General features: G+C 37.5%; 1 protein-coding gene across 1 annotated transcript; it reads left to right on the top strand.

Annotated features, from left to right (window-relative positions):
• The first annotated feature begins 21,683 nt into the window (after positions 1-21,683).
• PLSCR5 (phospholipid scramblase family member 5) lies at positions 21,684-50,699 on the top strand. Its single transcript, XM_058732510.1, has 10 exons — positions 21,684-22,711; positions 28,441-28,507; positions 30,447-30,456; positions 33,320-33,480; positions 38,696-38,738; positions 39,969-40,189; positions 42,381-42,542; positions 44,647-44,808; positions 47,607-47,690; positions 47,772-50,699. Exons 1-9 carry the CDS (start codon positions 22,464-22,466, stop codon positions 47,643-47,645), a joined length of 1,113 nt encoding a protein of 370 aa, XP_058588493.1. The 5' UTR covers positions 21,684-22,463; the 3' UTR covers positions 47,646-47,690; positions 47,772-50,699.
• Positions 50,700-72,089: the final 21,390 nt, after the last annotated feature.

Raw genomic sequence — 72,089 nt, 5'->3', positions numbered from 1 at the left:
TAAATTTGTACTTTATTCTAAGGGTGTCCATAAGCCATTGAAAACTTTCAAGCAGAGAACTGGCATGAAATGAGTTTTGTTTTATCTAAGACTGTGTGAATTGAAGAAAAAGGGCTCATTAAGATGACTATTGCATGAGTTGCAAAAGCAGTTCTCTGTTAGGAAAATCAATTCTATTTATGAAGTATGGCCTTTGCTTACCCTGAAGCCTACAATTTGAGATAATATCCTAGGGGAGCAGATTGATATGGCACTAAATTTTGCAAGATACTTTGAAATAGGCTTCTAAGAATAAAACTTTGACATTATATTGCCTGGTCCCAGGGTTTATATTTATTTAACATATTTAGAGTATATTAAAATATCCCATGCCGATTATAAATTAAGAAAAATGCCGAGGAATTTCTATATGTATACAAAGACTGAGATCTGAAATAGTTTTGTGGTCAATGAGCATCCTGAAGACCATTTCACTTTTTCAGAATCTGCAAAGCTGTTTCAAAACCGTGTCATTTGCTCTCTGATGACACTACCCACTAGAACAAATAATGCAATTATAACTGATATAATTCCACAGTAACACTGCTTGTTTCCTCAGAACTGCTTCTTTATAGACTTATCTAGTCATCCTCAGTATGCAATTGTATGGATTACATTGCAGCATCCAAAGTAAAATCATCAATATAGGTTCTCTTAGCAAAAGCCAGATTTACCATCAATTACCAAATACTGAACTTCATAAAAGCTCTAACATATTTTAAAAGAAAATATGTACTGTTTGTAGACAAAAACTCAGGCACTCGCTCTCTCTCTCTGTCTCTCTCTCTCTTTTGGTTCACAATGTGTAAATTCACTTTCTCTAACAAATGTACCTACGTTTTAATATTCTAACTACAAATTATAAATCGTACAGGGATTTTTGGTATATGAAGTAAACCTTTAAACTACTACTACTAATGATAATAGGTTATCTATTTTGAGCCCTAATCATATTCTGGGTGCTGTGTTAAGTCACTGTACAAAAAAAAACTTTTTTAATTAATTAATTTCTTTTGAGAAAGAGAGAGAGAGCACAAGAGAGGCAGAGAGAGACAGGGAGGGAGAGAGAACCCCAAACAGGCTCTGCACTGTCGCCACGGAGCTCAAGACAAGCCTCAAACCCACACGCCATGAGATCATGACCTGAGCCGAAATCAAGAGTAGGATGCCCAACCGACTGAGTCACCCAGGTGCCGCACAAAAAGTTTTTAATAATCATATTTTATCCTTAAAATAACTGTGATATATCTATCATTTGCTTCTCATTATAAAATATTTGAGCTCCCTAATGTTGAAATTCCTATCCCGTAGTTCAACTCACTGTGTGTATATTCTTCTTTCAAAGCCCTTTTGGAATTAGGACTGGGGAAGCCAACACAAAAATGTTAATACTCGGACTACCATTATTGTTGTACGTATTAATTTTTTTTAATGTTTATTTTTTTGGGGAGAGAGAGACAGAGTGTGAGCGGGGGAAGGGCAGAGAGAGAGAGGAAGACACAGAATCCAAAGCAGTCTCCAGGCTCTGAGCTGTCAGCACAGAGCCCAACATGGGGCTCGAACCCACAAGCTGTGAGATAATGACCTGAGTCGAAGTCAGATGCTTAACTGAGCCACCCAGGTGGCCCATTGCTGTACGTATTAAAGTGTCCATTGTCTCTGATCCAAGAGTTTCATGTCTATGAAACTATGGCACACTAACTTATCTTGCAAATAGAGCAAAATCTCAGATTCTTCACAGTTCTTGACAACAATATGACTCTACTACGTGAAGAGACCGATGGACCACTTGAGGCATGTTGACTACATTGGTCCTTCCATGCTGGAAAGGCCAGCAGTCCATGCCTCTCAGAGAGATAGGTACCTGTTCTGGGTATGGGTTTGCCATTCTTGACTGAATGTTTCCGTTAGCACCACTATCTTGAGATTTATGGATTTCATATGAAATGACATCAGACCAAGGGACCTCCTTTGCAGTAAAGAGGTATGGGAGTGAACCCATTACCATGGAATCCAATAGTTGTATCACATACCAAACCATCTAAAAGCAGCCAAACTCAAAGAATGCTGAAACAGGTTTAAAGGTTTACTTTCAGCACCAGTTTAGAGGTAATTCTCTTGAGATAATGGAATCCCATCCTTTTGCATATTATATGCATTAAATTAGAGATCTCAACATGGCATTGTGTTTCCAATAGTAAAAATAAAGTCAAGTACCAAAAGGTAGAAGCAAGAGTGACCCTATGGACCATTACTTCCAGTGATCCAATGGGAATTTTGTACTTTCCATTCCCACAACTGAGCTGTGCAGGAGTGGAAGTCCTGAAACTCAAAAACTAATATATTCTTACCAAGGGAATTGGCAAGAATGCCATTATATCATACGCTGCAGCTGCCACCAAGGCGCCTTGTCCACCAGGACCCCTTATGAGTAGATGACTAGCAGACAAGAAGGGAAGTTACCATACTAACAGGAGTCAGTAGCTCTCAGTGGCAGGAGAAGGTAGGACTGCTTTTACACAATGAGGGAGGGAGGAACACATGGAACCCACGTTTTCCAGTTGGTACTGGTTCCCGGTACTCCCTTGGCCCATTGACCAGATATCCGTAGCGACTCAGTCCTAAGGAAAGTATGGTCATGAAGCATTCAGACCCTCAGGATGAGGGTGGATGTGGTGTGATCCGCCACCTGATAAGTAATCAAAACATGCTAAGGTGATAGGGGAGGGCAGGGAGATTTAGAATGGATTGTGTAGGAGGAAAGGGGTGAGTGAGTTCCAGCTGCACCCTGAGGTCAACTGCAGTGTCTGGGGCTGTAGGTCATCACAAAAATTTCTCTCTTTCAAGTTTCCCCTCAGGAAGACCCATAGGACCCATGGGGGAGATTCTCCCGCAAATAAGTATGAAGAAAGAAATCTGTGTGAAACAAGTGGTAGACTGTGGTGGGATGCTTCTAGACCAAGATGGAACGCAGAAGGAACTCCTCTAATGGATGACTTTGGCTCAAGAAGTCCTGATTGGCTAGCTGAAACTTTCTTCAAACTGCAGGGCAAAACTCCCCTTCCCTCCTTTTCTCAATGATAGAGGTCAGAACTGCATTAGAATCTGATGGCTCTCCCCACCTTCTCCAGCCCCTTCCTCTCTGTGCCTCTCAGATGTGTTCTCCACTACATTTCTTGCACATCTAATCCCACCTGGTTGTCTGCCCCTTAGAAGACCCAAACTAACACAGTAACATTGTTAAGAAGTAGGTAGAGAATAAAAGACTTTATATTAGGTAAGGCACTACCAGGAGTATCAACAGTGATCTCCAATGGCTTCCATGGATGTGGTCACCATTGATTCTGTGAATGTGTGTCAAAAAGAGAAGGTGACTACCAACTAGCTCTACCACATGGCAATTATATAGAGTGGCAGTGATATCTTACTGTGATTTTCTTGAGCTTAGAGCTAAGATCAAAACTTTTCTGACCGAGAACAACCTTCAACCACTACCTTTAAAAAAAAAAATGTTTATTTATTTTTGAAAGAACATGAGCAGGGGAGGGGCAGAGAGTGGGGGGACAGAGGAACTGAAGCCAGCTCCTGACTGACATCAGAGAGCCCGACGTGGGGCTCGAACTCACAAACCATGAGATCATGACCTGAGCCAAAATCTGATGTCTAACCAACTAAACTACCCAGGTGCCCCTCACCCACTACTTTTGCATGCTGAATGGAGTTGCAAATAACTTTTGCTACAGACTTGATAATATTTCTTCATTAACTTGACCTAAAATTACAAGGCAAAATTATAAGTACTAATAACAGTACTTATATGCAAAAAACAGTACTTACACTGCAGGAAAGTCATTTTGATGACGACAAATATTGTTTGAATCGTAAGTAATGTCAAGCTGCTTTATACGCTTCTTAGACTGCCAGAAGTTAAGATAAAAATGAATACCTTTATTACAACAGTTTTGTACGAGATAAACATTTCCAGCTCAAACTAAGTTCCAAGAGTTCCAAGTTCAAAGGAAATTTCTATATCTCAAAGTTCATTTAACTGTGTAAGTGAGGAGTTTCCCCCCAGCCCTCAATTGGAAGCAAATGGTCTGAAGTGCAGTGACATGCTAAGAGGCAAATATGTAGAGAAGACTCTAAGAGGATTCACTAAGTGCCTTCCATATGCTCATGCACTAATGTCAGTATCTGGAAGAACTATCTCTGTGAAAAAACATTTTCAAAGACGAAATACATAAAATCTCATTATGGATCAGCATTGACAGATAAACACTTGTAATTAATTTTTATGATAGGAAACACTAATTAGAATCCCAATTAAGTGAAATGTTATTTCTGAAGAATTCCATTCTTCTCATTAGTAGACTTGTATTATCAAAAATGTATTAATTATTATGTTTCAAATGTCATCAACAAGATCTGTGTAATCATGTTTTCTCACTTGCTATATCCCAACTTCCGTGATATTCTCAATTTTGCTTCTTGTCCCACAAAGCCTAAAATATTCATTGTCTGCCTCTTTATGGTTTCAGTTAGAAGTATGAAAAGTTGAAAAACAGCAACTGTATACAAAATGCTGTTTTTTCTTGTATTTTGATATCAATTGAATATACTCATTCTCCAGTGTTCTATTTGAGAACAGTTCTATGATGCCTTCAAATACAAGCCTGTTTGCAACAAAATGGATATGTAAGTGAAAAAGTTCTATGAGGAGTTTCAGAAAGATGCCATTTAGGGTTTTACAATCCCGTTCCCATAATCTTATACCATCTGAAGCCATCATCTGTGGCTTGACATAAGACAAAGTTATTTGAAATTGTTCAACATGCTCCATTATAGTAGTAATCTAAATATGGTATCAGATACACTATTAATCTGATCTGTTAATTTAATTTTGCCTAAAATGTTTTGGCTGTATTTAAAACATAAGGATATATCAATAATAGCAGTCTAGGGTAAAATACATGATTATACAGGAGTTATATGTTTGGGCAGAACAAATAACAGGGATTTATTTACAAATTCTATGTGTCTTGCTTCCTGGTTGTATCCTGGCATGCTCAGATACTTTCATAAGTCAGTGGGAAAAAAACACTGGGAGGGAGATAAATATGAGGTTTACACTCAAGCGAAAGTTTAATAATATAATATACTAAATGAACTTGTGCTCACATTCATAATCTTTAAAAGATACGATGTTAGAACTATGGTACCACTAATAATGAGGCTTATAAGAAATATGCACACGAAAATGAAGCTTTAAATTAAAAATAATGAATATTAGTTATATTATTCTTCTGGATGGAATTTCAAGACTGTTATTAAAAGTATAAAACAAATTAGATTGAGATGGTTAATGCTCTTTTGTGTATTTTAGAAGATAAATGCTTTCCTAGAATTAAATTTATCTCAAACTTATTCTTTTAGCATGCTAATTAATAGAACAGGATCATGGTTTTTGTTAATTAAAATAAGATACCTCAGGGAATCGAAATTAATTTTGATGTCCTAATAGATACCCTTATCTCAATAAATCTCCCAGATGTTTTGTTAACATTATATAAAAGTGGATAAAGGCATTTTTAGGCTGACTTTGGCAAAAGTGAGAGGGAATTATCCATTGTAGGCTAATCACAATGCATGAGGTAGATTAATGTAGTTTTTCATTAAGACTAATCTCCATGGATATGTTAGAAATTTCAGAATAAGCTTTCAAACACTATATATCTAAGTCATTTGTTCAAATGTGATCCAGTTTAATAGTTACTGAAAGCTATAACCATCTGGCAGATGTTTTCTGGCCTATGTGAAATGAGTTGAGGGGCTCATTTCTGTTTCTATTGAACACATGTCCAGGTCACCAGAAATACCACCACGATTTGCACCCTAATTAGCAATCTCATGCATGTTGTGGGCTACATGGTAATGGAACATGGGCTACTCTCCAATTTTGGAAATGAATCTATTCAGATACAAATAGAAATGCCCTTGTAGGGTCAGCATCAAGAGAGCTTGCATTTCTGTGTAGTGTAAATTTCAAAACTAAAAAGATATTCTTTTTTTGGCTTAAGGTATTCATTTGACAATTTCTCTGAAAAATTCTTCTTTCTTACTAATAATTTCCAGATGTAATATAGAACAAAGAGTATGTCATTGTAGTTCTTAACATCTTGGGAAAAACAGACCCCTCTGAGAATCTGATAAAAGCTACAGAGCCTACCCCATATAATTAAATTATGTACACATACCAACATTTGTATACAAAGTCAAAGATTTTACAGAATACCATTGCCCTAATACAAGTAAAGGATCTTAGAAATTATTATCAAAATTTGTCACTGTAATACAAAGGCTAATATCAATAAACAAGTTTTGTTTTTCATTACAAAAACAGCCCAATAAAAATACATGGTAAGAATTTTTTAAGTGTCAACATTGTGACTTCTTTCATAACCTAGCTGGAATGGTACAAGAAAATAAATTCTAGATGCTTACTTAAGTTAGTAGTTCTTTAATATCTGAGGCTATATTTCTATAAATTTTTTTGGTCCCAGAGGCCATATATTCACTAAAAGTCACCTGGATTTTACATGAGTTTTTCTATTTCATTCATAAATATCAAATGCATTATTGGGAAGTGAGAAAATAGGTAAAGGAAACCTCATGTATAATGGACCCGAGAAGCCCTGAAGGGGGTGTTCTCATGCACAAGCCATTAGTTGCAGCCTACATTAACCAGCAGCAAGAAGGAAGATAATTCTTATCTTCACAAGGAAGGACACTTTCCACACAGTAATTTTATCTCATGCTTTTAAGAAGAAAGATCTCTCCCAGCCCCAGCAACAAGGCATTCAACAACACCTTAACCACTGCTTGCAGCCATAAGCAACCTCCACAACCTCAAACTCTTGTTCTTCTCCAGGGAATTTTCTTTCAAAACAGCTCTCACCATTTCCTCCTAAGACCTAATAAAAACTGTCCTTGCCTTTGTTTCTTTGAACTTGACTATGGTTTGGCATAGCTTGCTTGTCCCAAATTGCAATTCTACTGCTGTTCTAAGTAAACAACTTTTACTAGTAAAGTGAGTGACTATTTTATTTGTAAGGTTGACAAAAGAATAAACAGAATGTTCTTGGCCTGCTAGAAAAATAATTACACAAGTACAGAAATGAAACTCTGGAAAGCAAATAAGAATTTTCTTTTTACATCAAATTTATATACTTAGGTGGGTATATGGCACTTTGGAAAATTCATTCATGTGAGTTAACAAATCCATATTAAGTTAGAAAGAGACATAAACAGGATAGAAGGAGTTTCTGTCCTTTTGACACTGTGTGGGAGAAATATACATGAGGAAACAGCACACCGTGGTATAAGCCATGATGAGGAAGGACAAGATGGCACAGTAGCCCTTAAGAGATGAATAGAAAAGCATATAATAGAGATTTTGTGTCGAAAATCTGATATATCATTGAGGTGTGGTAATGGTGTATGTGTATAATTTATGGAACATCAGAGCTCTTTGAGGAATCACTATGCTTTTATAAAATTTGTTACACAAACCTAAAGAACAGAAGAGAGGTATGAACTAATATGGATTTGATAGACTGGAAAACCAACACATGAATAAGATTGTTCAGAGAGAGTATAGGGTGAGGGGGGGAAAAAAAGGAGAGGACGAAGGATGGGACATAGGTAACACAAAATTAAAAGTTAGGTAAAACAGAAAACTCCCGGAAATGTAAAAGCAAAACCAAGAGGAAATAATGTCAAGGAAGTCAAAGAAGGAAAGTGTTTCGGAAAAAGGGAGTTTTCATCCCAGTCAAGTGCCAGGAGAGTTCAAATGAGTAAGAATTTCAAGGCCATGTGTTACCTTGAAAACAGTTATTGCAGAGAAGGGACAGAACTTTGAATTAGGAAGCAGAAGCCAGATTGCCCTTGTCTAAGTAGAGAATGGCAGTTATGGGTGGGGGAGGAAGTGGAGAAGGCAAGCATTGATAAATTTCAGGAAGTTTCTATTCAAATAAAGAAAACAAAGTCTCTGGTTGTAATTGACCGGACACAAATGAGAGAATCACTGCTTCAGAAGTTAAGTTCCTGCACAAAGCATTTCATATGAATTTAGGAACTTTTTGCCAGTAAGGGGAGGTCAATTAAACATTACAATGAATTACCAGAAATGGTTTGTGGAATCACCTTTTCTCTAAGTTTATCTGTCCAAATTACTTGTAAAATGTGCCTTAGGGTAAGGAATGAAGTACTTAAACCCGAGAGACCCTTTACAACTCTGAGCATTATCATTTCTTTTTCTTTTTTTTTTTTTTTTTACTTTAATTAGCCTTCTGAAGAACAACTTAGAACTTAGAAAAGCCAGTGTAATATCTCTGATTCTTCCTGGTTATAAAGAATATACAATATGAAGGGAGAAATTAAACACGAATGATATATAAGCCTTTACCTCAAGTTCCTTATCTACAAGTACTCATAGTTAAATTCTACTACAATTTCCACATTCCTTTCTCACCATTATTTGTTTGCTTCGACTTAAATAATTGGTTTTATTCCATGAGTTCTCTTGTATGCTAATGTCTGCAAATGAATTAAATGAATTAAATCAACCAAAGAACAAATTAGGTGAAAACTTGTATAATCCCCCCTCCTTTTCTTTTCTTTTTTTGGGGTTTTTTGCTAAACATAACAATTTTTAAAACTAAAAACTTTCAAATGTAGCTTTTTCCCCCTTTACTTAAACCAGTAGGAGACTGTCTCCTTTCCTCTGGCACCTAACAAAAGGAACACGGTAGGCTTCTGTGAGAGTCCCTAGGGTCTCCTACTTTGGTAAACCAATTTTATTTATAAACAAGAAAGAAAATTGAAAAGCCTGCTATTTGGGACAAGCTGGATGGACCTTGAGGCCATTGCGTTAAGTGGAATAAATTAGAGGAAGACAAATACTGCATGATTTCACTTCCATGTGGAAGCTAAAAAAGTTGAACTCACAAACACAGAAAGTGGAATGATAGTTACCAAAAGCTAAGGGGTGAGACAATTGAACAGATGTTGTTTAAGGTGCAAATGTGGAACGGGTAGATAAGCAGGTCCTGGAGAGCTAATATACAGCATGGTGAATACAGTCAACAACACTGTATTATCATCTTCAAAGTTGCTACGAGATTAGATTGTAATGGTCCCCACCACAAAAAAAGAAATGATTGTGTGATGTCGTAGACATGTTACCTTAAAGCTATGGTGGTAATCATACTGCAATCTATAATTGTACTAAATCAACACTTTTTACATTTTAAGCTAATACGATGTTACATGCCAATTATATTTCAATTAAAAACACATGTAATAAAGACGGTCTTATGAGAAAAATGGGCTTCAAATTATTTTTTCCCTTCTGGACCCAGCACTGCCATCAAAACGCAGAACTCATACAATAACTGGACAGATTATCATTGCTTATTAATTCAGTAAGTTCCTTAAAATTGTTCCCGTAATAAATGTAAGAAAGCAATCAAAAAGAGAGCCTCAAAAGAGTAGACAAATACCAGGTTTTAAGAAGGAAAGTGAAAAGAATCTTTACCCTGGGAGGTCACATTCTACTCAGGGTGTCTCACTTTCTCTCTCTGAAAGAACTGCTTGTGGCTGATCACATGTTTGTTTAATGAAGTGTCTGGCTGAAAATGAGTTAATGAACCTTTGTTTGTGGAGCAAAATAAGCAATACTGCTTTTTATGTGAATAGCAAGCTGATTATTGCCTCATTTCTACTTAACTAATATAGCCTGAACGCTTTATGCCACCAACATGTTAGAGGCGATTTTGAGAGAATATTAAGAAGCTGATCATGCAGTTTTTAGAATTTCTAGACCGGTTTTTTTAAAGAAAATTTTGGAAGCAGTTCAAATCAAATTTCTCTGTTTGAAAGAAAAGGAGATTAAAGTCTCCCGACCCAACCTCACTCAGACCCCCAAATCCTGCTCTGCCCCTCACACCTCAGAAGCCCCAGAGGACTGCTCCTGGAACATGAAGAGTTCCCAACACACATTTTGAAATTCTCTCATCTAGTCTGTTACCTTCTCACCTTCCTTTCCACTCCTAACTTCAGTTATTTTGTACCTCATCATCGCCTTGAACTGAATAGCAATCAAAGAACATGATTGGAACCAAATTTTGTAGAAAACATACACAGCAGTTTTAAAATAAAGGAAAAATTGGGGGCAGCTGGGTGGTTCAGTTGGTTAAGCGTCTGACTTCAGCTCAGGTCCTGATCTTGCAGTTTGTGAGTTTGAACCCGCGTGGGCCTCTGTGCTGACGGCTCAGAGCCTGGAGCCTGCTTCGGATTCTGTGTCTCCCTCTCTCTGCCCCCGCCCCTGTTGGCACTCCGTCTCTCTCTGTATCGCAAAAATAAACAAACATTAAAAAAATTTTTTTCAATAAATAAAATAAAGGAAAAATTACCTGCATTATCAATTTGCTGTGATTAACTAACTTAAATTAAATATATATATTTAATTCTCTCCCATAGAGTCTGATGCAAAAGATGTTAAGGACACGTGAATTATATTCCTTCCCTTTTTCTTCTTTCAAGTATTCCCTTTCTCAAGTGAAACAGGACTCTACTGATACCCAAAATATTTGCTTTTTATTTATTTTTTTCTTTGAGTGTTTATTTATTGGGAGGGGAGGGTAAGGGAGAGAGGAGAGAGAGAATCCCAAGCAGGCTCTGAGCTGTCAGTGCAGAGCCCGATGCGGGGCTCAAACTCACAAACCATGAGATCGTGACCTGAGCTGAGCAAGAGTCAAACACTGAAACTACTGAGTCACCCAGGAAACCGGCCAATTTTTTTTTTTTTTAAGAAGAGATCTCTAAGGTCATTGTTTCTACAGTAAAATTCATTTGTTGTGTTTCCCCAACTAGGGATATAAATATTCTGAATAAGGTCTTGTAAAAAAAATGGTATTTAAAAGAATTCTCTGATGGTGGATCTTGGGGACCTGCAGCTCCCGCTTTCTGGACTCCGTCTATATGACCCTGGTGATGTAATGAAATTTGAATTCATAGTAGCTCTTTTTATTATTATGACATTATAAATAAAAGACACCATGCATAGAGTCCGGTCAGGTTCCTGATTCTAAAGGTTTACCCAAACATAAGGCAGCAACTCATGGCTTTGCAGGCGGTACAATGCACAATGTTGCCATACCTAAGAGGAGGCCACTCCTGTTACAGACGGGGCAGATTGTATATTAATTACAGCAATTGTTCTGTCAGACAAGAATAATACCCCAGTTCTTTTTTTTTTTTTTAATGTCTATTTATTTCTGAGACAGAGAGAGAGAGAGAGAAAAAGCATGAATGGGGGAGGGGCAGACAGAGAGGGAGGCACAGAATCTAAAGCAGGCTCCAGGCTCCAAGCTGTCAGCACAGAGCCTGACGCGGGGCTCAAACTCACAGACCCTGAGATCATGACCTGAGCCGAAGTCGGATGCCCAACCGACTGAGTCACCCAGGCGCCCCAATAAAATCCCAGTTCTAACAAAATCACAAAAGGTCTCAAGATGGGAGTTTCATGACAGATATCTTCCTTTTGCTCCTAAAAATCATTCTCTGCCCATCTCCACTTCACCCTATTCTGTTTTCTGCCCAGAGAAACAGACTTAATTGTTCTACAAAACAGAACTTTGATGTCTTCTGGCATCTTGTTGGAGTTTAACAAGTGAAGAGCGGGGCATGAGGAGGTCCAGGGAAGGTGAAGGAGAGTGAGGTCAGAATAGCTATCTCCCTGTCCTGTCCCTTTCTTGACCTTTGGGGGCTGACTAGTAGACTGAGCGGTATTCATCTTGGGTCCCAGCACCCACAAATTTAGAAATAAATCTTTGGAGGGTGCCTGGACAGTTCAGTCAGTTAAGCCTCTGACTTCAGCTCAGGTCATGATCTCAAGGTTCATGAGTTCAAGCCCCACATCAGGATCACTTTCAGATCTTCTGTCCTCCTCTCTCTGCTCTCCCCAGCTTGCTCTCTCTCTCTCTCTCTCTCTCAAAACTAAATAAAACATTGGGAAAAAAAAGAAACAATGTCTTTGTAAATAAGCTTCCTGATCTAGTCCTATTTTTTTTTTAAGTTTATTTATTTACCTTTGAGAGAGAGAGAGAGAGAGAGAATGAGCAGGGGAGAGGCAAAGAGAGAGGAAGAGAGAGAATCCCCAGCAGGCTCTACACCATCACCACAGAGCCTGATGCGGGGCTCAAACTCACAAACTGTGAGATCATGACCTGAACTGAAATCAAGAGTTGGGCACTTAACTGACTGAGCCACCCAGGCACCCCCATCTTGTTCTATTTTGAAGGTGCCATCTGTTTCCTGTTGGTACTTAGACTGCTGGAGGTGGGGGCGGGGAGTTCTACCATCAATCACACATGGTCAGTGCACGTGCTAGCCCTTCTGATGTGTTCATGCTCCAAATTCAAGGCCTTAGTTCTACTGATTACCTAACCCTATATTCTGTCCCTAATAGAAATAAAGGACACAAGGGACAATCTGGAATGAAGTAATTATGGGGAATAGGACCCTCCTGACAAATCTAGAATATATGCTTATGATTGTACTCAATTTAGAGAGAAGTAAAAATTCTTAAACATTCCTTTCGACTGCAAAAACACCACTCTAAACTACAGAACAACAAAAATCTTGATTTGATGTTCATTTAAAGTGCTTAGTGTTTATGGTGGCAATACAAACTGGTGCAGCCACTCTGGAAAACAGTATGGAAGTACCTCAAAAAATTAAAAATATAATTACCCTATGACCCACCAATTGCACCACTAGATATTTACCCAACGGATTAAAAAATGCTGCCTCGGAGGTGCACATGCACCTCAGTGTTTATAGCAGCACTATCAACAATAGCCAGATTCTGGGAAGAGCCCAAATGTCCATCAACTGATGAATGGATACAGAAGATGAGATGTGGGTATATGTATACAATGGAAGACTACAAAAGAATGAAATCTTGTCATTTGCCACAACGTGGATGGAACTAGAACGTATTATGCTAAGCGAAATAAGTCAGTCAGAGAAAGACAAATATCCCAAGATATCACTGATTTGTGGAACTTAAAAAAGAAAACGGATGAACGCAGAGGAAGGGAAGAAAAAATAAGATAAAAACAGAGAGGGAGACAAACCATAACAGGCTCTTAAACACAGAGAACAAACTGAGGGTTGCTGGAGGGGAGGTGCGTGGGGGGAATGGGCATGAAGGAGGGCTTTTGTTGGGATGAGCACTGGGTGTTATATGTAAGTGATGAATCACTGGGTTCTACTTCCGAAAACAATACTATGCTGTACGTTAACTAACTTGATTTTTAAAAAATAAATTAAAAAAAATTTAATTATTGTTTAAATGGACTTTGTTTAAGATATAACATTTTTTAAATGTTTTTAATGTTTATTTATTTTTGAGAGAGAGAAAGAGACAGAGAGAATTAGTGCAAGCAGGGGAGGGGCACAGAAAGAGACAGAATCCAAAGCAGGCATCAGGCTCTGAGCTCTCAGCACAGAGCCTGATGTGGGGCTCCAACTGACAAACCATGAAATCATGATGCTTAACCGACTGAGCCACCCAGGCTCCTTGTTTAAGATATAATATTAAGTGAAAAATTTAAATCTATATGTTACTTATGATTACCACTATGTGAAAATATGTGTGTATTTAGATTAGAAAGATATAAGCAAATGAAAACAGTTGTTATATTAAAAAAAATAATGCTTACTGTTTAAAACATAAACATCAAACCATATAAGAGTTTAAAATAACGATTCTTGGGGGCGCCTGGGTGGCGCAGTCGGTTGGGCGTCCGACTTCAGCCAGGTCACGATCTCGCGGTCCGTGAGTTCGAGCCCCGCGTCAGGCTCTGGGCTGATGGCTCGGAGCCTGGAGCCTGTTTCCCATTCTGTGTCTCCCTCTCTCTCTGCCCCTCCCCCGTTCATGCTCTGTCTCTCTCTGTCCCAAAAAATAAATAAAAAACATTGAAAAAAAAAATAAATAAAAAATAAAATAAAATAAAATAACGATTCTTACATCCTAATTTCCATCTTGATCCCCTTTTCTTTTTAACAATTTACTTTTTTCCTTCTTTGGATGCATATCAGAAGATAGTCTAAAAATATTCTAAAATATTATAAATATCTGAATATATTTATCAAATTACTCTGAAATATGATTATGCTTTAATTCCTGATTTACCAATTTAAACAGTAGCAACCGACTCCCAAGAATATCAAATTAGCTCTTTAATAAAATCATACTCTCTTTCACCACACATTATATACATAAAGATACAATTGCTTTTATGTTCCCAAGGTATATATAATTTACTTTCTGTTATTTATCCACAACTATGTCCTCTGTGTTTATCCATAGGTTGATTATACAAATTGAACACCAAAAATAGCATATATAATATAATGGCATAAAATACTGCAGAACCAAGTTGGCGGGGGGAGCGGGGGTGGAAAGTAACCTGAAGCTACTAAATATGTGCCACGATTCTCAGCATCAAGATCAAATTAATTCTCATTTCAGACACTCAGTCAATTGCTCAAAATATTGCCACTTGAGTGTGCTTGTTCTTCCATCATGAATCATAAATTCAGTTACATAAAATTTTAAATGAGAGTAAATTAAAAATAAGCCATAAATTATACACAAATACAGCATTATTTATATTAAACTTCCAATGAATTTATTAATCTCATGAAAAACTGATAATGAGAGAAATCATGGCTTCAGGAAGGTTACCATGGTAACAGTTTGGCTTGGTTTCCATGGTTACAAAGAGTACAGCAGAGAGGCTCAAAGAATCACAATTTCCTTTGATTGGTAGATTCTCAAAAACGATGATTTGGAAAGTGACAGGGGATTAAAAAAGAAAAAGATTTCCCTCATGAGGAACAAGACATTAAGTGTAATAATAGCACACTGATGGTCAGACACGAGACAGGCCTTTGAAATTTAATGAAACATCCCTTTGCTCCTTCATAAAAAAAATGGACAGAATATCTCAATTTATAACAGCAGGACACTGTAAATCAAAATCCCTGCTCCTGATTAACTAGCCAAAATATGTTAAATTGTTTATAAAGAACTTTTAAAATTAGCATACAAAATTACCAGCTGACTCAAATTGTGAATGACACAAAGACTAAAAATCAACATTTTTGACATCTCTGTATTGTTTTGTGGGGTTTAGCAGGAAATAACAGTATAATAGAAATATAGTTATAAGGGCACTAAGAGATACAGAGTCAGAGAATATCTCTGTAACTAGGTGCATGCACTTAGCCATATCATTTTATTTTCAATTTGCTTTTTTTCTTGCCAAATAACAATCATTACTATCGAAAGCAGCACAGAAATTGAAAAACTTCCAAAGTTACTGGTTAAGAAACCATGATTTTAAGATCTCTTTCTGGGGGCGCCTAAATGGCTCAGTTGGTTAAGCGACCAGCTTCGGCTCAGGTCATGATCTTGCAGTTTGTGAGTTCCAGCCCCGCGTCAGGCTCTGTGCTGACAGCTCAGAGCCTGCAGCCTGCTTCGAATTCTGTGTCTCCCTCTCTCTGCCCCTTCCCTGCTCACACTCTGTCTCCCTGTCTTTCAAAAATAAATGTTAAAAAAGAAAAGAAACGAAAAAGTAGTTTCTTAAAAAAAAATTAAGATCTCTTTCTGTTCCTTGAATTAAATGATTTTAAAATATGCTCTCCCAACATGAAGAGCAAATTGAAGAGATGCATAGGCAGGCAGGAAAAAAAGGAAACAAAAGGTCTAGATACTTAGCTCCTCCCTCCCATGTCAAAATCTCATAAGAAACAGGAAAAAGGTCTGAGACTCTTCATGTAGATTTCCCCAGCAGAAAGGATGTTTAAAGGGAAAATTAAATAAATTCTCGGGGCGCCTGGGTGGCGCAGTCGGTTGAGCGTCCGACTTCAGCTCAGGTCACGATCTCGCGGTCTGTGAGTTTGAGCCCCACATCAGGCTCTGGACTGATGGCTCGGAGCCTGGAGCCTGTTTCCGATTCTGTGTCTCCCTCTCTCTCTGCCCCTCCCCCGTTCATGCTCTGTCTCTCTCTGTCCCCAAAAACGTTGAAAAAAAAAAATTAAAAAAAAAAAAATGAATTCTTAAAGGGAGCCTGGGTGGCTCAGTCGGTTAAGCATCTGACTTCAGCTCAGGTCATGATCTCACAGCTCATGAGTTCAAGCCCCACATCGGGCTCTGTGTTGACAGCTCAGAGTCTGGAGCCCACTTCAGATTCTGTGTTTCCCTCTGTCTCTGCCTCTGCCCTGCTCATGCTCTCACTCTCTCTCTCTCTCCCTCAAAAATAAATAAGCATTAAAAAAAAAATTTGAATGAACTCTTAAAGAAAATGTTAGCTATGAAAATAAAGAAAAAGTTTCCAACCACTTCTCGCCGAAGAGGAATTTAAAGAAAACATAGATGCAAGGTATTGACATACTAAGTTTACAATGGTAAAACAGCTTAATGAAATGAAAACGTGGAGCTAAGGACCAAATTGAGGGAGCAGAAACAGCATTACAGAAGTAAGATATAATGTGAAACTAACAGGCAACTTAGGCAATAACTAGATTTAAAGAAGTAACATAGCAAAATGGATAATAGGAAAGATAACAGAGTCTTCAGATAATAGTGGGAATGCAGAGAAAAAGGACATAAAGAAGGTAATAGATACAGAGCAGGTGACAATGAAGAAACCTAGGCTAATTCTTATATCTGAAGTAGTGAGCACAATTAATGGGACAGAAAAACATATATATATTTTTAAAGAAAATTTCCTTACATAAAAGAATATGTGCATCTTTGGATCAAAAGACTGTGCTTCTCAAAGAAGCATTACAAAACAAACAATGGTCTAACATGTGACAGTCAACTTCTTGAACTGTGAGGATAAAGAAAGAATTCTTCAGTCATGTAGGCAAGGAAAGCAAGGCATACAGGGAGTGAGAAATGCCTATTGTCTTCAGACAACCACATAAATATTAAAATAACAATGGAAACAGACTCTACAAAGATCTAAGGGGAAATGAAGCAAAACTCATGAATGTTATACCCAGCCAATCTGTCAAGCAAGTGTAAAGACAACAGAGAGAAATTTTCAAATATGCATGAATTCAGAAAACATAATCCCATGAGCCCTTCTTGAAAACACAACATCATGACAAATGTAGCCACCCATGATATGGTGAAGCTATGATAAAGGGTAAAGCATTGAAAATTTTATATATAGAATGAAGACCAAATGTCATTAAGACACAGTCATAGAAAACTACTTTACACTTTAGTGCATACAAATGCTCAATATGTAAAGTTAGGCTTTAAAGAATAGAAACGGAATGTATAATTTTGAAGCCAAGAAGGGAAAAGAAACTGCTAACGGAGAGGTTGTAGAGGAATGTTTAAAGTGGGGATTAGTAGACTTCATTTAAAAGGTGATATTTAGGGGCGCCTGGGTGGCTCAGTCGGTTGAGTGTCCGACTTTGGCTCAGGCCACCATCTCGCGGTATGTGAGTTCAAGCCCCGCGTCGGGCTCTGTGCTGACAGCTCAGAGCCTGGAGCCTGTTTCAGATTCTGTGTCTCCCTCTCTCTGACCCTCCCCTGTTAATGCTCTGTCTCTCTCTGTCTCAAAAATAAATAAACATTAAAAAAATTTTTTTAAATAAATAAATAAAATAAAATAAAATAAAAGGTGATATTTAGGCAAAAATGTAAATGACATGAGGGCACTAACCTGCAAATGTCTTTCAGAATATGCTAGATAGAGGGAATCTTTCAAGCACAACCCTAAAGTGAAAGAATCCCAGGTATGCTCCAGGAATAACAAGGAGGCCAGTGTGACTAAAATAGAGTGGATAAGGGGCAGAGGATCAGACGTGACAATGGAGATCAGATGGTACAAGGTCTATCTAGCTCACTCCAAGCTTGGAGGAGAGGACTGGTCTGATCTTACATTTTCAAAGGCTCATTCTCGCTGTTGCATTAAGAATTAACTGTAGGAGACAAGGTAGAAACAGGGAGTCTATTTATAAGACTACTGCAATAATCCAGTCATAAGATTATCATGGCCGGACTAAGATGGAAGCAGTGTTGGTAAGAACTGGTTGGATTCTTGATGTATTTTGAAGACAAGTGCCAAAGGATTTCCTTTATGAAATACAAGGTATGTGATAGAGAGAGGAATCAAGAATGACCCCCAAGATTTGGCTTAACTAGAAAGATAGGGAAATCATGGCCTAGAGGGTAAAGCAGATTAGGAGTTCAGTTTGATCCTGACTTTGAGATGTTATTTCACAAGTAGACAGCTCAGAAGCATAGCCTGAGCTAGAAATATATTTTGGGGTAATCAACATGTATAAAAGTTTTAAAGCCCTAAGACTAGACAAGATCAGCAAGGAAGTGGATGTATGGGAAAAAATGACTAAGGGTTCAGAGTTGGGGTGCTCCAAAACAGACATTTGAAAAAAGAGGTATCAACAGCAAAATAGACTGAAAAGGAGTGATCAGTTAAAAAAAAAAAAAAAAAAGATAAAGATAAAGGCCTCTGGAGGAAAGCGTGTCAAGGAGGAAGGCATGATCAACTTGTGTCAAGTGTCGTCAGTAGATCAAGCAAAAGGAGTACCAAAACTTAACCAATGGATTTAAGAGCACAGAAATTATCTTTAACCTTAACAAAGGTCACTATCTGCAGAATGGTTAAGGCAAAAGCCTGAGTGGAGTGGGTTAGGAGAACACGGAAGGTAAGAAATCAGAGGCTGAAAATGCAGAAATCTTTTCTGACGAGTTTTCCTATGAAAAGGAGCAAAGAAATGAGCTATCGCTGGTTCAGGAGTGGGTCAAGAAAAGTTTAATATGGAAGTCATCATGGCAGCTGCTACACTAATGTGAAGAATGAAAACTTGATATAAAAGAAAGGAGGGACTTACTGGTTCAGTGTCCTGCAGTTTGCAAGAGAGGCTCAGATGCACATGTGAAGGGAGTAGCGTGGGTAAATCATGCACAAATACATGGAGGAACTCGTCTACGTGCATGTGCGTTGTTGGCATGTGACTGCATACGGTGGTGGGAATTTTTGAAAGTCATCTTCTGACTGCCCCCATTTTCTGTGAAGTAGGATGCAAAATCACAAGCTGAGAGAAAGATAGGATAGAAGGTACTGATACTTGTTTAGAGAGGTGTGAAATAGTCATCCACGAGAGTCAATGAGAAGATAATCTGGCAGCATCGAGGGCCGCTCGATTTTGAGATCGTAAGTGTAAAAGTGAAACTAGTAAGTATTGTATTGTTTGCTTTGTACATGTGTAGGTGCAGGCCAAGAGCAGAAGAGTTGGATTGATCAGGATTTTATTTTTCAGTTAAGTACTATGAAATAAGAAATGTATATACGCAAGGGTGTGATGATAACAATTCTCCATGGAATTTAGACTGGATGAACCTGAGAATGAGGCCCTCAAAGGGGGCCATTGATGGGTAGGATTGAAGGTACTGGGGCATCAAAAGTTTGTTTGGGTGGAAGACCAGAGAGAATGAGCCAGGAATAGAGGAAGGAAATAGAGAACAGGATACATGAATTTGATACGATAGAAGGACTGCATTTACTGGTTACAAAAATTTCTAAGATATACCTATAAAATATGTATCATTTTTTTTAGTGTTTATTTATTTTGAGAAGGAGAGAGACAGAGACAGAGCACGAGCAGGGGAAGGGCAGAGAGAGGGAGACACAGAATCCGAAGCAGGCTCCAGGCTCTGAGCTGTCAGCACAGAGCCCAGTGCAGGATTCAATTTCGCAGACTAGGAGATCATGACCTGAGCCGAAGTCAGACACTTAACTGACTGAGCCACCCATGCGCCCCAAGCATATATCAATGTTTAAGGTAGGCTGAGGTAGAATAGGAAACAAGGTCACTGGAGGAAGGTAAAAGGACACGGCATTGTTGGGATCATTTATGTGTACTCTCGTAGGTCTCTGCCTAGTCACACATTTTTCTTTCCTTCCTAAAGGTAACTACACATCTGATATTTGCAGCACTTTTTTAAAAGTACAGTTTTAGTATCTATGTATGCCTTTGGTTTAGCCTACTTCAAGCATTGTAGAAATTGAACCACTTTACACAAGCATTTTTCTGTGACCTGCTTCTTTCATTCAATATCATAATTGAGAGAAATACCAATATTGCATGCATGCAGCTGTAGTTTATTCACTTTGAGTTTTGTGTAGTATTTCATCATTTATATGTGATTTAGGGTGCCTGGGTGGCTCAGTTAGTTGTCTGGCTCTTGACATACATATGCATACTATTCACTATATATGCATACTATATATATATATATATATATATATATATACACACACACACACACACACACACACACTATTCACCAAATTTTTTGTGAATGAACTTTTTGGTTGTGTTAAAGGAGGTTGAGAGGACACAATCTCTGGGTAACCCTCAAGCTAGTCCCTGACAGAGGCTCCTCAAGCCTGTGGCCTTGAGAGAGAAAGGTGTTAAGACCATCTGGATGTAGTACATGACTAAACCCACTTAAGGCCTCTATATAAACCTAAGAATCTGGCAGGAAGGTGCAGAGATTGTCTTGCAGGAGCCCAAGACAAGCCTTGTAAGTAAATTTCATTGCTTATTACAACTACCACCGCCCAGTTTGGAGTGATCTACCTCTTTCCTTGCCCTCTGCAATACAGATGCCAGTTTGCATCATTTGCCTAATTCGGGGTGATAATGATGGATGCCTCTAGGAATATTCTTGCATATTTCTTATGGTATAGATGTGCAAATGTTTCTTTAGGGTATGTACCTAGAAATGAAATTGCTATAGCATTGAGTATGTGTCTCTTCAAACCTGCTAAATAATGCCAAACTGTTTTCAACATATTGTAGCAAAACATGCACTCACTAGCAGCATAAAAGAGCTAACCTTGCTACCTGTCTCGCAACACTTGGTATTGTCAGTCCTTTCAATTTTTGCCATTCTAAGAAGGACGTAAGGCTATCTCATTTAATTTTTCTGTTTACCATTGAGCACGGGACAGGTCTGTTCGTGTAAGATTTCATATGGGTAGAAATTCTAAATATATTGTCGTCTTCTAAATACAAAAATATTCCCAGATTATAAGCATATTTTTTTACCTGAAAATACATACACGAGCGTTCATAGTTATTATTTCGGAGGAACAAACTGGTGAGGGAAAGAAGATATCCTTTTATTTTATATTTATATTTTTCAGTATAATTTCCACTTGTTTTCGTATCAATGTCTACTTTTATAGAGTAGCTTTCATATAAATTAAAAATTCAAGTTCAAAATTATTTTAAAGCACATGCTTATTTAAACAAACACATAAGATTAATAAGCCACCTTTGATCTGTCACCAGCCAAGTCTTTCGCTGGATAAATACACGGGGATTTCCATATCCAATACAGTAGTCACTAGCCACATGTGGATACTGAGCCCTTGAAAATTGGTGAGTGCCACATGTTGAAATTATATGTTTGAAAGAGCTGGTTAAATAAAATGTTATTTAAATTAACTTCACCTGTTTCTTTGTCTATTGTAATGCAGCTTGTAGAAAAGTTTGAATTACACATGTGGCTCAAAAGACATTTCTATTGACAAAATACACTTCTGTTGCAGAAAATATTCTTAGTAACTTGAGAAAAACACAGCTAGGGAGACTTCAAAAGGAAAAAATACAACTAGGCAAACATAAATACACTTCACTTTAGGCAAACACAGTCATTCCTAGATATGCCCAAAACACAGTAGCATTTGTGTATAAATTTCATTCAAATCACAACTGACTATGATTTGAAGCCAGGAGCATGATCCTAATTCTTGTCCATGTGTCACAATTCATGCACTTGCTTGTAGACGAAATAAGGAAAGGAAGAAGGTCCGAACGAGAAATAGTGCTGATGGTTACGTCGATCCGTCATTCTTTCAGTTATTTCACGAATACGCCCAACGAGGCAGGACCCGCACTGGACACCGCGACCACCACCACCGAAAAGAACATCCACAAATCGCGAGAGCAGACCTTCGCTCTCTGCTCCCGTTCAGTGAAACCACATTCTCCGTGGCATATAGGACACCTCCCACTCTTTTAGTCACCGCTGAGCAAAGCATGCGTTTAAATGTGGTAACGTTTCCTGGCTGATCCAGTCTATAAACAGCAGCACAAGAAAACACTAAACATGTACTATTAAGCATACATTAATGCACTTTGCCTATATGTTTAATGTAGATTTGTTGTAACCGTTATCTCAGTCTCTTGGGAACTGGGCTCTTGGGGGGTTCCAAGCTTGCAGAGGCTTATTTTCAATGCTGGAAATGCAAAGATGTGCTGCGGGAAACAATTGGTGTAGTCTAGCTGGCCCTGAATCGCAGCTGCACCGGCCGTGCGTGATACGGCTGCTGCCAATGAAGGCAGTTGTATGCAGAGCACTGCTGGGCTGTCAGCAGCAGCGACCGAAGGGCTTGGTGCAGGATTTTGATGATGTCTCACGTGCAGGCAAATGTTGGGAGGACACAGTGACCACACCGAGCCAGGCAAAGCACCAAGGCACAAGGTAAGTATATGTAAAATAATGGTAGAAATAAAGAGGTTGTCAAAATGGTAAAGCAGTTCTTGGTGGGGAGCATTGAAGTCTCTGAAGATTTTTGACATCTTAATTCTCCTTCTCAATCTAGTTAGTAGCTTCAGTCGCTCGCTCTCTCCCTCTCTCTCTCTCTATTTCTCTCTCTATTATCTTCCTCTCTCTCTTTCTCTCTGATACACACATAAACATACCTCCTGAAGGACATATAAATAAACAGTTGTTGATATGTCAGATGTCTGTCCACATCTTCTGCTTATAATTTCCATTTCTTTTTCTAGTAATATACCCTGGAATGAGCCAGAACCTCTCAGAATATTCCCTCTACTTTTAGACTCTTTATTTTTTTTAATTTTTTTTTCAACTTTTTTTTTTTTAATTTATTTTTGGGACAGAGAGAGACAGAGCATGAACGGGGGAGGGGCAGAGAGAGAGGGAGACACAGTATCGGAAACAGGCTCCAGGCTCCGAGCCATCAGCCCAGAGCCTGACGCGGGGCTCGAACTCACGGACCGCGAGATCGTGACCTGGCTGAAGTCGGACGCTTAACCGACTGCGCCACCCAGGCGCCCCTCTACTTTTAGACTCTTTAAAGGAAAGTACAATTACGAACTCTTCAAAGTTGCAATATACATAACAGATCAGGCAAATGCCAGAAGACAAAACACAATGAAGACAGAATACTTCAAAAAACTCCATTCGGTTCTACGTAATCCTATGTAAAGAAAATGTATAAGGCTGAAAATTTAAAAAGAACTTCTATACACAAACTAAACTATTGCTTCTTCCTTAGGCTTTACAGTCTGATTATGGGATACCCTTTGTCCCATGGAGTCTATGCACCGGACTTTAAATTATTAGAGTCCTTTCCATGCCATCTTGGTGAATGGGGACCCTCCCTCTAGATTCGCTCTAGAACCGGCTTTCTCTTAGTTTTACAGATTCTTCTCTGTATCCGGAATTCTTTTCCTTTTTTTCTTATCCTTTGGATCGATATCTTTTTAAGTATGCAGAGGGGGTAAGACATCCATCTTTTATTAACAGCTAAGAAGCATAATCCAGTTTACTATCCTTTCATTCTTTAAGGAAAAAAATCTTAATAATTATTATTTGCCTTTCTGATAAGAACAGAGGTAAGGAAAATCAGACATGTATGTGTGAAACAAAGAATTGATCTTTTGAATGATGCATTACTGATTCCAGTTAGCTTTGCTCTTCAAATACAGGATGAGTTACATCATTGTATTTTCAGGAGGTTGTAAACTTACTCTTAGTTTTAAAAAATAAATAGAATATTACAATCCTATATTATGATACTTCACTAGAGTATCCCCCAGAGTGGGGGCCATATCATTACATCTGAGTATACTCTATAATGGTATGCACATGGTAGAAAGTTAATACATGTTTAGTGAATGAATGAATAAAGCCTTGTCTCAAAAGGACAGATTTGAATAAGTTAGTAGAGAAATGCACTTTGATAGGTCTGCAAAGTGTACATAAGTGACTAATGACATAGGAGGTGTGCATTGCCAGGAAAGAAACATCCAAGTTTACATTAAGAGATTGTATATTTCATATTTAATAGTGAGGTTATAAATCAAATAACTCTGGGAAAAGATTATAATAATGCTATTTCACCACATATTTGTTTATTTTCTTTATTAATTTATTTATACACACCTTGTCTTGTTCCACAACAAGTTTCAGTATGGGGACTTACAAATCGAGGGATAAGATTCATGCATAGAAATGCATACCTTTCGTGCTGCACAGTTGCTTAAAGTGGATTCACATTTTAACTGATTATGCCACAACACTCACTGAATGAAAGAAGCTATTTTATCACTAAATTATAGTCCACTTACAAACCATTCCCCACCTATAGCAATTACTTTTATGGCCAGTTATTCATAAAATTTGCTATTAATGACTCTTATATGATACAGTATGATAGGAATAGCTGAAAACATAAAGACACAAAATGTTTACATTACTTAGGTATAGTGTAAAGAAGACTGGATGTTGCCTTCTTATAAATCAATATCTGGAAGTCCCTAGTTAATTCCGCACCCTACTGACCATGCCAGTGTTGAGAGGGATATGTGGAAATAGGAATACTTACCCATCACTGTTGAGAATGTAAATTGATACAAACACGTTTGAGATCAATTCTCCGATGATCTCCAGTGATACTTAGTAATTACTTAATATTTACTAGTACTTAGTACATCCTGTAATGATACTCAGCAAAAATGAGGATCTTCATACTCCATAGCCAGCATTTTCATTTCTGGATGTACACCACCTTCAAAAGACTGCTACGCATGGGCATAAAAATCATACTGCCTTATATACTGGAAACAATCTAAATTACCATGGAAAGACAATATCCATTAAATGTAGTAACAGGCAGTGGCTAAAAACAAATGTAACTTTATGCATCATAATGCATTTTCTTTTTCTTTAATTTTTTTAATGTTTACCCATTAAAATTTTTTTTTTTTCCTTCAACGTTTTTTATTTATTTTTGGGACAGAGAGAGACAGAGCATGAACGGGGGAGGGGCAGAGAGAGAGGGAGACACAGAATCGGAAACAGGCTCCAGGCTCTGAGCCATCAGCCCAGAGCCTGACGCGGGGCTCGAACTCACGGACCGCGAGATCGTGACCTGGCTGAAGTCGGACGCTTAACCAACTGCGCCACCCAGGCGCCCCTAATGTTTACTCATTTTAGAGAGAGAGACAAAGAGAGCATGAGCGTGAGCTGCCTTTGAAGAAGTGACTCAGTGAGCAGGGAAGAGGCAGAGAGAGAGGGAGACACAGAATCCAAGCAGGCTCCAGGCTCTGAGCTGTCAGCACAAAGCCTGACACGGGGCTCAAACCCATGAACGGTGAGATCATGACCTGAACCAAAGTCAGATGTTTAACCGACTGAGCCAGGAGCCCTGCATTGTCATCAATTTTAGAAGACATAGTTTCAACTAAATAAAATGTGCTTTGGAACAATACCTCAATATAAATCAGGAAAACAAAATAATTCTTTCTCATTCCATATATATATGTATGTATGTACGTATATATATTCAATTATATATGCACATATGTATGTTTGTATATGTATATATTTAATTTTTAAGAACCCATAATTTTATAATAAAACAAACATAATCATGAAATATTCCTAGAGCTGGCTCTTCCCTTCCTTGGTCTTTGGTCCTGCCTCAGGCCTGTAGGCTTACACCTTACTCCATTCACCATCCTTTCCTCAAAGGAGGCTGTCTGAAGCATAATGCAGTTTTTGTCATAGCAGGGAGCTTATCTGTCACTCTATGGATTTAAATAATGTGCAGCTTCTTCCTTCATACTGAGGCAGACTGCTTTGGTGAGCCTTTTCAGACATGAAAATTTGAGTCAAGCGTCTAACTATGAAGTGATTAAATAATGGGGAAAGTTCTAAACAATTACGTAATGTTGAATAAACAGCTCTTCAGAACAGCTGCAATGTGTCCAGCAGAAAGGCCATGAGTAGGGGGGGGTGATTGCAGTGAAATTATGATGCAATTTTTTTCCATTTCCTTTTGGCTAAGGCTGAAGTTGGGGGGTGGAAATAGAGACCCTTCTTTTAGAAGGGACAAGGACAGGCAAGGCAGAACATCCTCAGAAAATGAGCACGCCCAAGGAGCAGAGCAGCAGAGCAAGGCTCGGGAGAGGGCAGTTTCCCGCAAAGGGGCAGACCCATTGTCTTGTTTCCTGAGAATTCATTTTTAAGTCTCCTCTGCGATCCCCTGGTTTATGTCTGTTAGACACGTCCACCTTGTATTGGCTATATTTCGTGGAATCAAGCCAGCCGATGAGAAAACTGCAGCCTGATGGCAAAGGGAAATTGGTATTGATGCTGCTTGAAACAGTCAAGGGCTTCAGAGCACAAAGCAGAGAGGTCAGAGTGAGGGTTCTGAGCGCCGTGCTGAAGGGCAGGGCGGTCCTGGTGTTTCTGTGGAGGTAGCAGGTGTGAGGAGAAGGGAATTGAGGGCACCATGCAGGTGGAGTTGAATGACCGCAGCAACTGCAGCGGGAGAGGTGGCCAGGCCCGCCCTTGGGGCAACACTACCTGGCAGGACAAGCACTTGGTAATAGGACGCTTCAACGTCCAAAAGGTCCATCAGAAGGGTTTGTGAGCCTCTCTTCTAGAAGAGCTGGGAAATAGAAAGGAATGGAGAGAAGGGGGAACCTCAGATTGGTATCTGCTGGGCCTTTGCAAAGAAAGAGCAATATGGGTGCTGTCCCCAGCAGGACAGAGAGAGAAAGAAACGGGCACTTCCTACACCACACCAAGTTAGGTGCCCTGGAAGTTCTCCCTTGCAGGTTAAATACTGAAAGCCTCCCTCAGTCATACGGCCATATCCAAATACATGGATGGATGGCCTTATACAGCCACAATATATGTTTAATTGGCTTAGATTTTTATTTCAAACTTGGTGCTCTGTAGCAAGTCAAAATTAACTGGTCAATTACGACCATAATTTAAAGTTACCAGGCTTGCTAGTGTTAATAATAACTTAGTTTCTTTGGAATGAAGTTTTTCTTTCGAATAACCAGGACCAACAGTAAGAAATCTAGGAAACATATAATTTCATTAAGATACTAATCATCTTTTTTCACCTCTTCTGCAAAATGACAGGTCAGGTAACAGCAGCTCTTCAACCCCAAATACTTCAAAACAACAACAATAATAAAAAGACATATCTCTTTGCCAAATAAGAACATAAACTTTGGCTGCCAACAACCTGTGAGAATGACTTTATAATTTCTCATCACAAGCTATGGTTTATCAGGCCACTTAACTATTTTTAGAAGTAGACAGTTTTACTTATAATGCAGTATAATCTTGCAAGTTCAACCTTTGCAATTCATGCCATCCAGGGGATTTAACTTGGGGAGCAAAATCTCCATGGTCACCTGGTCACCTGCATTTAGAAAGATGAGCTGTCTATGCAAGGCTACAGTGCTTTCTTTTCCCCCTCAGTATGCAATACTGTTAAATATCACCTGTGTGTTCCCATTAACTTTGCAAGGTTATTGAGGGCTTGTATTTTCAAATACCTCTGATTCATCAAATTCAATTAAAAATGAAAATACAGATTTATTTATTACATAAATAGTAAGGATAATCTACTTCCTGCTTATTTGCTTTTGGGGGGAGAGAGTGTGAAAAAAATCCCAAGAGAAAAATAATATTGAAGTTCAAACATTTCCAAAATATGAAATATTGTTTAGAACTCTTAGGAAGTTAACACAGGATAGAAAAATGAATCATAAACTCTGCCACAAACAATTTCTAGAAACTAGAAACATAGAATGTTTCTGATATAATAGTGAATACAAAGGTATATATTCCAAGAAATTTAAAAAAAAAGGAAAGAAACTTGAAAGAGTCTTGAAAACAAGACTCTTAAAATGAGTCTTCCTTTACGGTTTTTACTATGTTTAAATTGTTCCTTCAGCCACCAAGAGATAAGATGGTTTGTGAGCAGTGTTTACCTTTGGTGATATCTTCGTCTCCCCCTGTTGTCCAAAGTGATTCAATACATCACTCTGGAAACTAAGACACTCCCTTTCTCTGTTATTTGTAAGCTGACGTGAAGTAGACAGACACCTTCTGAAGTTTTAAGCATGCTGTGTTTTTTCTTCTTGCTGCAACAGGAAAAGCCTTTCTTTTAACCTGGCTGCCTTTGAAGAAGTGACTCAGACATCCTCATGGCCTGTAAAGGTAAGAGTAAATAGAGCCAGTTAATAATTTTTTCCTTATTTATGACTAAAAATATGCAGTTGCAGGGATGTTACAATCAGTGAGATTGATACTTTAAAACCTGTCACTTACCACTTTTGAACACTGGAATTTTTAACTTCAAGGAGCATGTTCCATTAAAATTTAAAAAAAAATAATAAAAACTACCTGATTGAATGTAAAAGTTAAGATATAAACAATGTTTTAGTTATCATGAATATAAACACAGTGGATTAATAAGAAAAGCTGCATAGCAGAATTCAGAAGGGCAGTATTTAATGCCAAACACAAAGACAGGCTGATATTCCAAGTTTAAAGGGATTTGAAGAAAACTTTTCACACAGAAGTTAAAAAGTGTTAAAGTACAGTTCAATATTTTTAAATTTCCTATTTGTTGTTTAAAATGTGTGATATACCCATTTATTTTAAAGAATTCAATACGTGTAATGGTAAATTCTAATAAATTTAATGGACTGAAAGTAATCATTTCTGAGCAAAAATCTTTCAAAACTTCTTTGATAGTAAATTATATATAAAAAAGCAAACAGAAAATAACTAATTTAAATAAGCAGATTAATTAAGGATTTTGTAGGGGGAGTTGGGAATTTTCTCAAGTTCCTAAAAGTGCATAAATACCATAAGTGCTGTTTTACTTTAAATACCTTCTCAAAAGACAAGAGAGAGGGATTTGTTGTAAGTAATGAGTTTCAATCTCACTGAAAACACTTGTGAAGTTATATAAAAATTGAAATTATAATGTGCTTTCATTCCATTATCAGAACAAACCATTAAACTCTAGCCTATAATAAAAAGTTTTAGCATGAAGCTAAATTAGTATAATTGGCAGAAACCTTTTAACCTAATCACAAATAGGATAAGAGAGTACACCAATTTAAAATATCCGAAATTAAATTAATGAAGCATTCAAAGAAACATGTATTGCTTATTTGCTTTCTTCACCAAAATACACTTTTGGATGCTATTTAATATGGAACAGAGGAGATAATCTTTTCGTTTTTCTTCAACATTTAATGTACACCAGTCCCTGAGTATCACAAGGAAAGCTCAAACAAATTGTAAAATATAGACATGAACCAACAAAATCATGAATTTTAATATGTGTGCCTCATTTTTATACTTGAAGACGAACTAAAAAAAAATCTTGACAAGTCTTTTCTTTCACCGAAGACTGACACAAACACTTAATCCAAAACACTTCATCACTTTATAAGAGTTACAGCAACAACAGTAGCCTGTAAGGTAAAGAGTTGCAGAGTACGTGAAATATTTATAAGCTAGTTATACATTTTTAAAAGAGTAGATAGAAATTCAAAGCCAGATAGAAATTCAAAGGAGTTCCTTCTTTATCTGGTGGTCTGAGACTTTGAAGAAACTTGTGACTGGAAAGCAATAGTAAGATCAAAATATGATTAATCTACCAAAAAAGCAGGGATGTTCAGTAATGATAAAGACTCACCACTAAACTTAGAGGCAAAATTTCAGATGGAAACCCAATACTCCTGCAACCTATTTCAAATAGCACATGAAGTGGGCAAAACATCTGTCAGAGACTCTATTCTATTTAAAAGAAATGAAAAGGAAGCTTCCTTTTGAATCAGAAATCTGGTTTGAGAGGGCAAGACAGATTATCATTATTTACTTAAAACATTTTGGTAGACAGGAACGCCTGGGTGGCTCAATCGGTTAAACGTCCAACTTTGGCTCAGATCATGATCTCACGGTTTGTGAGTTCGAGCCCTGCATCGGGCTTTGCACTGACAGCATGGAGCCTGCCTCACTCAGATCTTCTGTTTCCCTCTCTCTCTGCCCCATCCCTAGCTCTCCCTCTCTCTCTCAAAAATAAGTAAACATTAAACACACTTAAAAAAATTGATCCTTATATGTGTTTTTTAAATTGAAGGATAACACATGTAAAGTGCATAAAGAGCACCAAACTGAAGTACATTGTTTTTTTATGTACTTAAAAGTTCTCCACTATTAAGTAGTAGAGCCTTATGTATGGAGTCTTATGGGTTAAACTCCCGACTATGAGATCAAGACCTGAGCTGAGATCCAGAGTCAGAAGCTAACCCGACTGACTGAGCCACCCAGGTGCCCCAGGTTCATGATTTTTTAACTAAAGAGCACTTGTAACCACCAACAAAATTAAGATATAGAACATTTCTGGCACTTCATAAAGTTCCCTTTCTAGCCATAGTCCTACACCTCCACATCCAGGTTGAACTTCTCTCTGCAATTTTATCATTACGAACTAGTTTTCCCTACATCACAGTTTTGCCTCTACTTTTCTCTGAAAGCCAATGACAACAGTGCTTTTGGCACTAAACCCAAGAAAGGATTGTTTGTTCCCGTGTTACTATTTCCGGTTGCTATTGATTGGCCATTCTCTCCTCTCCCAAATCTGACATGGTGTTACACGGTCTTCCTCCCACTTTACTGCTTGAGGTCCCACTTACACCACCTTCTCAAGAACAAAAGGAGTACTTTTGCCTGTATGTTTTTTGTATGCCCAGAGGGGAGAAGTTCAGGTTGAGTCCCGTGGGAGGCAAACTGCCATATATCATTGGTATGGACCTCTAGTTTAATGAGGCCAAATGACAGGTTTGTTTCCACATGATCCTAACCCTAAACATGCCCAAATTCTAAATGTCCAAATTCTCAATGTACAAACTTAAATACCTATCTTGATCCTTGATCCTTGATCAAGGATCCTTGATCCTTCCAACCTGAAGGTTAAATAAATACATGAATCACCTGGCAACGGTTCCTCATTAACACCACATGTATACACAACCTTAATGAGCCTATCATTACTACAAAGTTTATGTAAATGTTTAAAGGACCATCCACTGGATGTCCATGTTCCTTCACCAGTTTTTGTTTGTTTTTAATCCCTCTCCAAGAACTCATTCACGCTATGCTTGAATTCTCTTAATAGTGGAGAACTTACTTTCTCCAAAGGAAACTCAGTCCTTTCTTCAAATTTATTTTTTAGAGACTTAAAGGATTCTGAAAACTATACCCCCACATACATACAACTTGCATGAATTTGGTATCGGTACTGAAGGAAGGTCATTCTAATCTACTGAGAATTATATAGATGTCACTCCAACTTTAGTCTATGTATAGTGAGGGTACTTATCCAAATCTGCGTGCAGCTGTTATAAATTTCTTCCTTAGAGTAGACCAGAACAATTTTCCTTGTCATTCCCATTCATATGTCTTTAGAATAGTGACAATAATTTGTTTTCATAATGGTCCCTCTAATATTTGAAAATAACTATCATGAATCTTGATCCACACCTATGTTCAATCTAAGACAGCATAGTGTTGTCGGACTAAATGAATGCAGGTGTGAGAACTCCAATAATTTATGGATTCGTAAAGATGAGGAGTAAAAACTCTGATAATCTTTGGGAAAAAATGGTATCTAATTAGGGAGTAATATAAATGGCAGTCATGTGAAGAGAAAAAGGAAAAATGATACTAGAAAAGCTGTAATTTATATTTTTTAAAAAAGAAGACTTTTTCATGCATTAGGGCTTATACATAATAATACACAGGCTCCTGACTAATGCAGCAAATCTCTAAATTTGAAGCTAACAGATAAGTGAAATAGTAACATTTTCACCTGGCAATAATATAGAAAACAGGTGATTCTCTAAAAAAATCAAAGCCAAACATTAAAGAATTCTGTATTTTATCTTTTGTAATACTGGGTAAGCTTACAAAGGCATTCGCACTATCAAAAATTTTTGGGTGCTTTATTACAAAGTACTGAGAAACCAAAGCTCCATTAGATATTATACTACCCTTAAGCTCATCAATTAGATTTGTGTGTTCTCATAGTATATAGAATTAAACCACTAGTTCTCAAAGTATATGGTCAGGGGGCAGCATTAGCTCATCTGTAAATAGAAATGCAAATTCAAGCCTCAGCCCCACCCCCAACTCCTGAAATCAGAAACTCCAGAAAGGGGCCCAGGAATTTGTGTTTGAACAAGCCCTCCACGTGGTTCTGGTACAGCGGAAAGAATAAGCACCTGAAGCAAACTTTGCAATAGCAGTAGGATTGATAAAAAGCAATAAAACAGCCTCAGCAATTACAAGGTACCCTCATAGTATTTAGGGAAGGGAGACTATGCCTTGAAACTCAGAATTATGATTCAAAACTTATGTCTAAGTTTATCCTTTTAGGAGTAGAGAATATCTAGTTCCTTTTACCGTTTCACTTTGGAGTTTATAATTTTGCAGCTCTTTGAGCAGACGTTTCATGTGCCTCCAAAAAATATATTTTTAGGGGCGCCTGGGTGCCTGGTTAAGCGTCCGACTTTGGCTCAGGTCACGATCTCACGGTCTGTGAGTTCGAGCCACCTCGGGCTCTGTGCCGACAGCTCGGAGCCTGTAGTCTGCTTCAGATTCTGTGTCTTCCTCTCTCTCTGACCCTCCCCGTTCATGCTATGTCTCTCTCTGTCTCAAAAATAAATAAACATTAAATATATATATATATATATATATATATATTTGGAAATCATTTATTTTGCCCAAATTATCCACCATTTTTCTCACAAACACTACTAGCAATCTTCCGCACTCCTTTTCCTCTGGTTTAGGGGTAAGTTACGGCAACGGTGAATAGGGAAAATGCAGGAAAGGCAGTAGAGGAGGCAGGAGATCATTGGTCCTCTGAATTCAGAAGTCACAGATACTATGAGAAAAATGAAAGAAATGGCCTAAATTTAAATATGGGCTGAGATTTTCATTCTCTTGCAGATGCACAGAACCAAAGTAGAGGTCTGCCTGGCTTTCTTCCTGGAGCTCCAGCCCCTGACCGCAGCTTTCACCTCTCATATCCTCACCCAGAGAACCAAGTGTGGCAGCCAGCTCTCCCTCGGCCAGGCAGTCTTCCTCCTGGGCTAGAATATTTAAGCCAGGTGTTTTTTTCTATTTCTACACATGTTTGCCCCTTAAAATGAATACAAACTTGGTTTCTTGCTTTTCAACTGATGGGGTTTTGGGGTGATGGGGGTTCGGAGCTGACAGCCAAGAAAGAATTCTTGAAGACTTCTTTGGTGCAAAAAAGTGATCTTATTAAAGCACGGGGACAGGACCCATGGGCAGAAAGAGCTGCACTGGGGTTGTGACAGGTAACTAATTATATACCTTCCAGTTGGGAGGGGGTTAGGGATAGAGTAAATCACTAAGGAATTTTGGAAGCCAGGTTTCCAGGCCCCTATTGGGAAAACACCATTCATTACCATTTAGTAAAACCTCAGTCACGAGACCCTTCAGGCGTATTATCAGGGGGCCATAAGCTTGGAATATGATTGCCAGCATACATCTTGAGGAAGCTGAGACAAAGGAAGTTTCCAAAGGGATTTTTAGATGTTAAAGTAGGATTGGGGGGGGGGGGGGGTTAAGTCAAGATTCCCTTTTGCCCCCAGCAAAGTGTCATCATCAAGGCAGCTGAGCTCCTAGGTCACTCTGCCGGTTTCAAGGACTTGCCAATGGGCTGTAGGCAGTAAGGGAATTTAATTTTTCATTTGCCTTGGTTTCTCACATCACCATGGCAAACACTTAAAGCCCTTTCCTTTGTTCTTGGGCAGCCAGGAATGTCCGAGGAGTATCACACATATTCCACGTGGGAGTGGGGGGTGCTAGCTTGTACTTTGCTCTCAGCTCGCCTTATGCTCCCTCATCATCAACCAAGGTTGAAGGACTTCACCAAATGACGTGTTGAAGTGAGAAAAGCATTATAAATCATGAAATTATGAAAAAAAATTGTTTCTATTATTTGGAAAGAAATTCATTCTCTTTTATTTCCACTTCTATTTTTCTTATTTATTTGGCAGAGTGATGACACTAAACATTTTTGATGGAGCTGTTTAGCACATTTATCCTCCTTCTGCTCATTGCTCAAGGTATAAGCAAATGTATCCTCAAGGAATTGCCTAACACGTCTAGTCACCTACAGCTATTTAATTAAAGAATATTTATTGAGTACTTGCTGTAATCGAGACATGTAAAAAGCATAAAACCTAGTCCCTCTCACCCAAACACTCTGTAACCTAATTGGCATGCAAGAAGTGTTGACAAGAAGTGCAAGGTGATGTACTAAAGCCATATAAGCACACAGTTGTAATGTGTACAGGTGCATAGAGCAGAGAAAGCTGTTAAGTATCTAAGGACTCAGGAGAGACTTCCATAATGATCTAAGAATTCAGGGTCGTCAACTGAATCTCAAAAGATGACTATAAATCCAAGGGAAAGCAAGTTACCAAGTTAACATCATTGTCTTTGATACTGTTGCATCTTTAGGCCGATGTGCTTACAAGATCATATTACTATTAGATATAGTCATTGGAGGGTAAGCAGTGATTAAAGCCCTATAATAAATCAATCAAGAAATACCATCCTCTGAATTATGTGGCACACAAAGGACAATTATACTTTTATATATTATTGTTGCTTTTGTACTTTATCCCACAGAAGATCGGAAATACACTGATATTGAGACGTCAGCACATCTGCTGCAATTTTCAGCTTGTTTGGCATTCTTTCAAACCATAAAGTCTATCTCCTTTATCAAAATCAAATCTCTGTGTTAATTCCCTTAAGGTACAAGAGATTTCTGTTATGCCTGATAGGGTTTAAGCTGCATGCGGCATATGTTCCTGGGAAAATGTTTATAATTGCAGATGCCTTCTCCAGAAACCCACTGGCAGACAAATGTACTACAGAGACTGGAGAGCTCAGGGAGATGTGGAAAAGAGCTGGAAAAGCTAACCTACCATCTTCCATCTGCAGAAAGGATCAGCTGTAATAGCTGACTAGAGTTGATTAACTGCTGCAAGCTGTTTGGGAATGTCGTCAGACAAGGTTTTGCCAAGTATAAAAGTGATATACCAGTGCCAGAGGGCTGAGGTTTGATGATCACATATGGTCATCACATATTCTTCTTCCATCCATGAATGATGACACACCCGGAGCCAGATGCTTGACATGAATACATTTTTTTTACATTCCATAAATAGAGATACGAGCCCATTGGCTTCAGTTCTAAAATGAAGTCGATTTTCCATACCTATACCTTTGGTGATCTATTTCAGAAAATAAAAATATGCCACAAATTGGCGAATATCTTACTTCAAAGGCAAATATAAGTTATTCACTTTACCCTAAAAGAACACTTACTCGCTTTAAAGCAGTGTACTTAAACAGGGTAAATGAGCATTTTAAATGTTTTATGCCACAAGTCTGCAAGAGATATATATAAAATGAATTTTTGTGTGTTAAATTTTGTCTGAGACATGTAAGAATTGAATAAAATCATGAACATTTGAAAATAGTACATTCTTCAATAAACAGGAAAATACACAAAATCCTTCTAAATTAAAAAAAAAAACCACAGTAAAAATTTAAAAACACATCTATTCTCCTTTAATCAAGTCCATCCAATGACTAATGAAAATCTTTTTTCCATTAACAGTTTGAAAATAAATTTTCAGGTATGTATGTAAATATATAATGCATATATACACACGTACACATGTGTATACATGTATGGATGTATGTGTATGCATTTATGTTGTTCATGTAGAGTTAAACCTAAATATAAAACAAATAGATTATCTCTCTGGATTAACACGTTCTAATAGGTAATATCATTTTATACTATTAGTGTCAAAACAAAGGATAATTATTATAATTTAGTCACCTATAGGTAAGAGTAGTGAGTTAAGTCTACAAAGACACATGTAAAGATCCTATTTATTTGGAAGTATGTATACTAAATGGAATACTTGTAAACCTGATAAGTTATACATAAGAATTTATTCTTAAGCTATATATCCAAGGCTGTCATTCGATTTCTATCCTATGGCTTTCCTACTTGAGTGCTTTACTGGCCCTGACACCTAAATACGTGATCCAATCTGTTTAAAGTTTCCAAGATTCCTGGTCCATCAAATAATAGCAAAGAGTGGTAAGGGCTCATTTGGAGCACAGTGTGTAAGTGGCCTAGTACTACTTGAAGGAAACTGCAAGAACAAAACAAGACCCTCAAATCCAGGGGTATTGCCCACAGAGATAGATCAAATCAAATGTTATTACAGAGGCTGGGGTGAGTGTAAGGGTAGAGAAAATAGGAAGGAAAGGTATTCAGAAGTTCCACAGTATCACTTAAGAATTGTTATCCCAGTTCCTAACACTTGTTTAGTGATGCCAATACAACAGAGTAGAAAGCATGTCAAAACTGGTGGCAGTACAATCAATCGAGGTTCAAGTCCTAGCCCAACCATTCACAAGCTCTGTGATCCCGGGCAAACTGCTTAATCTCTCTGGGATTGCTTCTTCACAAGATAAATGTAATGATGCCTATGTCTCTAAGTTTTTGTGAGGATTACATCATACACTATGTCAAAATATCTACCACAAGGACTACCTCACGGTAGCCATTGAATAAACAACTGCTACTATTAGAAAGCAGAGAGGTACAATTTACCTTTCCAATGTGGAATGGATCTCAATTGATAGTCTCTAAATTTCAAGACTAAAACTTGATCCATGGCACCAACATTAAAGTTCCTAAATTCAAATCTTAGTCTTGCCCCCATAATTTTCTTCATCCCTAACTTACCTCTAATGGATCCACTGCTAAATAACTGTGGATATCCTTTGTGACTTTTCTTTCAACCCTCCATTTTTCTCAAAAGAAGAGAACAGAACTAACAATAGTACACTCTGAAAGACTGATTCTAATATTTAAAAATTGCCATAATTCTGAAAATAGGTTTTATAATATCTTAAATCATAAATTGTTTATGGAAAAGATTTTTTGTGAACCTTAAAAAAAGAGGACCCATGCACTCTTTCACCAACAATAAAATTTAAATAGAGGACATTTAGTTTCGCCTGTACCTCAGGATATACAAGGAGAATGAAGGAAATAATGTAACGTCAAATTTCCCGGACTTGTGATGCCCAATCAATACCCGATATTACTAATGACTATTTCAGCTCAAGCATTACCAGTGAGTTTATTAATGTGAAGGGAAAATAAAGTGAAGATAATTTAGAGGTGAAATAGAAAAGAAAGTGTTAGAAAAGACAATGGTCTTCAGGGTTCACGAGTCTACCTTAGTGAAAATTCATTCTCACAACATATTTGAACATTTCCTTTAAAAATTTGCATTGTATACTTTTTAATATAGTCATTCTCAACTATCTGTGGCTACTTTATCTCTGTAAGTTAACTTCATTTTTAATTACATAAAGCAACTTTCTTTATATTAGCTGTTAGTGGCATAACTTATTCTGCTTAAATGGGTATTTTGTTGGCATCAGCAGGATTTGTTCATGTTTTCTAATCCAAAGGAAGGTGTGAGTGAGAATAATTTATAAAATAACCTCTCTCAGCTTTAACAAAGACATTTTATCGCTATGAGGAATGAGTTGAGAGTGAAAGAGAAGTTAGGCCGGATGGAGAGGAAAGGCCAGGCATTCGGGGGTCATTGATGTTTTGTTTCATTTCCTTTAAAAAAATGAGTTTTGGGGCGCCTGGGTGGCTCAGTGGGTTAAGCATCCGACTTCAGCTCAGGTCACGATCTCGCGGTCCGTGAGTTCGAGCCCCGCCTCGGGCTCTGGGCTGATGGCTCAGAGCCTGGAGCCTGCTTCTGATTCTGTGTCTCCCTCTCTCTCTGCCCCTCCCCTGTTCATGCTCTGTCTCTCTCTGTCCCAAAAATAAATAAACGTTAAAAAAAAAAATTTTTTTTAAATGAGTTTTGAAACCTTTTAGGCATCATTGTTCAGAGACTGTTTTAAAATCTTCTCCAAGTATTGTTTCCAAGAGTTACTCTATTATCACTTTATCACAGGAGAACACAGAGTTAACCATAGTTCTTATTCTGATTCTTGGCATTTCTGCCTTGGAATTTTCAGGGTTCTTGTATTTTTTTAAAAATTTTTACTTGAATTAAAAAATGTATCTTCTTTTTCATTATAAAATGTGAGCTGTTTTCAACCATTTCCCCAGTAAAGAACATGGAAATTAATGAATGTCATGTGATAAGCAAATTAATAGTAATATCTCCAAAGGTTTTCAAAGTGTGATGTAATACCTTTTATTTCCTTTATGTCATTCTTTAACAGTTAGACCTGATAATTATACACCAGCAGGTGGAGCTTCTTGGAAGTAAGTATATTATATTCTATACTTATTAAAACTGTTAAAAATATTTTAGGCTTCAGAAATTTTGTTATATTTAAATATCTTCTAAACAATAATGTTAAATTGAGGATAAAGGTAGATCAAAAAGATCAGTAGGTCAGGGTGCCTGGGTGGCTCAGCTGGTTAAGCTTCCAACTTCATGATGTCACAGTTTGTGAGTTTGAGCCCCGTGTCAGGCTCTATACTGACAGCTTGTTGCCTGGAGTCTGTTTCAGATTCTGTGTCTTCCTCTCTCTCTGCTCCTCCCCCTCTCAGTCTCTCAAAAATTAATAAACATTAAATTTTTTTTAAAAAAGATCAGTAGGTCTTTTAAAATAAACATTTGAAGTAAATTGTTAGTCTGATATAGGTACACCTAAAAGCATGAACTCTCCGAGTCTTTGATAATATTTTATCAGGAATCTAACAATTTTTATCTTAAAATAACAAAAGATTTTATCATTCCCATGTTTGGTAATAATTTATATTTTCTTAATAATTTCATAAATGGAAATCAAGTTTGAGACTAAATAACAAAAACCCATTCTACTCTTGAAACTAATATTACACTATATGTTAACTAATTGGAATTTAAATAAAAACTTGAAAATGATAAGTGAGTAAATAACAAAAACCCATCAAACAAAATTTGATGTTTTATCATTTCACCGGTGATTCATCAAATGGCATGTTATTTAACAGTACATAGATTTTCGATGACTGACTGAATTCCAATTAATTATTTTTTGTCCTTAACATCTAAAATATGTCAAAATCGTAACATATAGGTAGCAGGATAGCCCGCGGCCATAGATACACTGCCAAATAGATTTTAAACAAAATCATTACTATGCTGTGAGTCATCCCGCAAATTCCACAGCAGTGTTAGAATGATTTGAGGATTCCATTCTTTACAGCCTTGCTTCCTTAGTTGAAATGTGGAACTACATGTGCCCAGTAGGTCCTATATCTGGAATCAAAATGTAATCATCACACAGCTTTGCTCTGAGTTTACTTTGATTTCCATAGCTAAGTCCTCAAATTTTAGAAAATGGAAGTAGATTTGGGTGAAGAAGATACCCCATACTTAATAATTAGCTACTGTTTTCTTTTAATAACACTACCCCTTTTACTTATTGAAAGATTTGATACTAGGCAATAGCACTGTTTTGATGATTGGGTTTTTTTGGTTTTTTGGTTTTTTTGCTCCCTTAGTGATACTTGGCACTGAGACCTCCAACAAATATGAGATTAAAAACAGTTTGGGACAAAGAATTTACTTTGCAGTGGAAGAAAGCATCTGCTTCAATCGTACTTTCTGTTCCACACTTCGAGCTTGCACTCTGAAGGTCATGGATAACTCAGGTCGGGAGGTGATTACAGTAAACAGGCCCTTGAGGTGTAATAGCTGCTGGTGCCCTTGCTACCTGCAAGAGGTTAGTCATTGGCTCTGGGTGTACTTTTATTTTTCTACGTTTGAAAAGGTTGGCAAGTATTTATTTATTTAACAAATGGCATTCATCTGGAGCTATAAGGCAATTCCCCTATCAGTTGCTCCTTTAGGATCCAAACAGCTTAAGGATGGTGATTCACTAGTTTTTTGTTTTGTTTTGTTTTTGTTTTTTTCCCAACCAAAAACTGTAGTGGCTTTCGTTTTGTTAATTGGCAGACAGCTCGCGCGTCATGTAAATGGGACACATCCTCCCGAATCTCTGTGTTAGCCACATAACTGGAATACCTGTGAATTCCACCATTAAGTAAATCTACCCTTTGTCTTCTCTAACTGGAGCAAAGTTCGGGAAGTACTAAGTAATACTAAAATCTTCCAAGGTGTTCTCTTGGTTAGGTATCAGTTTTAGTACAGAATCTCACATTCCATTCATCCATTTATGACAAACTTGAAACCTTGGCAAGACTATGCTATTGTTCTGAAGGGAATCATTTCATTATTTTATTTTAATATATAATAGATTTTCATCATTATCTAGTAGATCTATAATAACTTCCACTGACATAATGCAGTTAAGTTGATAAGGAACCTTTACTTATTCTGATGTCTTTGATATCATAACATCTCTGTGAGCTAGAAAGAATAGATTTTACTCTCCATATTTAGCAGTTGAGGTAACTAGGGCTTAGAGAGTGGAGGTAACTTACCTATGATCACACATCCAGGAAATATCATGAATGGGGCTTGATCCAGGTATACTTATTCAAGCCCAAGTTTCTCTACTGTGCACCTATGTATAAGTACTCTACTTAGCAAGATGAGAAAAAAAATATCAATATGAATTGGGGTTAAGTAGGGAAGTTTCTGGAATATATATTGAAGCTAATCCTCCAATTGTTATAGGCAATTACTTGACTAAGTGATAAAGTGGCTAAGGTACTCATCTGGTGTCCAAGAGTTTTCATCCTCCTACTAAGGATATTTAAGATCTAATATGCTTTAAGATGGTATAGTCAGTATAATATAATATATCCATTTGCATGTTTCTGATGTTTCTGATAATTGATGTTTTATTTCATAGTTGTCCAATGTCACATAAATTAAAAATAAGATGTATCTGATACCGCTTAACAATTTTTTAAAGATTTGCTCAGAATCAAGCCAATTATTTTGAAAGTGATCCCAGAACAAATCTATATAATTCTGCCTTTTCAGTGTTTCTTGTTTGTTTTTAATTTAAGTGTAGTTGACATACAAGGTTACATTAGTTTCAGGTGTACAATTTAGCGATTTGACAAGTCGAATCCCTGTAATTCTAGGCACTCTTATTGAAACCACCTTTGTTGATCCAAGAGCACTACAGACATACACGCATGACTATGAACTTAATAAATAATTTTTAAAAAGACAAAAGGAAAACAGATTATAAGGAGTGGATTGGATTTAAAAGCAAACAATTGTCACTATTTTCACCCACCTCTGGCTTATTTCACAACTTGGTCTGACTTGATTTGACCATATAAACATGTTGAAATACAACACGATGAAAAGTAAGGAAATTAAGGAAATGAAAGTAATGGGGTACAGCACTAAAGTAAAGCCTAAAAATGCAATTACAAGTCTCTCACACTTTGGAAAAAGTGAAACAGCAATCAAATTGGTGTGTAAAACTGTAACTTCACAAGAAGCATTTGTTTTTAATTGAACCCAGAGAAGCTGGAAGTTGACAGCCTGAAGGGCAAACAATCATGAATAGTTAACAACTGGTAAGTGAGGGTTACAAATAGATGTGTGTTGTGGCAACACATTAGAGGCAGTGGAAGACACAGGAAACAGTGCCTGGCCAACCGCCACACCCGGAACAAAATACCAAAGAAGACAGTGTCCCAGGGTCAGAAGACCGTTCTGGGAGAGGTTCTCTTCAGGGAAGTAAGATCAAAGAAAGACATGAATTTTAATGAGTAATGCCAAGCAAATACCTGTTTAGTGAATATCTTTGTTTCTATAAAATATGAAAAAAATCCACTGCCGTGCTTCCTTAGAAGCAGATATTTAGAATATTTTGTAGAATACAAAAATAATTTCATAAAAGTTACTGTTTAGAAGGAAAGCGACTTGTAAAATTAAAATACAATAACTGTAGGAAAATCTTATTTTATTATTATCTCTTCTTGCAGTTAGAAATCCAAGCCCCTCCTGGTACTATAGTTGGTTATGTTGCACAGAAGTGGGACCCCTTTCTGCCTAAATTCACAATCCAAAATGCAAACAAAGAAGATATTTTGAAAATTGTTGGTCCTTGTGCAACATGTGGCTGTTTTGGCGATGTGGATTTTGAGGTACGGTTGACAGAGTGAAGGAGGTTTTCACTTAGGTCCTGATGGTTTGCAACAGAATTCAATGTTAAAATATTCAAATCATGGGATATCTCTGAAATAAATTTAGAAAATAATATATTTGTGAAATAATGTAATAAGCCCATATTGTGCGTGCCAGTAAGAACTCATAATTTCAGATATACTAAGTTCAAGGTTTTTTGTTTTTGTTTTTAAAGCATACTAAGGAGCACCTGGGGGGCTCAGTTGGTTAAGAATCAGGTCAGAATCTCACAGTTCCCGAGTTTGAGCCCCTCTCTCTCTCTGCCCTTCCCCCACTCGTACTGTCTCTTTATCTCAAAAATAAATAAATAAACATAAAAAATAATAATAAAATAAAAATAAAGAACACACTAAAACTTTTTTGATTTATGTGGAATTACAGCACCCATGGTATAAAGTAAATATATATTAGCTTAGAATCACCTTAAATTAGATCATCTTTTCCTCTAGCTCTGGTGGTAACATATCCCACTTCAGATCTCATCTAAGAAGTACACTCCATTAAAAATAACTAATTTATTTTTTTAATATAATTTTTTCTCAAATTGGCTTCCATACAACATCCGGTGCTCATTCCAACAAGTGCCTTCCTCAATGCCCATCACCCACTTTCTCCTCTCCCCCACCTCCTATCAACCCTCAGTGTGTATTTAAGAGTCTCTTATGATTTGCCTCCCTCCCTCTCTGTTTGTAACTTTTTTCCCCCTACTCTTCCCCCATGGTCTACTGTTAAGTTTCTCAAGATCCACATTTGAGAAAACATCACTAATTTAAAAGCTATGATCATAAGACTTGCTAAGTTCATTTTAGAAAACAATCTACACTTACATAAACAGTTAAATGTTTAACATTTTAACTCAATGTTAAAAAACAACAGGTAGTTGTACATTCAATTGTAACAATAAGAACTATGTTAACTACTATTCCTGTAAATATCTTTTAGGCAAAAGAGAGCTCATTTAAAGTGTCTATTTATTATTCATCCCTTCCTCCATTCATACATTCATATATAGCCCACCTGGGACATTCAGTTTGAGGAACTTTAGCGAACACTATTTACCGAGAATGTGATGGAAATTTTACAAAGCGAACTGTTGTAACTCTACCCCACTCCAAAAAGACTTGGCATGCTTTCCTAAGACTAAAAGATAAAAATATGTCCTATGATTGAGAAATAAAAAGGTTTAGTAAAGGTATATCGATGTCCTAAGTAACCTTCTCTATTTCTATCTTTTCCCACTATACATAAAGTAACAATTTATATTGAATCCTTTCAGCCTTTGAATGAGAAACAGGGCAAGCAAATGAATAGTTGATAAAGTTTAACTGTAGATTTCTTCTAGCTGTGAAGGACTATAGATTTTTGATGTCAAATTAGTCTGAATTTCCTGTGCTACATTTGCCCAGAGGATTTTTTTTTGTTTTTTTTAGTGAAAATAGGACTTAGGTTTGGTTATAAAGGAAAGACCTAGTAAATTTTGGAGTATAATATAAAAATGAGATTAAGCAATGGCTGATAATGTTTAAATATGTTAGTAATTCTATAATCTTAACAATAAAAATTTTAAGTTTACAAATTGTACTTAGAAATGAATTTCTTCTAAAAATTGTTTCTCCAATATTTCTCAAAAATATTTTCTTTTTCTTCCTTTTGTTGTTGTTGTTGTTGTTATTGAAGAATTCAGGTTTAAAATCTAGACTTCAGGTAATGAAATTACCTTCAAGGTTAGACCATGTAATTGAGACTATGTACCTGCTGCCATCTTGTGGTAGCCTGGCCTTAATTATTTATTGCTATTATTTTCTCAATCTGCATACAAAAAGCAAGAAAAAATAAAGGAATTACGATGAATCAAAAAACTGTCAAAAAAACAAAATTCCGGAAGAGTAAACTGGAAAGTTAAATCTCCAAACTTATGTTTATATAATGGAATGAATGACATGGAACTGTCATTTACAGATGATTAATAAAATAATTCGCATCTCTCTCGAAGCAAACATACTAAGATATGTAAAGCCATCCATTTCACCTTCAGGCTTAACATCTCTTATTTTCTTTTCAAAGGTGAAGACCATTAATGAAAAACTTACAATTGGGAAGATTTCAAAGTACTGGTCAGGATTTGTAAATGATGTCTTTACCAATGCTGACAACTTTGGAATTCATGTTCCCGCAGATCTAGATGTGACAGTCAAAGCAGCAATGATTGGTGCTTGTTTTCTCTTTGTAAGTATGGTCTTTTTTTAATTTATTTTTTATTTTAGACAGAGACAGTGTATACAAGCAGGGGAGAAGGGCAGCGAGAGAGAGAGAGAGAGAGAGAGAGAATCTTAAGCAGTCTCCATGCTCAGTGCAAAGCCCAACACAGGACTCCATCCCACAACCCTGGGATCATGACCTGAGCCAAAATCAAGAGTCTGACACTCGACCAACTGAGCCACCCAGGCGCCCCTGTAAGTATGGTCTTAAAAGCATAGGAGTGATTTATTTCTCACCCTTTCCTCATTAATCACTACAGAGCCAATCTCATTTTACACAGCACCACATTTATCCCACAGAGGTTTATGCATAGAAGGCTAGGTTGGGACCAACTCTTCAAAAGTCAGAATTTAGGAGCCTGCATTTCTAATAGACAGCCTTTCTCCGCTGACCCTCATACACAGTCTTCGTCAAGAATTGGTGCCCTGTCGGGGCACCTGGGTGGCTCAGTTGGTTAAACTTCCAACTTTGGCTCAGGTCATGATCTTGCTGTTCCTGAGTTCGAGCCCCACGTAGGGCTCTGTGCTAACAGCTCAGAGCGTGGAGCCTGCTTCAGATTCTCTATCTCCCTGTCTCTGCCCCTTGCCTGCTCATGTTCTTTCTCTCCCAAAAATAAACAAACATTAAAAAGATTTAAAAAAACAAGAAGCAGTGCCCTGTCATGTGCTACTCAGCATTTCTTCAAAAACTTAGTTACCCATTCTCCTTCCATTTCAATTTAGATTTTTGGATCATTTTCATTTTCACTGAAAAAATATGTAAATATCACATTATTGATCCTGGGTAAAGTTCAGGACTGTTTCATTGTTTAACAATGAACTAAGTGACCCTCAGAATGTGAAAAGTAGTTTTCTTCCCTTCAAACATGAACATGGATACATGAATTCAGAGGGAGGGGTTAATATTTATCAGCTTCCATTATTACAAAGATATTACATCTTTGTCCTTTCTTTCCAACTTATAATTTCATCAAAAATATTTTTTCCTGGTGTGGAGATTGGTGATAGAAAACAGAAGTCAAGTAACACCTACGCCAGATGGTCGCCCATCTCCTGTCCCAATTTTTCCTCTAATATCTCCCTCACTGCTTACCATTGTCAATGCTCTCACAAAAACCCATGGAATTTTAAAACAAACCTACATTCTTCATTTCATATTTTGTTGTCCTTCAGGGTTTTAGGATCCTAAATCTTATGGATATTTTAATGTGGGCTGCTGTGGGGGAAAAATGGCTCTATCTACTCAGTTTTTTCCAAAGACACACACAGAATACACACACATACACACCCTTTCCCCAAAACCTTAATTTGGCCTTTCTGATTAAGCCCCACACTTAATGTTTATATTAAAAAACAGATCATTGTAGGGTGCCTGGGTGGCTCAGTCAGTTAAGCATCTGATTCCTGATTTCAGCTCAGGTCATGATCTCACGATTCCTGAGTTCAAGCCCTGCATCAGGCTCTGTGCTGACAACGTGGAGTCTCCTTGGGATTCTCTGTCTTCTTTCTCTGCCCCTCCCCTGCTCATGCTCTTTCTCTCTTTCAAAATAAAAATGCACATTTAAAAAATGTTTAAAAAATAAAAACCAGATCATCTTTAATCTGCCCTACCCACTTATATCATTTAACAAACAGTAAAATGTACTGTCAACAATTCACTATGCGCTATGAATTGGAGAAGCTCTGATCCAGATGACACCCCAATCACCTGAAAAGATAACTTTTTAACTCCATTGTCTCAGGGAAAAACCTACTTACTGAGAATATCTAATGGCCCCATCCAGTTCTTTCTTTTCCTTTTTACCATAATATAAAACAATTGCACTTTTTTTTGGCCAATATAGCTTTTAAAACAATTTCTGACATGTATTAGATAATTACATAGATACAAGATAAATTACTTACTTCTACATATAATTGGACAGGAAGAATTGTGTTTTTAATTTTTAACATTTTTTAAAATATTTTTATTTATTTTTGAGAGAGTGAAAGAGACAAAGAGTGCAAGCAGGGGAGGGGCAAAGAGAGAGGGAGACTAGAATCTGAACCAGGTTCTAGGCTCTGAGCTGTCAGCACAGAGCCAGATATGGGGCTCAAACTCACGAACTATGAGATCATGACCTGAGCTGAAGTCGGATGCTTAACCAACTGAGCCACCCAGGCATCCCATGTTAATTTTTAAATACTGTGTCCATTTCATTACCTTGTGTTGAGAGAGAGACCATCAGAAAGTAGCTGGTATGAGAACTCCCTGATCCAAACAGCAAAATTCACAAGTACTATCTAATTTTCGGTCTTCTCTGGTTTGAGGCTACCACTCCACAACCCACAGCCATAATTACCATTTCTAAGTTCCCTCTGGTATAGTTTTCAGTACTTCCTCAGATGACTACCTGCTTGCTAACCACACAGTCCATGAGGATATATATAATACTTGTTCAAAGGTCAGTGTCTATTACAACATCCCACACTGACAGAGAATGTCCTGCAATTGAAGTCTGCACTGTCTTGATCACCTAAGATTTTTGACTGATGATACCCTGCTGATTCCAATAAGATTTCCAAGTAACTTGTACTCTGAACTAGACATGTAAGTGTCATGAAGCTTAAAACGTTTTGACTTTCCTCTTACTGATGAATCTCATGTTGCTAAAACACCACTGGGAAACATAATTGCTTTATATAATCAAAGCTTACCTGTGAGACTCCTGATCTCAATTGTCGCCTTTTTGTAAATTCACTCATACTCGGTTTATTTATTTGTAGGATTTTATGTTCTTTGAACATTCACTAGCTGGATTATAACAAGCGAGATGACAAAAACGATCAAGTATGCAAGAACATGTTTCAGTAAGTAAAGTTTAAATGATCTCTTTCCCTTTGAAGATGTCTATATTTGACGCTGTCTAACTCTTTTTCATTTTCTTCTAGAAATCCCTTGGGCTCTGGATTTCATTTCTGAATGGTTTGCAATATTTGCTTTTTTTGTAACAAATGTTAATTATTACATTATTAAAGCATAATGTAATGAAGCAATTATCTGGTTGTAAATGCATGTTAGCTAAAGAAAAGATTATTGGCCTTACTGGCCTGAGCGCAGGGTTGCTTTGAGAGATTGTCATTCTTTCTTTTTAATCCTTTTGAAGTTGTTGCATGGGTAAGCATGAAAGATGAGAACTAAGGCTTGCAGCATCACTGATGAAAATTCAATGTTTAGAGAGCACTTTGAAGTTTTTCTGGTACTAAGGCTGGTTACTAATCAAAAGGACTGGCTTTCCAAAATATTTTTTCATTAAGTAGTCTTTTGACTTTGTTTATTAACCTTATTGTAGTGAGATATTTTTACCTTATATCAGAAAGGCTAAAAGTTGGATAAATAATATGTTTAAAGATGAGGAGGAAGATAGATGAAATCAATTTGTTCTAGTGGTAAGAAGCTAATATTTCCAGAAGGAAGCTAAAATTTACAAACCAAAGCATGGTGTAAACACATACCCACACCAGAGATTTAAACAAGCATATAAACAGACTTCTAAGTTAGTAAAAGCAGTAGTGTAGAGCAGGAAATTTATCTATTACAGTGAAAGTTTAGTCAGAAAAGGAATCTAGGGCTCTGAAAAAAAAGCACAATTCCAGGACTTACTTAAAAATAAGCAAAGAAAAATAAATAAATAAAACCTTAATACATGAGGCAAATGCAGAAGTCAGGGCACACAGTTAATTCAGTTAATTAATGCCTTCTATTTTAACATTTCGGAGTCCTCTAGGTAACTACGTCTAGTTACCCACTCTTTCCCAAGGCCCACACAAGAAGCTTTTAGTATCTTTTTTTAGGAATGATGATAGTTCCTCCCTTTTCAAAATGAGGAAACAAACTTGTTTTAAGCAAAGCACCATGTAGCCATCTGAAATTATACAAATACTACCCAAATTATACAAATACTTTCGAACTATACAAATACTACCCAAATTTTTAACTACTGACAAAGATGTTTAGACCAACTCCAAGCAATCCTCTACTTGGTAGAGGAACTATGTTCCAAGCATCTGTAACTAAGTTAATTACTTGGGATTAAGAATCTATCATCTAGAAATACTGTTGTATGTGTTAGTTAAATTCCCAAGATAGCCCACAAATAGCAATTTAGTGCTAGGTTCTGGGGTAAGGGTTCTAGGTTGTATTAAGATGAAAAGGAAAAGAATCACCTTTTTGAGTGCCCTCTCTGTTGGCATGCCTCAGAAAACCATAAAAAATGGATTAGTGGGGCAGAATAGTTTAAGCATTGACCACCAAAAATAGAACCGTGCTTCCACATCACACCCAATCTTTCTCCCAGTGGCCCCATCCATTCTTTCAGTGTAACGGGTGTGACCTGCATGTTGGGAACAGTACAGTCACAGAAGCAAACGACAGTCCTGTGTGTGATAGACATTGTCTTCAGTCTAGCTCTGCTGTGTGGTAGCTATGTATCTTCACATCTGTCCTGTAGTCTTTCTGAACCTTCTCACTTTCCCATTTGCCACTTTGCAGAGCTACGGTGACAGTTAAGGGGACCTCAGTGTTTCTTCCTTTTCCCCTTTGTCTATTCTAACTGACGTGTGTGTGACTTATGGTCAGTCATTCATAACCAGCTAAAGGAAGTGGCATTTTAATTTTTTTTTATTATTTATTTTTTGAGTGACAGGGGGCGAGCAGGGAAGGGGCTGAGAGAGCAGGGTAGACACAGAATCTGAAGCAGGCTCCTGGCTGAGCTGTTAGCACAGAGCTCTACGTGGGGCCTGAACTCAGGAACTGTGAGATCATGACCTGAACCGAAGTCAGATGCTTAACTGACAGAGACACCCAGGAGCCCCAGGAAGTGACATTTTTAAAGCAGATGCTTATTAACTAATAAAATGTAGAAAAATTGTTAGCATTCTCTGAGGGCTTATCACATATTAGACATGTGCTTCCTATGAATTCCTGGTGGGGGAACAAAAGGAAGTAAAAACAAAGGAATATCAGGCAGTATGTGGAAGACTGCCTGGGATTCTATCTTTTCCTCTCCCCGTTCTGCTCCATGTCCCAAATTTCCTCCCTCAAGGTGTACCTGCTTCATATTTTCTTCTTGTATTTCTTGTGCTTTTGATTTCTAAAGTGGAATACGTTCCAACTTGGTGTCACAACAGCAGCATTTGAGATTCTCATGGTGGGAAAAATGGGAGAAAAATACTACTTATAAATACTACATTTTAATATGATCAACATTTGGATTTAAAAAATTATTTAAATGAACCCTAAAACTAGTAAAAAGTTTAAAACACCCACTTTTTTTTATGGGCCGGTGGCTGTGCATTATCTTTGCTCTTTTTTTTAAAATATAATTTATTGTTAAGTTGGCTAACGTATAGTGCATACAGTGTGCTCTAGGTTTTGGGGGTAGATTCCCATGATTCATCACTTACATACAACACCCAGAGCTCATCCCAACAAGTACCCTCCTCAATGCCCATCAGCCATTTCCCTCTCCCTCATCCCCCATCAACCCTCAGTTTATTCTCTGTATTTAAGAGTCTCTATGGTTTGCCTCTCTCCCTCAGTTTGTAACTATTTTTTCCCCTTCCCTTCCCCCAAAGTCTTCTGTTAAGTTTCTCAAGTTCCACAGATGAGTGAAAACATTGATATCTGTCTTTCTCTGACTGACTTATTTCACTTAGCATAATACCTTCCAGTTCCATCCACATTGCTGCAAATGGCCAGATTTCATTCTTTCTCATTGCCAAGTAGTATTCCATTGTATGTATAAACCACATCTTCTTTATCCATTCATCAGTGGATGGACATTTAGGCTCTTTCCATAATTTGGCTATTGTTGAAAGCGGTGCTGTAAACATTGAGGTACATGTGCCCCTATGAATCAACACTGCTGTATCCTTTGGATAAATTTCTAGTAGTGCTATTGCTGGGTCATAGGATAGTTCTATTTTTAATTTTCTAAGGAAACTCCACACTGTTTTCCAGAGTGGCTGCACCAGTTTGCATTCCCACCAACAGTGCAAGAGGGTTCCCTACATTTCCTGAGTGGTTAATTTTAGCCGTTCTGACTGGTAAAACACCTACTTCTAATGGACACTCCCGAAAGATAACACTCCTTCTTAGAATACAGCACTTATTTAAAGTTGGCTATATTAAACAAAAACCTGTAGTACTTTGCTCCTGAATTGCACACTACAACAAATTAAGATCCATCCTTTCTCCTTTTCCTTATTACAGGTGAAATTAAACTTTACATGTCTTCTGTGATCTACTTTTCTTTTTTCTTTCCCACCAAACAGGAGTCCATGAGAGGTGAGCGAGACTCTCACTTTTCAGTAAAATATTCAGTAAAAAGCATATAGCTCTAGAATGAGTAAGATCCCCTGTACATCACAGTTTTCTGGTTTACTGACTCTTCTTGGCCCCACTACACTCTCAGAACACAGGCTCCACCCCTGTTTATTCTGAGATGTACTAGGAAAGATTTGACCAAATGCCTCCCATTTATTCATTCATTCTTTCCTTAAGTTAATAAATATTTATTGACTCTCTCCAGTATGCCAAAAATACTGTATTCCCCACTTTGGTGGAGCTTAGAGTTCCAAGAGATCCTTATTAACCCAATAATGACACACATCAAGGTTAGACTTTAACTACCAAGTGTTTATAGGAGATGGACAAGGTGCCAAGTTCGGCAGAGGTATTTGACTTGGTCAGGATGTGAGGGAGTAATTGTAGATTTAATATATGAACAATAAGTGAAGCAGAAGGAGGAATGTGTTTGGCTGAGCTCTGTGATGGGGGAGGATGAAGACATGACAATCTCATGTGACATAAAGAAGGCCAGTGACTAGAGTTCAGACAGTGAGGTGGAATATGGTATGAGATGGGATGAATAGGGCCTATGGCCATGTTAAAGATTCTAGACTTTGTCTCATCAGCAAAGCATCTGATGAAAGTTCATAAGAAGAGAGTTAACTAATTAAAGTTTAGATTGGTAAGAGTATAGGAAAGGATGTTCATTGACCAATTAGTAGCTTAGGTGCAGTTAATGGTAGCTTGGACATGTGGCACTCATGCAAAGGAAGAGAAGTGAGCAGATTCAAGATCCATTAAGGAATAAAATCACCATTACTTGATGCTGGATTGAAAATCAAGATTTGAGGGAGAAAGGGAATTCCCAGCCTATCAGTAAATGTACTGATAGAAAATTAGAGGACGATCTGGTTTAGGGATAAAGAGCATGGGTTCAGTTTCAAACATACTGATTTTATAATTCCTTTAAGTTTTCCAGAAGAAGATGTCAAAGAGGCAAGTGGGCATCTTTTCATCTAGTGTATTTCTGAAGAGAGAGATGAGTACAAAAGACCTATATGGACACACAGAGATCTAAATAATCATTGGTTCACTTCAAGGACATGCCTAAAAAATATTCTAAAACATGTACTGTCCATGAGTTTATTCATTAATTTATTTAACTAGTATCTTCTGGAATTCCTTCTATGTACTAGGCACTATATTAGGCAGTGGAGACATTATGCTAAGTGGCAACAATTCCTACTCTAAAGATGCATTCACCAAAAATTTAGGACATTGGTATTATGTACAAGGCATCTCTGTCAGCATGATGTTCCAGCAGTGAACAAAGCAACAGGGTGCTTGTCCTCTTGGAACTTATATTTTAATACTGATGGACATTAACCAACAGGTAACAAAAAATATCATGTTATCATAGGTGATCATAAATACTGATCAAGAGTCCATCCCTCAATATCTAAAACAATAAGTTGTGTTTATTGCTTACTCAGGCAAGGGAGAGCTGAGTTTGTAAGACATAGTTTATAAGCAAAGGAGAAAGCTTGCACAGGGTTTTTGGAAAAGTGAGAAGGGTAGAAGCTAGAGTGTTGACTTTAGCTATAGAAACTAACTTACCAAAGTAAGACGGTGTCTGACTGGCTGACTGTCAGAAATGTTCACTGGAGTAAAGCTACAGCTGATTACTGATTTTTCAAAAGTAGATTGCAGGGAATGTTACTGAATTTCTTTCATACCTGTGTGCACTTTTGTAATCAATCACTGATTAAACAAGTTTAATACTGGCTTTGATTGTTACCCATTGCCATGATGAACAATCATTTTTTTTTTCATGAAGAAAAGTACTTGAGAATAAATAAATCGAGAAAAATGGAGCTGCTGTTCCTTTGCATTTGAGCAGAGAAAGGGGAAAAGGCAGCAGCAATTCATTAGAATATATGGAAAAAAAGAGTTCGTAGTTGATGGAAAAGTGAGTTCCAGGCTCACCTGACTCTCCAAGTCAAGAGCCTGCTGGCAAGCTTGAGAAACACAGGAAGCCTGTGCAAATGAAGTATAATAAACAAGAGAGAGGGAGGCATGAGTTGCAGTAAGAAAAGTGGTCAGGGCTAGATCATATAGAGTCTTGCAAGGTAAGGTATAGAAGAGGAATTAAATATGTTAAGAGGAATTAACAAAACTGGGCACTTGATTGGATAAGAGATGTAAGGGATATCAAGAACTCAAGGAAAAGCCCCTGTTTCTGTCCAGCCCCAGTCCCATACCACTCACCATAACCCATACAATACTACAGTGTTAAAGAACGTTAAAGAACGTACGTCCAGGTACAAAAAGAGGAGACATTCAATACATTTAGCGTGACAGATTAGAGCCCTTAGAGAGAGGATAACAAATCGTGAGATGAGTCTATGTGTGTCCTCCCGGCCAGGTGGGGTCAAAGGCAGAAGTGTACACCTAGGAGAACATTCCAAGCCAAGAGCAAACTGCCTGGCTGGCTCAGTGGGAGGAGCATGTATGTAACTCTTGATCTCGGGGTTGTGAGTTTGAGCCCCACACCGGGTGTGGAGTCTACTTAAAAAAGGAAAAAAAAAATGCCAAGCCAAGAGCACAGCACAAGACATAGAAGTGAGAAACACTGTAATTATCACCAAGAATGAAGAGGCCCCATGAGTTCAGGATGCACCTAATGAATTTAGACTCTTCCTGAGCAATGAGGCCACCCTTCTCCCCTCAGCTGCACCACAGGTGTTCCTCCAATAGTAGTGCTACATTATGATTCAAACAATAGCTTCTCCTGGATGCATTTTGTCTATACTGGACCAAAGCATCCTCTAATGGCTTTGAAAATTATTTACAAACCAGACTGAACTCAAACGGAGTCTGGGTGAAACAACAGGTACTGAAGAAAAAAATACACACGCGCGCACACACACACACACACACACACTTTTTAGTATCCTTCCTTATCCATAATATCTTGGAGGAAAGGAATTAACACTCATTAGACAAGTCACCCAAATTTCCCTACAAAAGAGGGGTTTTGATGGATGATCTGAAGAATCGGAGTCTAGCCCAGCAGCATATGTAGCAGTTCACTAAAATAGTAATTCATTGAGGCTTATATACATTTCTTTTAGATTTGTTGTTTGCTATCAAAATGTGAACATAGGAAATAATATAAAATATTAATACTTCACAACTTACTCTTATTTTAACAATTCTGACATAGTCTCTTTAATTGTTAAAGTTATGGAGAAAAGAAACTATTGTTGACAATATTTTGAGATTTTGAGTTATCAAGTTCAGCAATTTTTCCTTCATTTAAACTTTTATTTTTTTCTTCCAACATTTTGGTTTGGAACTGTCTCAAAAAGAAAAAGGCTTTTTAATAAAAATTCTCTAAATGCAAATGGATTTCGTTTATTTCTTATGCTACGACATTTTTTGTCATAAAAACACGTGAGCATTGTATCTAGTGACCTGTGTTGTAGTTTATCCAACTGTGTAGGTGTTCGATGAGGCATCACAAATTTAAGTTATATAATTTAAGAAATCTATGATCTATTTTAAAGATAAAAAATGAAGTAACTAAAATTTTGTTAAAGAAAAGGAGATAATCATACTAGATTTTGTTGAATGAGCCAGTATCTTATTTGCCAAATATTATTATAAAAAAAATTGAAAATGCATTTCTTGGAATTTTGCATTTAATTATAAATGTCAAGTTTTTAACAATCAATTACAATAGAAATGTAAGAGATTTTAAATATGAAAATTTGTGGGCACCTGGGTGGCTCGATTGGTCAAGCATCCAACTCTTAACTTCAGCTCAGGTCATGATCCCAGAGTGATGGGATTGAGCCCCATTTCAGGCTCTACTGAGCACAGAGCCTGCTTAAGATTCTCTCTCTGTCTTTCTCTCTCTCTGTCTCTCTGCCTGTCTCCCCAACTCACGCCTGCTGCCTCTAAAAAAATTTTTTTTTAATATTAAATTTTCAAAATTAAAAAAATAAAATATGAAAACTTGGTTATTTTGAACACAACTAAACATGATGAAATGATTTGTTTCATAATGTAAAAGTTAACATTAATGAGCATGTTGTAGATATTGTGCTACACTTCTCACATACAATTCTCATTTAACTGCAATGCAACAACAAAAGGATTATTATAAACCCAAAAGCACAGATAGGGAAATCAATGCTCAGGAAGGTTAAGTAACTTGCAAGTTTCACAGTGTTAACTTTTTGTCTACCTTTTATGATGAGAATATGAGTGGACAAGAAATGGCAAAAGGAGAATTTTTTAAATACATAGGGAATTCAGAAACCTAAGAGAGAAAATTTCTCATCCCCCTAAGATCTCAGTAAGTAGTATTTTCATCACTGTGCTATCTCGGTTTAGGAAAGCAACATATACACAACTTAAAATCTTTCATCCATTGACAGTGCATGTCTGGGGTCATCTTTGTGGATACCTGTATTACTATATATATGATAGATTAAGTAAGTAATGGGTAAACCTGAAAAAAAAACTATTTGAAAAAAACGTTTAAATTGTATTTTAGTGACTTTTATAAAACTTTGGTAAACATAAATGATTTAGAAAATATTTCCTAGTATCAATGAATCATAAGGGCCATTTTAGTCTATCATTTAATTGCTTGTTCAAAATTAATTTCAGCATAACCAAATATAATCTCAGTATTCGTTTTGGTGCAGATCATATTCATATATGCTTTCAATAATTTAAAATATACTACATTCTACATGCATTTAAAGCTAGCTGTAGAAAATACATAGACTAATAGAGAAATTAAATAGTTCTTACCTTTTAAATAAGCAAGGTGTTCAAAACCCAGTTATATATGAAGTTCTGGTGATGGGGGATGTGTTCATGGGGTCCGGAGCCGACGGCCAATTAAGAATTCTTGAGACTTCTTTGGTGCAAAAATGGTGATTTTATTAAAGCACAGGGACAGGACCTGTAGGTAGGAAAACCTGTGCCCTGGGGTTTTGAAGAGAGACTGGTTATTTACTATGGAATTGGGGGAGGTAAAGACAAAAGGAAGGCCTCCAGAGGGACACTTGATATGCTAAAGAGGACTCCTAAGATACCTGAGGCCTTGCTAATTGTCAAGCTAAAGTTGTTTTTCCCTCTAGCATAGTATTAACATGAAGACAGTACAGACTTCCTGGAGAAACAGTTTACTCTGCCTGCCTCAAATATTTGTCCATGAGTTGCAGGTTATAAGGAAACTTAATTGTACCTGCCATTTCCTTCTTGCCTTTGTTCCCCACAAAACCAGGGAGGGGTGATGTTGGGGCTCTAGGGAATGGGAGTCTATGGGTTTCTGGAGATTAGGCTAGTGATAAGACTGCCTTCCTCTGGTAATTTACTAAGATAGTTATAAACTGATGGAGACCCCTGGCCATTTGTTTTCTTTCCTTTCCTTTGTTCTTGGGCATCCAGGAGTGCCTGAGGAATATCCCACATATCCCACCTGGGGTGGGGGTGGCGGGGGGAGTGGTGCTAGCTTGTATTTTGCCCTCAGCTTGCCCCACACTCCCTCTTCATATACACAGAGGTAACATGCTTTTAATAAGCCTTCCACGCTGCAGATGGCAGCAGCAGGTCACATTATCGGCTCTGCTTCGCTATACCAGCAGACACATGGAAAGACAAATTTCTATTGAGTATTCACTTTTTTCTTTCCGTAATCTGTAAAACATTTTACATACAGGTGGGAGACATTTGATGTTATTTTTCTTGTCAAACAAGAAATAGACTGTTTTTATATATGCATTATGTGCAACACAGAAGTTTAGTAATTACTATTTTGGATGAACAGACTGAAGACATTTTCTTTTTTTTTTTTTTTAACATTTATTCTTTTTTTTTTTTTTTTTTTTTGAGAGAGACAGAGCATGAGTGGGGGAGAGGCAGAGAGGGAGAGGGAGACACGGAATCCGAAGCAGGCTCCAGACTGAGCTGTCAGTACAGAGCCTGACGGGGGGCTCGAACTCACGAGGGGTGAGATCATGACCTGAGCCTAAGTCGGAGGCTTAACCAACTGAGCCACGCAGGAGCCCCTGAATACATTTTCAATCGATTCCGTGAATGCATATATTCCTATATTTCCAAGGAAACCGAGTAACATTATCTCATCAAATAGTTAAATAAGGGCAACCATGAAACTGAAAGTAGATTCCCAAATCTGATTTGCTATTCCTCACTTAAGAGCTAAACAATCTTGGGGGACCTGGGTGGCTCAGTTGGTTAAGCGTCTGACTTCAGCTCAGGTCATGATCTCACCCTTCGTAAGTTCCCGTGAGTTCCAGCCCCGCATCAGGCTCTGTGCTGACAGCTCAGAGCCTGGAGCTTACTTCTGATTCTGTGTCTCCCTCGCTCTCTGCCCCTCCCCCACTCACACTGTATCTCTCTCTCCTTCAAAAATTAATACACATTAAAAGAAATTTTTAAAAAGAGCTAAACAATCTTACAGAAAATCTAGAATGATTTACGATCACGCAGGCAATCTCTTCACTTTGATCATTTGCATGTTGCATCTTGATCATCTTCACAGGAAATGTATAGGCAAAGCTGTGGCCCATACACGGAGTCAAATCCTTTCAAGCTTTGGTGATTCCAGGATCATCAAGCAAGGGTGAGTAAGTCTGATCAAGGATGCACCAGCCTTTTTTAAAAAGGCTTTTAAGATAATAAAGTGATAGGAACACAAAACTCATAACGAATATTCAATCCAGAAGGGTGGGAGGAAGGGGAGCAGAAGTGGGGAAAATCCAGTGTAAAATATACAGAAATCAACTTTATCCTGTAAGGGTGATTTTCAATCCAGTCTGAATGTATGAATCACATTTTTTAAAACATCAGTGTGAAGAGGCTTTTAAAATACCAATGCCCAGGGCTCATTCCAAACCAATATGACCAAAATCCATAGGCATGTCTTCTGGGTCACATATTCTTTATTAAAAATCTTCCCAGTAGTATGAATATGCAACCAGTGTTACAAACAACTTTATATTAAATGCTGACACAACAGCATAAACTTTATTTTTATGTCCAAAATCCAAATGTGGCATTCAAAGCTTTCAGTAATCTGGCTACGGTTTACTTACATAAACCTCCCACTAGTCTGAGCCCTTTGCAGTCGAGCCATGTTTCTCTGGGATCCCTGGCCAGGTCCCTGGTCTACTGTCTTAAACTCATGTTTTCAATGTACTGAGTGATTGCAAAATCACAATAAGGGTAGTATTATCACCTACATATTGGTAGAATTCTTTAGAGTATTTCAAAGCAATTCCACACATACAAATGACCAGAGCTGGCTGGGCCTCACGAGAAAGCGGCTTTAATTGTGCATAACTTTGGAGATGACTGGGTACAACTTCCTTGTATTAAAATTATTGTGGTAGAGTCCCCTCCCTAAGGAATGTGTTGAGAAAAGACTTCGAGATAAGGGAAGGCAACTTGGCTATGTGCTAGGTGACATCCCTCATGACCCAATAACATGAGACCACCCAATCAGACTGTATGTCTATACATTACCCACATAAGGGAGACAAAGAAGTAAAAAGTGTGTAAAAGCCTACACCACCCAGGATTTGGGGTTCAGTTTTTCCGGTACAAAACATTTGAGCCCATGTCCGCATAGATAAAGTTGCTTCCTGGAAAGAAAAGCCTCGGTGTCATGGCTTTGGTGTGAGGATCCTGCTACATTATAGAAAATGAGGGGGCACGTGGGTGGCTCAGTTGGTTAAGCATCCGATGTCAGCTCAGGTCATGATCTCGTAGTTCACGAGTTCAAGCCCCACGTCGGGCTCTGTGCTGACAGCTCAGAGCCTGGAGCCTGCTTCAGATTCTGTGTCTCCCTCTCTCTCTACCCCTCCCCCCGCTTGAACGCGCTCTCTCTCTCTCTCTCTCTCTTAAAAATAAATAAAAACATTTAAAAATAAAGAAAAAGAAAAGAAAATGAGAAGTAGAAAAATTAAATGACTTTCTTTTACTTCAGGTCCATAGATCTCTTTATCATACTAGATTTTACATTAAAAGACTATTAATAAATATATAAAGTGCTCAACAGTGGTGAATTAATAGATTATTGTTCGCACAAAGAATAGAATTCTCTTTTTCTAAAATTGAATTTTAAGTCTGATGAATGGTAGAATATATAGATATATGGACAGATAGAATAGAAAATATCTGTATTACAATAGGTGAAGAAAAAGCAAATTACTTTGCAGAAGTATACAGAATTTTGATCACTTTATAAAATCAAAAATAATTATCTGTGGGATGTGTGTGAAAAGATAGGAGAGAGGAGTGCAAAAGTTAATTTTTTTTTTTTTAGCAGAAGCACAGGTATGCAATCATGAAAGTAATAGCAAATGTTTTTAGATACATACTTAAAAGCATGACAGCCAGAATGCAGGATAGACCTAGGTCTTTTTGAAAAGTATATATTTTTTCAGCTTCTTTGTATCCAGAGGCCCCTTTGTAATTCAGACCTTGTCAATGAAACATAACCAGAAGTCTATTAGGGCTTCCAGTAAAGCATTAACTTTTCTGTTTAAAAGGGCAGAAAAGCTGGCTCTATTTTTCTACCCACTTCTTTCTCCATGGAACATGATGTGATGCCTGAAAATATAGCAGTGATCTTAATGGGTCAGCAAGTCAATACTCATAAGAATGACAACTCAAATAAGAGAAAGATTATGGGTCTTTGATGACATGACGGAGATTTTACACCTATCCTGAACAATCTATCTCCAAAATTCTTAACTGAGATAAATAACCTGCTTAAAAAATCATTTAAAGCTTGGGGTGCCTGGGTGGCGCAGTCGGTTAAGCGTCCGACTTCAGCCAGGTCACGATCTCGCGGTCCGTGAGTTCGAGCCCCGCGTCAGGCTCTGGGCTGATGGCTCGGAGCCTGGAGCCTGTTTCCGATTCTGTGTCTCCCTCTCTCTCTGCCCCTCCCCCGTTCATGCTCTGTCTCTCTGTCCCAAAAATAAATAAAAAATGTTGAAAAAAAAAATCATTTAAAGCTTAAGCCACGAGTATTCAGGTAGACTATAACATAACCCTAAAAAGACTGCTATCTGATATAATCATGTAAAAAAATTAAAATATAATTTAAGATCACTTACAGAGATTTCTATATAAAAATAAAATTATAAAATTCTAGAATATTAAAAACTTTCTGTTATGCAAAACACAACATGAACTAAAATGAAAGAAAAAAGGTGCAACATAAAAGAAGACATAGGGGCACCTGGGTGGCTCAGTCGGTTGAGCATCCGACTTCAGCTCGAGTCATGATCTCACAGTCTGTGAGTTCGAGCCCCGCGTCGGGCTCTGTGCTGACAGCTCAGAGCCTGGAGCCTGCCTCAGATTCTGTGTCTCCCTCTCTCTCTGCCTGTCCCTTACTCAGGCTCTGTGTTTCTCTGTCTCAAAAATAAATAAACATTAAAAAAAAAGTTTTAAGGAAATATTAATGGCTAGTAAAAATAAAACTGTTCTATTTTTTCTATTAAGGAAATGGGTCAGATAACAGATGATTCAAAAGTTTGAATTATATATTGTTATCAAAGGCTCAAGAAAGCAACACTTTTTATACACTCTTGATGGAAGAGTAAATTGATGTTAATCAGGAGGAAAATATTTGGCATTAAGTATAAAAAATTTTAAGTGTACACATTACTATGATAGGAAAAGATAAGATTCAGTAGGCAGAGAGGAAAGGGTTAGGACCTGAGGTCCATGGGTGGGAGAAGAACACAGATTTTCCACCAATGCTGTGAGTGCCTGACCACAGCAAACCCCCTCAGGCTTAAAGTTCCTGTTAGGAATGTAACAGACACCACCTACTCCCTCTCAGGTTTCCCTCAGGAATTCGGCAAAAGACCTAACTGAGAATAAGTCGTAGACCATAGAATGTATGACCCACAAGAAATGCTATGGCCATAGACCACCCCTCATACAATGAAATCGAGCCAGTCAGGAATGGACAGCCCAGCACCTAGAGCTATCTAGCCAATAAGGGTAGAACGGGAAGGAACACAGGGGAAGGGAAGGGGGGCGGGGGGAACAACCAGAACCTTCTAAAACAAGGACCCTTGCCTATAGCTGTGAGCCTTCACTTTCGAATGCCCCCTCTCTTGAAGACATCCTTCATACCATTCTTCCTTTCTGGCCTTATATGCTAATAAACTTTTGCCTGCTGCTTATTTTGTGTACCTCTCTTCCTTGTTCAAAGCAGTTAGACAACGCACCTCGTGTACTGAGGTAAAAAATCCTGCAACACTACTTAAGCAAGCAACCTTGTTTTGCTTTTAAAGATATATGTATCAGGGTCCTAGTGGCAAAATTGTCTTAATGCTCACAATAAAGCAAATGGTCTCTCGTCCCGTTGTGGGCTGTGCGTGCTCTCTGTGAGGTTAGTGAGACCTAGGTAAGCTGTCTGTGAGGGAGACTGACTGCAGGAGAGCTCCTGAGTGGGATGGTGGCGTTAGCAAAATTGGCACTGAGACACTGGTCCTAGGCTAGATTCCTTGAAGTGTGGTACGTGCAAGGGATGCGGGTGCAGTTAACAAAACGTGGACTGAGCCCAGGGCCGAAGGCCAGTAGGCTTGGAGTGGGCAAGTCCTCAGGAGAACTCCTGGGTGGGGGACACTCCTAGCAGGTCGGGTAGCAAGTGTCCTTCTAGCACTCCCTCCTGAAGGTGGCCCTGTGTTTATGCTGGGGGTGGGAGAGGAAAATGCCACCTGCCAGCCCCTTTGCGCCTGGACAATTCCCTGACTGCTCTGAAGTCAGGATAAACAGACCCTCCTCCTGTTGTGTAAGCTACTTACCCTTCTGTGTTGCCTCTCCCTAGACTGTCTAAGGACTTAGACTGCCCAAATGATTCCCACTAGCATTTGCCTTCCCACTCGCCCAGTGGTAAGTCAGCTGACTTTTACAGCTCCAGGCTCCAAGTCCGGCTGATGACACAATCTCACAGAATTTAGCCCCACTGGTTTTCAAGGTAGATGTTATGAGGATTCGTTTCCCCCATGTGGGCTCCCCGTGCTTTCCTCTCTTCATGACCAACTGCAGCTCCCCACCTCCTGTGGGCAGCCCCCAGATACCGTTTCTGCCCTTCCTAACCTCGCTTTGAGGCAGCTTCTTCTCTACATTTAGTTGTGGAGGCTGTTCTGCCAGTCTCCAGATCACTCTCTGGTTTAGTTACTCAGATGTGAGTGATATCTAGTTATAAACGTGGGACAAGGTGAACTTACAGTCCAGTCCTTCTACTACGTCATCTTCCTAAGCCTCTGCAGTTCCCACGCTTACACCTTTGAACTAGAGCTCTCTCCTAACAGATACCTATCAATATTTTTCACTTCGATGTTCCACAATCACCTCAAAACTAATCCAGTAAGCGATGAACTTCATTTCCTAATTTCTCTTCTGACTGCATTATGTGGATGGAAAATAAACAAGTAAAACAAAAAAGATTATAATGTACATTAATGATAAATTAGATATAAAGTTATTTCAGAGTATAAGTTTTGCCCTATTTAGTATTTTGACAGAAAGATATTTCTCTCTTTCTTATATCCAGTGCTCACATCAGCAACATCATCTCAGATCAGACTACTATTGAATTATGTGAAGGGGAATATTGACAGCCTGGAATTTAATATATTGGGTAGTGTCATGGATCCCAGGAAACTGGATACATGTTTACAGGTTGAGCCTTATGACAAATAAATCAATGAAAAATTGAAACAGATATGCATAAAAGATGGACTCAGTTTGAACACAATCAAAAACAAAAGATTGGGAGTAGTCATAAAGGAAAAGAAAGTGAGTCTTCATTTTTCTTAATTTTATCCTTAATTTTTTTGTTCTATAACTTAAAGAAATGTCACAAATTTTCTCTTATGAGGAAAATCTGAATAATGGCTTTTACTTATTGTGTTTTTAAACTTTCTTCCGAGGGAGAAAGAATGAGTGGGGGAGGGGCAAAGATCAAGGGTGACAAAGGATCCAAAGCCACCTCCATGCCAATATCAGTGAGCCCAATTTTGGGGCTCCAGCTCACAAGCCATGATATCATGACCTAAGCCGAAGTCAGACACTTAACCAACTGAGCCACCCAGGCACCCCGGAATGAGGGCTTTTAAAGATATTACACTTTGACCCTTTTATGTGTGTGGGGGGAGACAGTAAGTGTATGTATATATGCATGTAATGGGTTTTGTTCAAACATTTCAGAAATGTAAGGCAGTAATTAATTCCTTCATTATGCCTGTCTCAATTCTGAAAAAATCACTACTAAAAATTCAGTTGCATTCTTCAACGTTTTTAAATTTAAGAATATCTTACATAATGTATATGTAATTACTATTTTTAATAAAAATGAACCATAGTTCAACATACTTTTGCAAAGTAACTTGCTTTTCCTCTACCAACTATATTCTAGATATTTCCCATTGTCTTTCCCTATCCTCTGTCCCTGTCCCCTGTCCTTCATCTAACTAACTATCAATCTATATAGTTTTAAGAAAAAAAAAATTCCCTTTTACACACATATACACACATACACACACAGTGGACTAGTTAATAAATACTTATATATGTTTATGTATTATATGTTACATGTATTATACATTATATTATGCATTATATGTATAATTATTTATTAACTAATTCATCATTGGTGGATGGGGGATGAAAACAACACACATAGGAGACTTCCCTGAAGTGCCAGGGGACACTGTACTGCAGAGCCTTACAGAAACTGTTCTTTATAAAGCCTTACATTCTAGAGGAGAAGATGGAGCTGACTTTCCTAACACATAGAAATAGACCCAGAGAGGCAGAAAAAATAAGGAGACAGAGAAATATGTCCCACATGAAGTAACAAGACAAAATCACAGCAGATCTAAGTGAAACAGAGAAATAAGCAATACACCTGATAGAGAATTTAAAGCAATAATCATGACTTCAGAAAAGGTTGGAGGACATCAGTGAGACCTTGACAAAGAGATAAAATCAACATATCAGAGATGAAGAATTCAATAATTGGTATTAAAAAAACAACAGATGGAATAAATAGTATGCTATAGGAAGCAGAGGAATGTATCAGTGACTTGAGGGATAGAGTAATGGAAAATAAGCTGAACAGGTGAGAGACAAGCAAATACTGCATAATGAGAATTGATGTAGAGAATTCAGATTCTATCAAACATAATAACATTCACATTATAGGAATCACAGAAGAAGAGGAGAGAGAAATGGGGGCAGAAAATATATCTGATGAAATAATAACTGAAAAACCTGAATCTGGAGAGGGAAACAGAGATCCCCCAACAAATTTAACCCAAGGAGGTCCACACAAAGACACATAGTAATTAAAATGGCAAAAAAAAATAGTGATAAAAAAAGAATTTTAGGGGCGCCTGAGTGGCTCAGTCGGTTGAGCATCCGACTTCAGCTCAGGTCATGATCTCATGGCTTGAGGGTTTGATCCCCACGTCAGGCTCTGAGCTGACAGCTCTGAGCCTGGAGCCTGCTTCAGATTCTGTGTCTGTCTCTCTGCCTCTCCCCCATCACATCCTCTCTCTGTCTTAAAAATAAATAATAATTAAAAACAATTTTTAATAAAAAAAAAATTTGTAAGTTGCAAGAGAAAGGAAGAAAGCTACATAAAGGAAACCCCATAAAGCTATCAGTTAATTTTTTCAAGGGAAACTTTGTAGGCCAGAAGAGAGTGGCAGGAAATATTCAAAGGGCTGAAAGGGAAAAATCTGCCAAGAATAGCAAGCCAAGAATATTCTATCCAGCAAGGCTATCATTCAGAATAGAAGGGCATTAAGACAAACAAAAGATAAAGGAATTCATGGCCACTAAACTTGCTATACAAAAAATGTTAAGGGGGACTCTGTAAGTGGAAAACAAAAACCATATGTAAGAGTAAGAAAAATAGGAAGCACTAAAGCAAAAAAAAAAGTTTAAAAATTTTAAATATATCTATAAAAATCAGTCATGAGAAGCACAATATAGAAGGATATAAAATATGATACCAAATGTCTGAAACATGGAGGGAAAAGGAGGAAAGAATGAGTTCAAAATTAAGTTACCAACAGTTTAATATAGACTGCTATATGCATAAGTCGTTATATATAAACTGAATAGTAACCACAAATCAAAAAGCAGTAATAGATATGCAAAAATAAAGAGTAAGGAACCCAAGGATATCACTAAAGAAAACCAGCAAACCATGAGAGAAAGAAAAGAATGGATCATAGAAAAACTACAAAAACAACCACAAAAGAAAATGGCAACAAATACATACCTACCAATAATTACTTTGAAAGTAAATGGACTAAATACTGCAATCAAAAGACATAGGGTGATGGGGGGCTCAGTTGGTTAAGCATCTGACTATTGATCTCGGCTCAGGTCATGATCTCTTGGTTCCTAAGATTGAGTAGGACTCTCAGTCTCATCGGACTCGACGCTAACAGAGTTTGCTTGGGATTCTATCTCTCCCTCTTTCTGCCACTCCCTGCTCTCTCTCATGTTCTCTTTCTTTAAATTAAGTAAACTTTTTTTAAAATGTGGGAAATTTTGGGGGAGCCTGACTGGCTCAGTTGGTTGAGCTTCTGACTGGCTCAGGTCATGATCTCATGGTTTGTGGGTTCAAACCCCATGTTGGACTTTGCACTGACAGCAAGGAGCCTGCTTTGGATGATTCTCTGTCTCCCTCACTCTCTGTTCCTCCCCCACTTGTGCTCCCTCTCTCTGCCTCTCCCAAAAAATAAATCAACAAACAAACAAAAAAACATAGGGTGACACAATGAATTAAAAAAAAAAAAAGACCTATCTATATGCTGCCTCCAAGAGACTCATTCTAAACTTAAAGGCACCTGCAGATTGAAAGTTACAGGATAGAGACACACTTATCATGCAATGGATGTTGAAAGAAAGCCAGAGTAGTGATATTTCTATCAGACCAAATACTTTAAAAGAAAGTCCGTAAAAAGACAAAAAGAATACTGTATAATAATAAAGGAAACAATCCAATAAGAAGATATAACAATTGTAAATATATGCACCCAACATGGAAGCACCCAAATACATAAAAGAGTGAATAACAAACATAAAGGAACTAATTGATAGTAACACAATAATAGTGGGAGACTTTACATTGATGGACAGATCATCCAAACACAAATCGTGTTTTGTGTTTGGCTTTGAATGATACACTGGACCAGATGGATTTAACAGATACATTCTATCCTAAAACAGTAGAATACACCTTAATTTGAAGTGCATATAGAATATTCTCCAGAATACATTACATATTAGATCACAAAACAGGCCTCAACAAATTAAAAAAGAGCAAAGTCATGCCATGCATCTTTTCTGACCACAGCATTATGAAACTAGAAGTCCACCACAAGAAAAATCTGGAAAGACCACAAATACATGGAGGTTAAACAACATGCTGCTCAACAATGAATGGGTCAACCAAGAAATCAAAGAAGAAATCAAAAAGTAAATAGAAAGAAACAAAAATGAAAACACAACAGTCTCAAACCTTTGGGATGCAGCAAAAGCGGTCCAAAGAGGGAAGTTTATAACAATACCGACCTACTTCAAGAAGCAAGAGGGGCTCCTTGGTGGCTCAGTCGGTTGAGTGTCCAACTCTTGATTTTGGTCATCATCTCATGGTTTCATGAGTTTGAGCCCCACATTAGGCTCTGTGCTGACTGTGCATGGAGCCTGCTTGGACTTCTCCTTCTCACTGACCATATCCTACTCACATTCTCTGTCTCTCTCAAAATAAATAAATAAACTTAAAAAAAAGAAGAAGAAGAAGCAGGAACAGTCTCAAACACTCTAATCTTACACCTAAAGGAGCTAAACAAAGAACAACAAACAAAACCCAAAACCAGCAAAAGGAAGAAAATCGTAAAGATGAGAGAAGAAATAAATGACATAGAAACAAAAAAACAATAGAACAGACCAATGAAACCTGGCTCTGGTTCTTTGAAAAGTTCAAAACAATTTGAAAACCTCTAGCCAAAGTCATAAAAAAAAAAAAGACTCAAGTAAAGAAAATAACAAATGAAACAGGAGAAATAAAAACCAACAGTACAGAAATACAAACAATTGTAAGAGAATATTATAAAAACTACATGCTGGGGTACTTGGGTGGCTCAGTTGGTTAAGTGTCTAGCTCTTGGTTTCAGCTCAGGTTATGATCTTATGATTCACAAGTCTGGGTCCCATGTTGGGCTCTGCACTGATGGTGTAGACCCTGCTTAGGATTTTCTCTCTCCCTCTTTCTCTCCCTCTCCTCCACTTGCGCTCTCTTGCTCTTTCTCAAAATGAGTAAGTAAACTTTTAAAAAATGCCAAAAAATTGCACAACCTAGAAGAAATGGATAAATTCCTAGAAACACACAACCTATCAAAACTGAAGCAGGAAGAAATAGAAAAACTGAACAACAGACTGATTACTGGCAAGATTGAATCAATAATCAAAAAATGTCCAATATACAAAAGTCCAGGACCAGATGACTTCACTACCAAATTCTACCAAACATTTAAAGAAGAGTTAACACCTATTCTACTCAAACGATTTCAAAAAATAGAAGAAGGAAAACTTCCAAATTCATTCTATGAGGTCAGCATCACCCTGATACCAAAAACCAGATAAAGACACCACAAAAAAAGAGAACTACAGGCCAATATCTCTGATTAACACAGATACATGAATTTTCAACAAAATACTAGAAAACAGAACCCAACAGTACATTTTAAATTAAAAAAAATTTTTTTAATGTTTATCTTTATTTTTGAGACACAGAGAAACAGAGCATGAGTGGGGCAGAGGCAGAGAGAGAGGGAGAATCCGAAGCAGGCTCCAGGCTCTGAGCTGTCAGCACAGAGCCCAATGCGGGGCTTGACCTCGCAAACTGAGATCATGACCTGAGCTGCAGTCAGATGCTCAACTGACTGAGCCACCCAGGTGCCTCCCCAACAGTACATTTAAAAAAATAATTCATCACAATCAGGGGGGATTTATTCCTGGGATGCAAGTGTGTTTCAATATTCACAAATCAATCAGCATGATACTTCACATCAATAAAAGAAAGGAAAAAAAAACATAATCATTTTAACATATACAAAAAAGTATTTGACAAATTAGAACATTCATGATAAAAGCCCTCGATAAAATAGATGTAGAGGGAATATACCTCAACTTAATAAAGGCCACATATGAAAAACCCACAGTAAACATCATACTCAATGGAGAAAAACTGAGAGCTTTCCCCCTAATGTCAGGAACAAGACAAGGATGTTCACTCTCACCACTTTTATTCAACATAGTACTGGAAATCCTAGCCACAACAGTTAGAAAAGTAAAAGAATTAAAGGCATCCAAATTGGTAAGGAAAAAGTAATACTGTCACTTTTGCAGATGACAAGATACTCTACGTAGAAAACCCAAAAGACTCCACCAAAAACAATGTCTAGAACTGATGAATGAATTCATTAAAGTATACAAAATCAACATAAAGAAATCTGTTGCATTTCTATACAGCAATAATGAAGCAGAAGAAAGAGAAATCAAGGAATCCGTTCCTTTTACAATTGCACCAAAAATAATAAGATACATAGGAATAGACCTAAGCAAAGTAGTAAAAGACCTATACTCTGAAAAGTATAAAACGCTGATGAAAGAAATTGAAGATGACACAAAGAAATAGAAAGGCATTCCATGCTCATGGATTGGAAGAACAAATCTTGTTAAATGTCTATACTACCCAAAGTAATCTACAGATTTAATGCAATACCAACAGCATTTTACAGAGCTAGAACAAAATTCCTAAAATTTATATAGAACCACAAAAGACCTGGAATAGCCAAAGCAATTCTGAAAAAGAAAATCAAAACTGGAGGTATCACAATTCTAGATTTCAAGTTATATTACAAGGCGGTAGTACCCAAAACAGTATGGTACTGGCACAAAATCAGACACATAGATCAATGGAACAGAATAGAAAACCCAGAAATAAACCTACAATTATATGGTCAATCAATTTTTGACAAAGAAGTAGAGAATATCAAATGATAGGCACCTGAGTGGCTTAGTTGGTTAAATGTCTGACTTCAGCTCAGGTCAAGATCTTCCAGTTCATGGGTTCAAGCCCCACATCAGGCTCTGTGCTAACAGCTCAGGGCCTGGAGCCTGCTTTGGATTCTATGCTTTCTTCTCTCTGCCCCGCCCCCATCTCAAAAATAAATAAACATTAAAAAAAAGAAGGAAAGAATATCAAATGAGAAAAAGACAGTCTCTTCAACAAATAGTGTTGGGAAAACTGGTCAGCTACATGTAAAAGAATGAAACTGGACAACTTTCTTACTTCATGCAGAAAAAGAAACAATTCATTAAAAGACCTAAACGTGAGACCTGTAATCATAGAAGTCCTAGAAGAGAGCACAAATAGTTATCTCTCTGACATCAGCTATAGCAACCTTTTTTTAGATATGTCTCCTGCATCAAGGGAAATAAAAGCAAAAATACACAATTGAGCGACATCAAAATAAAAAGCTTCTGCACAGTGAAGGAACAATCAACAAAACTAAAAGAGAACTTATGGAATAGGAGAAGATATTTGCAAATGACTTATCTGATAAAGGGTTAGTATCCAAAATATATAAATAACTTCTAACTCAACACCCAAGAATATGAATAATTCAATTCAAAAGTGGACAGAAGACATGAGCAGACATTTCTCCAAAGAAGATATCCAGATGGCCAATAGACACATGAAAAGATGCTCAACATCACTCATCATCAGGGAAATGCAAATCAAAACTACAATGAGATATTACCTCACACATGTCAAAATAGCTAAAATCAAAAACACAAGAAACAAGTATTGGCGAGAATGTGGAGAAAAACTTGCACAGTTGGTGTAAATGCAAAAGTTTTTAAACTTTTTTAAACTTTAAACTTTTTAAACTTTAAAAACATTTTAACTTTTTTAACTTTAAAAAAGTTAAAAACAGCACTATCCTACAATCCAGCATTGCACTATTAGGTATTTACCCAAGGGATACAAGGGATTTGAATATTGATTCAAAGGGACACATGCTGGTGTTTATAGAAGTATTATCTACAATAGCCAAATTACAGAAACAATCCAAGTGTCCACTGACTGATGAAAGGATAAGATGTGTGTGTGTGTGTGTGTGTGTGTGTATTACTCAGCCATATTGTGATGCCAAATATATGGCTGAATATTACTCAGCCATAAAAAGAATGAAATCTTGCCATTTGCAACAACATGTATGGAGCTAGAGAGGGTAATGCTAAGCGAAATAAGTCAGAGAAACAAAAATACCAGATGATTTCATTCACGGTGGAATTTAAGAAACAAAACAAATGAACATAGAGTGAAAAAAAAATAGGAAAACCAAGAAGGAGACTCTTAACTATGAGAACAAACTGAGGGTTGCTGGAGGGGAGGTGAAAGGGGGGATGGGTAGAATAAGTGAATGGGTGATGGGTAGTAAGGAGGGCACTTGTTGTGATGAGTACTGGGTGTTTTATGTAAGTGATTAATCACTAAATTCTACACCTGAGACTAATAGTATGCTGTATGCTAAGTGGAATTTAAAGAAAAACTTGGAAGAAAAAAATACAATAACCAGATTATGGAAGTAGCCCAAGTGCCTACTGATAGATACATAGATAAAAAGGATGTGGTATATATATAGTGGAATATTATTCAGCCATAAAAAAAGAATGAAATCCTCCCATTTGCAATGACATGGATGGAACTAGACAGTGTAATGCACAGCAAAATAAGTCAGTCAGAGAAAGACAAGTACCATATGATTCCACTCATATGTGGAATTTAAGAAACAGAACGAATGAACAGGGGGGGAGAAAGAGACAAAACAAGAAACAGAGAGCAAACCGTTGGTTACCAGAGGGGAGGGGAGGCAGGATGGGTGAAATAGTAAAGGAGATGAAGGAGGGCACTTGTGCTGAACACTGAATGATATATGGAATTGTCAACACACTATATTGTACACCTGAAACTAATATAACACTGTATGTTAACTATACTGGAATTAGAATAGGATAGAATAGAATAGAATAGAATAGAATAATAAAATGAAATGAAATAAATAAAAAAATAAAATAAAATAAAATAAAATAAAGTAAAGTAAAATAAAATAAAATAAAATAAAGTAAAGTAAAATAAAATAAAATAAAATAAAATAGGGGCGACTGGGTGGCTCAGTTAGTTAAATGTCCAACTTCCGGCTCAGGTCATGATCTCACACCTCATGAGTTTGAGCCCCGCAAAGGGCTCTGTGCTGATAGTTCAGAGCCTGGAGCCTGCTTTGGATTCTGTGTCTCCCTCTCTCTGTGCCCCTCCCCCACTCATGCTCTGTCTCTCTTAAAAATAAATAAACATTTAAAAAATTTTTAATAAAATAAAATAGAAAAAGTATATAATATGCACAGTCTAAGATTAAACCTTCTATGTTTAACTTTTGAAAAAATAAACATATTTGGGAACCAAGGCCATGAGTGCATGGAAAAGAGGAGTGTTAAAAGTGGAAGAAAGCCTTGGGACACCACATTTCAAAACTGCAAACAGGAAGAAGAATCCACAAAGGACAAAGTAGAATAGCAAGAAAAGAGACACAGTGTGCTGCTATAGAAATTAAGAGAAGAAAAATTCCTTGAGGTGACTAGTATTTGAGCACGCTCAGTGGATAGTGAGTTAAAAAAAAAAAAAAAAAGGACACGATTTGGTTATTTTCTTTGGATTTAGCTCTTTGACTATTATTATGCCCTAAAGCAGGTAGTATTAAATG

This window comes from Neofelis nebulosa, chromosome 5 (genome assembly GCF_028018385.1).
Source record: "Neofelis nebulosa isolate mNeoNeb1 chromosome 5, mNeoNeb1.pri, whole genome shotgun sequence".
In the NCBI taxonomy this organism is placed as follows: domain Eukaryota; kingdom Metazoa; phylum Chordata; class Mammalia; order Carnivora; family Felidae; genus Neofelis; species Neofelis nebulosa.
This window is presented reverse-complemented; position numbering and strand designations above follow the sequence as displayed.

Bases quoted from the DNA above. Each gene is read 5' to 3' on its own strand.
- PLSCR5 (XM_058732510.1), top strand. From the start codon at position 22,464: ATGCTGGAAATGCAAAGATGTGCTGCGGGAAACAATTGGTGTAGTCTA. The intron at 33,481-38,695 runs GTGTTTTTTTCT...ATTCTTTAACAG, and splicing joins GGCTAGAATATTTAAGCCAG to TTAGACCTGATAATTATACA. The intron at 44,809-47,606 runs GTAAGTATGGTC...ATTTATTTGTAG, and splicing joins TTGGTGCTTGTTTTCTCTTT to GATTTTATGTTCTTTGAACA.